We start from the raw sequence: 67065 nt of genomic DNA, 5'->3' as shown, positions 1-67065 counted from the left end.
CCAAACGTGGGGAGTTCAGTTCAGTTGCTCAGTTGTGTCTGACTCTTTGCAACCCTATGGACTGAAGCACGCCAGGCTTCCCTGTCCATCACCAACTCCAGGAGCTTACTCAAACTCATGTCCATCGAGTCAGTGCTGCCATCCAACCATCTCAACCTCTGTCATCCCCTTTTCCTCCCGCCTTCAATCTTTCCCAGCATCAGGGTCTCTTCAAATAAGTCAGTTCTTCACATCAGGTGCCCAAAGTATTGGAGTTTCAGCTTCAACATCAGTCCTTCCAATGAATATTCAGGACTGATTTCCTTTAGGATAGACTGATTGGATCTCCTTGCAGTCCAAGGGACTCTCAAGAATCTTCTCCAACACCACAGTTCAAAATCATCAATTCTTCAGTGCTCAGCGTTCTTTATAGTCCAACTCTCACATCCATATATGACTACTGGAAAAACCATAGCCTTGACTAGATGGACCTTTGTTGGCAAAGTAATGTCTCTGCTTTTTAATATGCTGTCTAGGTTGGTCACAGCTTTTTCTTCCAAGGAGTAAGTGTCTTTTAATTTCATGGCTACAGTCACCATCTGCAGTGATTTTGGAGCCCAAAAAAATAAAGTTTCTCACTCTTTCCACTGTTTCCCCATCTATTTGCCATAAAGTGATGGGACCAAATGCCACGATCTTCGTTTTCTGAGTGCTGAGCTTTAAGTCAACTTTTTCACTCTCTTCTTTCACTTTCATCAAGTGGCTCTTTAGTTCCTCTTCACTTTCTGCCATAAGGGTGGTGTCATCTGCATATCTGAGGTTATTGATATTTCTCCCAGCAATCTTGATTCCAGCTTGTTCTTCATCCAGTCCAGCGTTTCTCATGATGTACTCTGCATATAAGTTAAATAAGCAGGGTGACAATATTCAGCCATGACGTACTCCCTTTCCTATTTGGAACCAGTCTGTTGTTCCATGTCCAGTTTTAACAGTTGCTTGCTGACCTGCATACAGATTTCTCAAGAGGCAGGTCAGGTGGTCTGATATTCCCATCTCTTTCCCAATTCTTTCCACAGTTTATTGTGATCCACACAGTTAAAGGCTTTGGCATAGTCAATAAAGCAGAAATAGATGTTTTTCTGGAACTCTGTTGCTTTTCTGATGATCCAGCAGTTGCTGGCAATTTGATCTCTGGTTCCTCTGCCTTTTCTAAAACCAGCTTGAGCATCTGGTAGTTCACGGTTCATGTATTGTTGAAGCCTGGTCTGGAGAATTTTGAGCATTACTTTGCTAGCATGTGAGATGAGTGCAGTTGTGTGGTAGTTTGAGCCAATGCCAATGCCAAACGTGGGGAAGGAGGTGGATATATAAGTCCATGAGGTAAAGAGAAAACCTACTTACTTTAATGCAAAAAGACCTTTTCCAAGACACATAATAACAATATATCAAAAGGATTATACACCATAATCAAGTGCGATTTATTCCAGGAATGCAAGGAAGATTCAATGCCTGCAAATCAATCAGCATGCTATATCACGTTAAAAAAATGGAGGATTAAAAACCATATGATCATCTCAATAGATGCAGAAAAAGCATTCAACAATATTCAACACCGATTTGTGATTAAAAAAAAAAAACTCAATAAAGTGGGTAGAGAAGGGATGTACCTAGACATAACAAAAACCATAAATGACAAGCCCACAACTAACACCAAAATCAATTATTAAAACCTGAAAACCACCCCTCTAAGACCAGGAACAAAACAAGGATTCCTAGATGCACCGTTCTTATTCAGCAGAGGTATGGAAGTCCTAGCCAGAGCAGTTAGGCAAGAAAAAAAGCAACCAAATTAGAAAGGAAGAAAAAATTGTCAATATTTGCAGATGACAAAACCCTAAAGGCTCCACCAGAAACTATCAGAAATAAAAAATACAATACAGTTGAAGGATACAAAACCAATATACAAAAGCCTGTTGCATTTCTATACACTAAAAAAGAATTAACGGAAAGAAAAATTAAGTAAACAATCCCATTTACAATCTCAACAAAAATGAAAAAAGTGCCTGGGGATAAATTTAAAGAAGGAAGTGAAAGACCTGTGCATTGAAAACTATCATACATTATTAAATTGAAAACACAAATAAGTGGAAAAATATTCCATACTCATGGACTGGAAGAATTAACATTGTTAAAATATCCATATTACCTAAAGCAATCTACAGATTCAGTGTAATCTCTATGAAAGTTTCAACATTTTTCACAGAAAAAGAAAAAATTCTAAAATTTATATGGAACTAGAAAGCACTGAATAGCCAAAACGATCCTGAGAAAAAAAGAATAAAGCTAGAGATATTACACTCCCTGATTTCAAATTATGTGTCAAAGTTATAGTGATCTAAACAGTATGGTATTGGCAGAAAAGCAGATACATATAGTGATGAAAAAGAATTGAGAGCCCAGAAGTAAACTCACACATAATAGGCAATTAACTTATAGCAAAGAACAAAAAACATACAATAGAGAAAAGATAGTGTGTTCAATAGCATTCCATAAACAGTTGCATGCAAAGAAATAAAACTAGACCTTTGTCTTACACAAAAATCAACTCAAAGTGGATTAAAGACTTGAATATAAGACCTGAAACCACAAAATTCCTAAAATAAAACATAGGCAGTACATTTCTTGACATCAGTCTTAGCAACATCTTTCTATATATGTCTCTTCAGGCAAGGAAAACAAAAGCAAAAATAATTGGTACAGCAAATATTAAAAAACTTGTGCACAACAAAGGAAACTGTCAGCAAAAAGAAAAAACAACCAATTGAATGGGAGAAAATATTAGCAAATGATACATCCAATAGAGGTTCACTTCAGTTCAGTCGCTCAGTCGTGTCCGACTCTTTGCAACCCCATGAATCGCAGCACGCCAGGCCTCCCTGTCCATCACCAACTCCTGGAGTTCACTCAGACTCACGTCCATCGAGTCCGTGATGCCATCCAGCCGTCTCATCCTCTGTCGTCCTCTACTCCTCCTGCCCCCAATCCCTCCCAGCATCAGAGTCTTTTCCAATGAGTCAACTCTTCGCACGAGGTGGCCAAAGTACTGGAGCTTCAGCTTTAGCATCATTCCTTCCAAAGGAATCCCAGGGCTGATCTCCTTCAGAATGGACTGGTTGAATCTCCTTGCAGTCCAAGGGACTCTCAAGAGTCTTCTCCAACACCACAGTTCAAAAGCATCAATTCTTCGGCGCTCTGCCTTCTTCATAGTCCAACTCTCACATCCATACATGACCACAGGAAAAACCATAGCCTTGACTAGACAGACCTTAGTTGGCAAAGTAATGTCTCTGCCTTTCAATATACTCTCTAGGTTGGTCATAACTTTTCTTCCAAGGAGTAAGCATCTTTTAATTTCATGGCTGCAATCACCAATAGAGGTTAATATCCAAAATATATAAAGAACTCATACGACTCAACCTACAACAACAAAACACAAACAACCCAAAAGAGCTAGATAGATATTTTCCAAAAAAGATATACAGGTGACCAATAGGTATAAGAAAAGATGCTCATCATCACTAATTATTAGGAAAATGCAAATCAAAACCACAATGAGATATCACCACACTGGTCAGAATGACTATCATAGGGGTTTCTCTGGTAGCTAAGTGGTAAAGAGTCTGCCTGCCAAAGCAGGGGACATGGGTTCAATCCCTGGTCCAGGAAGATCCCACATGCCCTGGAGCAGCTAAGCCTGTGGGCCACAACTACTGAGGCAATGTTCTAGGCCCAAGAACCACAACTACTGAGCCCACGTGCCCCAGAGCCTATGTTCTGCAGCAGGAGAAGCCACCACAATGAGAGGCCCCCACACCGCAACCAAGTGTAGCCCCCATTCTCTGCTACTGGAATAAAGCCCATGCAGCAACGGAGATCCAACATAGCCAAAAATAAATAAATAAATAAAAATTATTTTAAAAAATATTATTAAAAAAACAAGAAATAATACTTGTTGGCAAGGAAGTAGAACAAAGGAAATCTTTGTACACTATTGGTGGGAATTAAATTGGTACAGACACTTTGGAAAACAGTATGGGGATTCTTCAGCAAATTAAGAATAGAACTACCATATGATTAATCCATCCCACTTCTGGGTGTATATCCAAACAATATAAAAATACTAATTTGAAAAGATAAATGAACCCTTGTGTTGTTATTTGCAATAGCCAAGATATGGCAACTAAGTGAGTGGATGAAGAATAAGTGGTAGATATGCACAGTAGAGGGCTTCCCAGGTGGTGCTAGTGGTAAAGAAACCTACCTGCCTGTGCAGGAGATATGAGATGTGGTTCCATCCCTTGGTCAGGAAGATGCCCTGGAGAAGGGAATGGCTACCCACTCCAGTATTCTTGCCTGAAGAATCCCCCAGACAGAGGAGCCTGGCGGGCTACAGTCCATAGGGTCGCAAAAATCAGACATAACTGAAGCAACTTAGTACACACATATGCATATACAATGGAATACTACTAAGCCACCAAAAAAATATGAAATTTTGCTATTTGTGAGATGGACCTTGAGGATATTATACTAAGTGAAATAAGACAGAGAAAGACAAATACCCTATGATTTTGCTTAATATGTGGAATATAAAAAACTAATTAAAAAAATGAACAAACCAAACTGGACCAAAAAATACAAATGCCTAGATACAGGGAAAAGATTAGTAGCTTCCAGTTGCGGGGTGAGGGGTGGGGGAGGGCCAAATGGATCAACGGCTACAACTGTGTTAGGAAGAAAACTAAACTTTTGGTGGTGAGCATGCTGTAGTATATAGAGAATTAGAAACACTCTTGTACACATGAAACTTATATAATGTTTTAAATCATGTCACCTCACTCCAAAAATAATAATAATAAATAAAAGGGGTTATTAGAAATCCTATATACAGCAATAGGAAACAAAAGCACCTAGAAACAAGCTTTTTAAATGTGCTATACCTGTGAAGAAAAATAAAGTCTGCTAAGAAGCATAAATTAAGACTTACATAAACAGTTATAATGCATGCTTTAGATTGGAAAACTCAGATTGTAAATATGACCATTTTGCCCAATATAATCTATCAATAACTTAATCTCAGTAAAATGCCCAGCTGCATTTCAGCACTGGGGTGGAGAGTTAGAAGATTCTTAAAGTTTTCTAGAAGAATTAATGCAGGGGGGTGGGAATTAAAATATGAAAAAGGTAAAATGAGTGGCCCTTTCTTATCAACTGTTAAATATATTACATAATTAAAACAATTTTGTACTAGCATTAGAAAAGACTAACCAATGAAAATATAGAAACAGATCAGACTACAGAGAAATTTTATTAATATGATAAGAGAAACCTTTTAAATAAAATAGGGAAAAGATTATTCAGTATATGGTGTTTGAAAAACTAGCTAGTCATTCTGAAAATGTATTAACGGTAATAAATTTTTGGTGCTGACCAAATATCACCACCAAATATTAAGCACTGTTCTAAATACTGTACACATATTAACTCATTTAATCTTTCTAAAAATCCTCTGACATTGGTAGTACTATTCTACTCATTTTATAGATGAGGAAAATAAGATACAGAAAGGTTAAGTGACTTGGCCAAGCTACACAACTAGTTAAGTGACAAAGCCAGGATTCTATTAAGAGTTAAAAATTAAATATTTAAAGGCAAAAATTAATAACCATTAACAATGCATTTCTTTTTCAAAGAAGACATACAGATGGCCAACAGGCACATGAAAATATGTTCAACATCACTAATCATCAGACAAATACAGATCAAAACCGCAATGAGATATATCACCTCACACCTGTCAGAATGGCTATCATCAAAAAGACTGCCAATAACAAATGTTGGGACAATGTGGAGAAAAGGGAACCCTTGCACACTGTTGATGGGAATGTAAAACTGTTGCAGGCGCTAGAGAAGACAGTATGGAGGTTCCTCAGAAAACTAAAAAAAAGAACTACCAAATGATTCAGCAGTTCTGCTCCTGAGTATATATCCAAAGAAAACAAAACACTAATTTGAAAAGATACACGCACCCCAATATTCACAGCAGCATTATTTACAATTACCAAGATATGGAAGCAACTTAAGTGTACATCAACAGATGAAAGGATAAAGAAAATATGTGTGTGTGTATGTATACATACAGTGAATTATTAGTTTTAAAAAAGGATGAAAATTTGCAGCAGCATGGATGAACCTGTAGGTTATTATGCTTACAAGGTGCAATGTCAGGCAGAGAAAGACAAATACTGTACGTTATCACTTATATGTGAAATCTAGATGAAACAAAGAAATGAATATAACAAGCTCTGAGGAAACAGATTCAAACATATAGAGAACAAACTAATAGATATCAATGGTGGGAGGAGGAAGGACAAGATAGGGGTAGGGGACTAAGAGGTACAAACTACTCTGTATAAAATAAATAAGCTACAAGGACATATTGTACAGCACTGGGAATATAGCCAATACTTTACAGTAACTTCAGTTAGAGGATAATCTATAGAAATTTTGTATCACTATGTTGTACACCTAAAACTAATGTAATATTGTAAATCAACTATACATCAATTTAAAAACAAAGCCGCTCCATCTGCACACTGGGAAGGTGATAGGACCCTCTGTAGGGCTACACCTGCATCCTGCAATTCAGCAGCACCTTGTTGGCTGGGCAGCCTCCATTGTGAGGTAGCTCTGATTTCCCCCTTACCAAAGAGAGACAAGTCCTGAGCCTGGCCCCACATCCAGGCACCAGGACCTCCAGTCCAATGGTGTCTTCTTCCTCCCAGCCACACGGTTCACTTTGCCCTAAAGCACTAAGGGCTGAACTGGAAGCAGCTGAAAGTCCAGGCAGGTCCTGGTGTGTAGCCGGGCAGTCACAAGGGGCACTGAGGACCATCCTGAGATGAGACTCTCATAAGTCCCCAAAGCCAGGCAAGGCCTGTAATCAACATCAGCATCCCCCTGTCACCAGCGCCAGAACCAGCTCAGGAATTGGGAGCCAGCTTCTCAGCCCTGCGGCCTTGGTTTCTCTGGAGAAAAACCCATGGGAGACTGGTTCAAGGCTGTTACAGGCCTTAACCCTCAGCCATCACCACCCACCCACCATGTTGAAGATCTCATTGCTTGCAAGGGACAACACCAGCAAGCCCAAGTACTTGAATGATGGGTTCAAGTCACTCTCGGAGAGTAGTAGTAGTATCACTTCACAGAGGATCCATCGTGCAGAGGAAGCCAGTGGATTGTCGTAAGTGGCCACACTGCCCTTCCCCATCTGAGGTCAGGCACTGCTGCCTTCATGGCGCTGGGCCACATTTAACCCCACTGAACAGAAGACACATGGATTAAAGATGAAACCTTTAGAATCTAAAAATTTTTACCCATGTCAAACTTTTTCACAGGTTTTGCAAAAACAGGTAGTCATCCCCAACATGAACTTGTTGATTCCAGGAACAGTTTTCTATACCAGGCTGACTGCTCTTTCTTCAGCAGTTTCTATCTCAGGCTGGATGCTTTCCACTCCTTTGACAACTGCTATTATTCATATTCTCTCTCCCTTCTTCTCTCTCTCCCCACCACCCCTCTCTTCCTCATACAAACCCATCCAGAAAATAAGTTTACCTCCTAGCCCTATGTCCCTACTTTTACTGCCATAACCTCAGACACAAGCCTCCTTTCCTTAAGGCTTTATTGCCAATTAAACTATTATTTAGTAATCAGATCAGATAATATCCATGGCATAGAGATTGTAAATGACAATACCCAGTGTTGGATAAGGATGTCAGGAAATGCCCACTTTCATGTTGTTTTAGGAAGAATTAAATTGGTAGCTTTCTAGATGGCAATGCTATAATGTATGTCAAGTCCTAACATAATTATATAAAACATACAAGTATTTGATGTATGCTTTTTCTTAAGTACACACACAAAACTGGCCTTAGTGGTTGCTTCTGGCTAAGAGAATTGGGAGACTGAGAGGCAGATAGAAGAGACATTTATGTTCACTATATAAGATTTTTTTGGTTCTTCTTTTGTTTGTTTTACCTTTTAAACTTCATACTGTGTTACTTAGGGTTTTTTAAGTATAAGTAACTATAAATAAAAGTCCTTTGATCAATAATACTATTCCAGGAATTTTTCCTAATGAAATAACCCAGGTATGCGTGATAATTTTATTGAAGCCAGGTCTTGACTTCATATCTGGTTGTGATATTGATAGTTCAGACGCAATGAGTGATTATTTAAATAAAGTATAACAACATGAGGGTTTGGAGGGGCCTTCCAGGTGGTGCTAGTGGTAAAGAATCCACCTGCCAATACAGGAGACCCAAGAGACGCAGGTTCAATCCTTGGGTCAGGAAGATCCCCTGGAGTAGGGAATGGCAACCCACTCCAGTATTCTTGCCTGGAAAATTACATGGACAGAGCAGCGTGGCAGGTTACAGTTATTCGGAAGCCCAGAGTTATCCAGGCTTCCCAGGTGACTCAAGTGGTAAAGAATCTGCCTGCTAGTGCAAGAGACACAAAAGATGTTGAGTTCGACTCCTGGGTCAGGAAGATCCCTTGAAAGAGGAAATACTCACTCCATTATTCTTGCCTGGGAGACCCCATAGAGGAACCTGACAGGCTACAGTCCAGGGGCTTTCGCAAAGAGTAAGGCACAACTGAGCACAGCACAGCAGTAGCAGCAGCAGGGAGTTATCCGGGATGGTAGCAATAGTTATTAACTTTTTATTTAGAGCCTAGTGTGTGGTAGGCTCCCCTGGTGGCTCATATGGTGAAGAATCCACCTGCAACGTGGGAGACCTGGGTTCAGTCCCTGGGTTGGGAAGATCCCCTGGAGAAGGGAATGGCAGCCCACTCCAGTATTCTTGCCTGGGAAATCCAGTGGACAGAGGAGCCTGGCGGGCTGCAGTCCATGGGGTCACAAAGAGTCGGACACGACTGAGTGGCTAAGCACAGCACAGCACAGTGTGTGGTACATATTTGTTGAGTCACCTGAACTAGCACCAGCTCTGTATCAGAGGTTGCAGAACAGATCCTGGGAACAGAGTAAAATGGAGAGTCCATTTCATCTGATTTTGTCCATCTTCCCACCAGAGGGTGCTAGAGAGACCGAAAGAAGCCCGAGCTCTGGGTCACGTTTTCTTCCACTAACATACCCTTTTTTTGCCCTGTGCTCCCCCTACAGGATGATGCAAACCTTGATTCACTTACTGAAATGCAACATTGGCACAGGGCTCCTGGGACTTCCTCTGGCCATGAAAAATGCCGGCTTATTGGTAAGATGGACCTGTGCGATGGGAACCACGTCTCCCCCCTTAAGGGAAAGGGTTGGCAGGCTCCTACAGCCTTAGCATTGTTTATCAATGGGCAATTTGGGAGCACTCTTTGCAATGGGAAATGAACCTGTCGGCATCAATCCTCTGGAGCCAACCTGGAGCTAAATGGAACATGCCTGGAGGGGACAGGCCATATTTTCCCCAATTTTATTGAAATATAATTGACAACCACTTCTATATTAATTTAAGGTATACTGCGTATCCTGGAGGAGGGCATGGCAACCCACTCCAGTATTCTTGCCTGGGAAATCCCATGGACAGAGGAGCCTGGCTGGCTCCGTGGTTGTCCACAGGGTCACACAGAGTCTGACATGACCGAAGTGACTTACCACACATACTGCATATACTGTAAAATGATTACCACAATAAGTTTAGTTAATATCTATCTCCTCGTATGATTATAGAAATAGGTATTGTTTTTCCTTGTGATGAGAACTTTTAGGATCTCCTCTCTTTGCACCTTTCAAATATACCATATAACAGTTGTCATGTTGTACATTACATCCCCAGTACCTATTTATCTCATATTTGGAAGTTTGTTACTTTTTGACCACCTTCATCCAGTTCGCCCCCACCCCTTATCCCCACCACTATTCTTAAAGACTCGCCATAACTCACATGCTAATTCAGAATCTACTTTGCCACAGTTCTCCCAACTGCCTGGGATTATATCCTTGCCATTTCGTTCATTGACAGCAGCAGCCTGGCACCTCCAGGCATTTCAGTGTGTAACTCCTGTTTCCATCCATTTGATTGTGAGAAATTTTGGAAGATGAGGGTGACAAAGGCTCCACCAATCCTGTGACACTTCCTGCGCCCTCCCACCTCTGTCCTCTATCTTATGCTGTTCCCATCTCCCTTATTTCCGTCTTTTGAAATCCCCCTCCTCTGTAAAATTTTTAAAATCCTGATTCTTGGTCTCCCCTTCTGAAGTCCTCTGAAATCCCCTTCCTCTGTCTCCTGTTAAAATTCCTTCACCTTGTGTTTTTCTAGAACTTGTAGCTATCTAACCTGGAATTCTCACAGCACTTACAAAGATGGAACATGCTCGTTTTGTTACATTCCCAGCTTCCTCACTTACCTGAAATCTCTGAGGGCAGGAACTCTCTGATTCATCTTTACACCCTCCTTTACACAGTACCTACTTGTAGATACTGGCACGCTGAAAGTTCCAGTTTGTTCTACAGAATTGAATAGATAGATGATTTCAATTTAGTTGAAGCAGATTTCTCCTCTCCAAGTGTAAATGGCCCTTGTGTCTAAAACAGGCACATTGAAACTCTGGCTTCTGACATGACTTCCAATCTGTATCAGTTCCAACAGAGATGAGACGTTTCCCCCTTTAGAATTCTCAGGGTTCTAGAACTTTTAAAGAACATTATTAGCACATGGCCTTCAGCCAGGCTCTCTTTGCCGGTGCAGTCTTTGCATTTTAAGACAACTCCTTTATCCTTTGATTTTTGCTTCCTAAGAGTTATTAGGTGATTTCTTTATCCTCCAAGTCCCATCAGAACCTCTAATCATGATTCATTTGAGAAATATATATTGAGCATCTATTATTAAGCTCTGAGAATATAGATGTGTACAAGACCAAAAAACAGTCTTCTGGTATATGGCGTCTACATTCTGGTGAACTCTAGTGGAACTCTTCATCTCTCATTTGTTTCTTCCTGATACTATTAGCATAGGTCACATCTATAAAGTCACAGGTGTCCAACACAAAGAGGGTGAGAGAGTCCCTCTTAGCTCTCTGCCCTGTGATCATACTTGGGAAATAATGATTAATAATGAGGCCTGCTTGGACTTCCCTGGTGGTCCAGTGGTTAAGACTCTATGCTTCTACACTGTAGGGGGCACAGGTTTGACCCCTGGTCAGGGAACTAAGATCCCACATGCAGCATGGCCAAAATATAATAATAATGAGCCCTACTTTTTAATCTTGTGTGTCTGGGCCACCAGGGAAGCCTTACTTTTTAATTTCATCACATATTTAAAAAATGGAGACCATGTGAGGAGAAGACTTGTTCATTAGCTTGATTCTAGTAATCATTTCTGTGTGTATATATATCAAATCATGTTCACTTTAAGTACATGCAATTTTTAGTTAAAAAAATAAAACAGAAGAACTTCCCTGATGGTCCATTGGCTAAGACTCTGCACTCCCAATGCAGCGAGCCCAGGTTCAATCCTGTTTGGGAAACTAGATCCTACATGCTGCAACTGAGAGTTTGTATGCTGCAACTAGGACCTGAAACAGCTAAATAAATAAATAAATAAAAATACTTTAAAAATATGCAAGAGACACAGGTTCGATCCCTGGGTCAGGAAGATCTCCTGGAGAAGGAAATGGCAACCCACTCTAGAGTTCTCACCTGGAGAATCCCATGGACAGAGGAACCTGGCAAGCTACAGTCCATGAGGCTGCACAGAGCTCAGTGCAACTGAGTGACTAATATACTCTAAGACATTTACAATGTCTAGAGCCACTCTTGGTTGTCACAAATTGGGATAGAGAAAGAGAGGGAATAGCTTCTGAAATCCAGTGAGTAGAGGCCAGAGATGTTGCTAAATAACCCACAATGTACAGGACAGCCCCCTGCAACAGAAACATCAGCTGGCCCAAAATGTCAATAGTTCCTCTTTTGATAACCCCATACTAGAAGAAGAAAACTAATCCTTAAGAGGAACCTTGGTCTTCAAGCATCTTGGAGGAGGTAAGGGCTGGGATATGAAAAGGAATGAGGGTTCTCAAGTGGAACTAAAGGCAGATGAGGAAAGACATGGGCTGTCTGGGAGGTAATGAGCTCTTTGTTATCAGAAGTATTCTAGCACAGGTTGGACAGCCACTTGGCAGTGATGCCAAGAAGAGCATTCAGGCCAGAGCATCTAGGGGTACAAGGACATTCAGGCGAGGGCTGTCATCCTAGGGTTCTCATCCCAAAACCTCTATTATAAGAGGGACCCCAACACCTAAGCAGGGAGAGGGCCAGGTGTGGGAGCGTCCATCTGTGATTCACTGTGCCCACCTCTCCATTCCCCTCCAGGTTGGTCCTGTCAGCCTGCTGGCCATCGGGATCCTCACCGTGCATTGCATGGTCATCCTGTTGAATTGTGCTCATCACCTAAGTCAGAGGTGAGAGTTCTGCTTCTCTGTCCCTATCTTCTCTATCACCAAATGGCACCAGGTTCCAACTGACCTATCCCCTAGTCTTCCCCTAGCTCCAATACACACACCTTGGAAGGGAAATTTATTCCAAGTAAGTCCTTTCTGGGACAACTTAGTGAAAAAAACATAGTTAGCAATGAGGTGAATAATTCACCGTGATTTCAATCTCTAATAAAGTATATATACAACATAATGTTTATATATTTAAAACTTAAATATAAAACAAAATTCCAGAAAAAAAGGCAAATGCAGTGGAAGGCAAAAAATGCTGAGAATTTCATATATATAAACTAGCAACTCACAGTAATTAGCAATTCCTTACAGCCACAGCCTGGAGATTTTCTCTCCACAGGACTCAGCTGCTCCTAAGGCAGGCAAATCTAAATACGTCCTCATCACTGTGCAGAAAGGCCTTGTGAGTCAAAGTAGAGATGTTAAATGAAGCTTCTCATAAAGTCAAATTATCATAACCCAAATTGGTGCATTTGGAGTATGTATCAGTCACACCTAACTTGTGTAGTACTTTCCAGCTCATGAAACACTGTTAAGAGCATTTACTCATTTAGCAATTAAATTTATTGCACAATTACGTTGTTCCAGGTACATAGCAAGAGTTTTGCAAGCCTTCTTTTGTTTATTCCTTACAGTAAAATTTTATGGTAGGCACCATTATTCCCATTTTACACATGAGTAAACTGAGGCTTGGGAGAGTTAAATGCCTTGCTGAATGTCACACAGCTAGGAAGTGGCAGAGCTGGTATTCCGAGACCTGTCTGACTCTACCCCTTAACCTATCTGCAAATCTTTTTCTTCCCTCAAGCCTGCTGGGACCATTTTACCACCATACAGCCTTTTAATATATGTCATTTATTATAGCCTTTCCCTGACTTTTGTTTTTGTTGATTTGTTTTTTTCTTTTCTTTTTCTAATATAGGGTTACAGACTCATAGTAGCTTTTAGATATATTATGGAGGACTTCTACAGTTTTTTTGGCTTTTTGTTTTTAGCCAACATTTAAAAACCTGGAGATTTCACATTAAAAAAAATATCTACACCTTCTTGCCAGTTAGACATTCTGCTACCTCTGTGGCTTCATTCCTGCATCATTCAGCTAGAGCCACATCCTGATTAACACCTTTTGGAACAGGACATGTACCAGAGCCTTGACCTCTGTCTCCACGGTTCCCTATTTTGTCTCACACCCAGTCATTCTCACCACAATACCGATAGCTTTCTGGTCCCCATTGCTTTTGAATTTGCGATCCTCAGACTAATATACTTGCCAGTCCTATGCAATGTAACCTCATCTGTATTTCAAATGCCAGGCACATTGACTAATCATAAAAACAAAGCATCATGCCAAGTTCCCAGTGCATCACCATATCCATCTCTCACTGTCTTCTCTCCAAAACCCAGCCTGCGTATGAAGAAAAAAACCTGAAGCCCCGAAGCATAAAGAGACTTGCTCAAGGTCTCCTGGCCGTCTGAGGGGGACATGTTGATACTTAAACTCTGGTTTCCTGACAAGCCTGGGTCTCTTTCTCTCTCCAAGTTACTCCCCTCAGTCATGCAGTTAACTCCAGGGACGTAGGCAACTTGCTTCCACTTGCTTTGTCAGCAGTGCTCCAGAGGGCCTCCGCCTCCCTTTGGAAGGGCTGCCTGATGAAGGCGGGATGGGGGAAGAGGGATGGGCTAGAACTGGGGTGTCACATCTGACAGGGGTGCTGGGCAGGAGGCTAAAGATCACCTTTGCATGGGGTCTGGTCCAGGGAAAGCATCTTAAATGTTTCAGCACTCTCAGAAGTGAAGAAGGTAATGTCAGTTCAGAAAAGGTAGAACCACTCTCTTGGCCATACTTACACCTCATTCCTCTCTCTCCCCCTCCCCCTGACTAGGTCTGCACACCTCACAGCTTCCACATCCTCACTGTCCTTGTTTGCTGACCTAATCAATTCCAAGCTACTGTCCACCTAAATACTACTACTAGCCACTTAAAAATTAGTGTTAATAAAGACAGCTACAAAAAATAAGAGGCAGAATTCTAAAACTTTTAAAAGTGTACCATTATAAAATAACTCAATGATACCATTGCTAGAAAATTACCAAAATGTTCCATATCAATACATGAACATATAGTAACTACTCCCTTTGGGAATAAATTGTACTTAAAAAAAAAAAATAAGGTATGCATTGTTTGTTCGTTCTTTAGGCTGCAGAAGACTTTTGTGAACTATGGAGAAGCCATGATGTACAGTCTCCAAACCTGCCCAAATGCCTGGCTGAGGACACACTCAGTGTGGGGAAGGTAGTCATCCTAGACATCACAAAAGAATGAATGAATGAAAGGCGCTCAGTCGTTTCCGACTCTTTGCAACCCCATGGGCTGTACAGTCCATGGAATTCTCCAGGCCAGAATACTAGAATGGGTAACCTTTTCCTCCTCCAGGGGATCTTCCCAACCCAGGGACCGAACCCACATCTCCGACATTGCAGGTGGATTCTTTACCAGCTGAGCCAGAAGGGAAGCCCAGATATCACAGGAGTAATAGTAATAATAACAACAGCAGCGATAAAAATGCTCACCTGTTCTTCCTTTACTGCTAGTACATTGTATGGGCATGCTCAGTTGTGTCCAGCTTCTTTTTGACCCCATGGACTGTAGCCCACCAGGCTCCTCTGTCTATGGGATTTCCCCAGCAAGAATACTAGAATGTGTTACCATTTCCTTCTCCAGGGGATCTTCCCAACCCAGGGATTAAACCTATGTCTCTTGTGTCTCCTGCATTGTCAGGTGGAGTCTTTACCACCACACCATCTGAGTAACAAAAGTTTTAAATAAATATGTTTTTATTGAAAACTATTGACCAATATAGAGAATCTCCTCTGATAGCTCCATCCCCCATCCCACTCTCCATTCAGGAAGTAATTTCCGGGACTTCCCTGGAGGTTCAGTGGTTAGGACTCTGAGCTCTCACTGCCAAGGGCCCAGGTTCAATCCCTGGTCAGAGAAGTAAGATCCCACAAGCTGTGCAGTGTGGCCAAAAATAAATAAATAAAATGAAGTCACTGATATATAGTTAGTAAATATTTCTCTAGACTTTCTCTCTGCATGAATAGGATATATGTGTGCTAGTGCAAATATATATTTTGTATTTTCCTGTATATTAATTGGAATATTCATTGGAAATTTGCTCTTTAATCTAACATTATGTCTCTAATTTCTTTCCACACTGGGACATACAAGTTGACTTCATTGTTTTGTAAGTCTCACAATGTTCCCCATCCATATAGATGGATCCTGTGGTTTTATTTAATCCTTCTCCTAATAGTGAACGTTACAATTTAGCTTGTTCACTGATGCGATAAAAACTCTATGGTATACAAAATGCTTTTCCGTATCTGATCACCTCTGATCATTTCAGTGACCTTGTGAGGTAGGTGGGGAAGAAATATGGTGACCAAGGCTCACAGAGATAGACTAACATGTCTAGGATCAAAGACACAGATAGTGGAGAAGCAGAGTTTCAAGCAAGCACCTAACATGTTAGTCTTTCCCAACAGAGCCCTCAAGGAGTAGTCAGTCCCTCACCTGCTAAGATCCCTCCTGCAACTCCTCTCTTGAGAATGTCAGGAATCACTCTGATTGTCAGACAGGAGAGGCATGGGGCAGTAATAACAGAGATCTCACAACTGTCCATCCTTTCTCACCAAGTTATCAGCTTCTGATGACACCCTGAATAAAACTTTCAGGCAAGAAGGCTCCTTGAAGATCAGTATATCTATATTTATTCAAATGGAAGAAAATTAAGACCAGATAGAGTCATAAGTTTGGTTTAAGTTACCCAGGAATCTAATGGCAGAGCACAGACTGAAATCTAGAACATTCAGCTCTCACCCACTACACTATGCCATTTTTCTGGGGCAATGAGAAAGAGTGCCAGTAACTGAGAAAGAATTAGGAAACTATTTCATTTAAACCAATAATTTGTCATCTTTAGTGTGCTAAGAGATACCTGGGGGGTTTGATTTAAAATTATCTATTCCATGTAAGCAACTATCCTCATTGTGAAAGGTCATTGGAAGATGATAAAGGAAGAATACACAGGCATCACCTGACCCCTTCTAGTCATCTCATGTTTGGACATTGGACAACCAGACATAATGTGTCTTGTAATAGGATTCAATAGGGAGTACAGAGCGCCACTTCTGAAATACCCTTGCCCGAAACAGAAAGGAAGAACCTCAATCTTATCAAACCACTAGATCTAATATCAGCTTATAGGAAATACAGGGGATAGAAGAACAAGGTAAATGATATTATGAATTCATCAACTGAATCTAGAAAGTTAAACATCCTACAAGGAAATTTTCTGATATCTTCAACACCAACCAAAAAAATTAAAATTCCAAGAGAAAAAAATAAACAAGATGAGGGGAATATAGCAGATTAAAAATCTTGAGACATAATAATACAATGCAACGTAGAGACTTGTTTAGAAACCAACTCTGAAATATTTTTGAAAAAAATTGGAAAAATTTGACTATGGTGGAATATTAAATGATATAAGAAATTATTGTGACACTTCACTGGTGGTCCAGTAGCTCAGGCTCTACGCTCCCCATTCAGGGGATCCAGGTTCGATCCCTGGTCAGTTTGATGCCTAGATCAGATGTGGGATCTAGTTCCCACATGCCGTGACTAAGATCAAAGATCCCTCATGCTGCAGCTAAGACCAGGTGCAGTCAAATAAATGAGTAAATGTTTTTTAAAAGAAAGAAATTATTGTTAATTTTGTAAGGGGTGATTAAGGGCATGATGGTTATATTTTATTTAAATTCTTGTCCATTAGAACTTCGTAATGAATTATTTACAGGTGGAATACTTCAAATACTTTAATTTGCTATATTCCCCTCAACCTTGCTTATTTTTTTCCCTTAACTTCAAATACTCCAACAGAAGAAGCTTGTGTGCAGTGCGGGTGAAGGAATAGATGGAAGAAGATTGCCTAAAAGTTAATTGTTGAGGCTGGGATGACCTCATGAGGCGTCATTGAATTATTATCATTGCTTTCTTGTATGTTTGAAAATCTTCATTATAAAGAGAAAAATAAATCTCCCTTCTGAAGTCTCACATGACACTGCCAAGCTTCTGACTCAATAGGCTGATATGAGAGCCAGGAATCACCAACCTCAGATGATTCTGATGCATTGGTTACTACAACCCAGTCTTGAAAAACATCAATCTAAACATTAGAACCTAAGTAGAGGAGCATATTTTTGTTCTTTTGAAAAAAATAAATGGTGGGATAGAGGGGTTGGTGGGAGGGAGGCTTAAGAGGGAGGAGATACGTGTATACTTACAGTTGATTCATGATGTTACACATCAGAAACCAACACAACATTGTTAAGCAATTATCCTCCAATTAAAAGAAATTTTTAATGTGGAACTCTCAAAATGTTCTCACAAAAAAGTAAATAAATATATCTCCAAATTCAGGACAATTTAAGAATCCAGAAGAATAATGACAATGGCAGAATATAATATATTAAATAAAGAATAATTAATGTGAATTTATTGTGATTAAAAATGAGGAAGAGAATGCATTTTTCTTAGATGCTAGCTAATAAACTTAGATAAAATGACAGAACACCTTGCAACCAACCAATGAAATAACTGATTCAGCAAAGATTATCAATGAATCTTAAAGCCTTTGGCTTGAGGAAGACAGGCTATTCATGCCATCTCATAGTTTTACCTACAGGTTGCAAAGCAGGAAATGTGTACTTATAATGGAGAGGCCTAGAATTCACATCACAGTAGAACCACAGGACATCCTGTGCCTCCCAATATGATGAAATATAAGTACAAAGTATCACCTATGTGGTAGGCTTGCTTTTCTGAATCATGAGGAAACAGTCATGTTAGTCCACACTGTGGAACATTCTACAAGACAGATGGCCTAGACTCTTCCCAAAAAACCAATGTCATGGGAAACAAAAAGGGTAGATATGTATAGAGCTGCTCTACCTGAAAAGAAAGACTAAAGAAACATAGGCAAATGCAACATATGAAATGTAATTAGATCCTGAATCAAAGAAAATTTTAAAACAGCTATAAAAGATATTTTGGAGAGAATTGGGTTATTTAAAATATTTGGGAATTCCCTGGCAGTCTGGTGGTTAGGATTCAGAGCTTTCATTCCTGAGGACCCAGGTTCAGTCCCTAGTCAGGGAACTAAGATCCCACAAGCCCAGCATCACAGCCAAAAAAAGAAGTAAAAATAAATAATAATAAAGTAAAACATAGACTATATATCTGAGGATATTGAAGTTGGATATCATAGTACTAAGGAAAGTATTACAGTCTTTAAGGTTGACATGTTATAACATGTGCAGTTAATTTTAAAGTAGTTCTGAAAAATGTGTGTGTGTATGTGTGTATGGATGAACACATTCTTCCAGCTATACATAATGCAGTTAGACCTAAAAGTTAACAATCAGTATATTTAGTGAAAGGATATATGATGTTAATTATACTAGTCTTTCAACATTTACTGTGGGCTTGAAATTTAAACTTGAAAGTTAAAAAATGAGGAAATAGTAAAAATAATAACAAAAGAAATAACTGCCTCAAAAAATAAAAATAAATGCATTAAAAATAATTCATTTCTCCTTCTGTCTGCCTCTTCTTTTCTTTCTCAGGTACACTGTCAGCTTCTTATTAATCATCACCCAACTGGGCTTCTGCAGTGTTTATTTTATGTTTATGGCAGACAGTTTACAACAGGTAAAGAGGTCTCTTCTGGGCAGAGTGGGCGAAAGCAGACCTCTTGCTGCTAGGGTTGCATTAGCAAAAGTAAAGCTTTTGGATCATGGTGAAGTGAAGTCGCTCAGTCGTGTCCGACTCTGTGACCCCATGGACTGTAGCCTACCAGGCTCCTCTGTCCATGGAATTTTCCAGGCAATAGTCCTGGAGTGGATTGCTACTCCCTAATTAGGCTTTGGTTGGGAGTTCTTTCTGTCCTGGAAATCACTCTTTAAACAGATCATAGGAAGCCAAAGCAACATCTGAGGAATGCAGCCAGGATGGCTTACAGTCATGTCCAATCAGAAATAATTGAGAATTTTTAGCCTGGAAGTGTTGATGAGATTTTCTTTAGGTATCTCAAGGTTGTCATGTAGAAGATAACTAAAGCAAACAAGTTGCAATCTTGCCCTCATTGAATTCCTAACAGGCATTACAAGTCAACCATAGCATTCTTTCGTGGCTTCATGAAATAGAAGTAGTATACTTGTTTTTGTGCATTCAAATAGTCAAAAACTATGACAAGCATTATGGATAGAATATTCAGACAGATTTTGCTCAAATTCTAGCTTTCTAATTTTCAGGACTACCTAAAGTTGAAGAAGATACTCCTGTGTAATCATTTCCTGTTCTCTGGATATATGAAAGAAAACTATTTGGTACATAAGAAGAGGCTGGGCTAGATGACAGAATGATGCTTCAGCCATGAGATTTGATGATTCTAAGGGTTTCCGGTTGTCACAATCATGGGTACTACAGTTTAGGATTGCCAAATGTGACAAATAAAAGTATAGGAAACCCAATTAAGTTGAAATTTCAGATAAGCAGCAATTTGTTTTTACTACAAGTGTATCTTTGTATAATATTTGGGACATACTTTTACTAAAAAGTTATCTGTTAATTATCTGAAATTGAAACTTAACTGGGTTTCCTTTGTTAATGTAGCAGCTATAATTATACTGCCTTTCATTGTCCTTCACATCAGATGGTGGAAGAAGCCCACGTGACCTCCAAAACCTGTGAACCCAGGAAGAACCTGGTGCTGACCCCCAACGTGGACATTCGCTTCTACATGTTGACGATCCTGCCCTTCCTGATCCTGCTGGTGTTTATCCAGAACCTCAGGGTGCTGTCCATCTTCTCCACACTGGCCAACATCACCACCCTGGGGAGCATGGCTCTGATCTTTCAGTATATCATGCAGGTCTGTGCCCAAAACCACTGCAGAAGGGTCAAGGTCCAGGGCTTCTGAGACACTGTCATTATGGGCAGATGAAAGCGAGAAAGGTGAACTCCTGCTCAAGTGATGTCTGTGAACTCTTCTGCCCCACAGGCTATAAAAGCTACTCACCATCATCATCATTGTCGTTGTCACATTAGATAGCAATGGGTCTTTCAACAAATACTTATTGATACCTTCTGTGATCCAAGCAATGTACAGGGGACAGGGGATTCAGTGATAAGTAAAACTGACGACCTGTCTGCTCTCATGGAGGCTACAATCACTTGGGGAGATAAACCTCAGTCAAGTAACCAATGAAAATCGTAATAGAGATAGGTTGACAAGGGATATATGGATGATAAAGGAATTCAGTTTACTTTGTGCCAAGTTCTTTTATGTTGACTAACTCACCAAATCTTCACAATGATGCTGTTATGGAAGTTCAGTTCAGTTCAGTCGCTCAGTCGTGTCCGACTCTTTGCAACCCCATGAATTACAGCACGCCAGTCCTCCCTGTTCATCACCATCTCCCGGAGTTCGTTCAGACTCATGTCCATCGAGTCCGTGATGCCATCCAGCCATCTCATCCTCAGTCGTCCCTTTCTCCTACTGCCCCCAATCCCTCCCAGCATCAGAGTCTTTTCCAATGAGTCAACTCTTTGCATGAGGTGGCCAAAGTACTGGAGTTTCAGCTTCAGCATCATTCCTTCCAAAGAAATCCCAGAGTTGATCTCCTTCAGAATGGACTGGTTGGATCTCTTTGCAGTCCAAGGGACTCTCAAGAGTCTTCTCCAACACCACAGTTCAAAAGCATCAATTCTTCAGCACTCAGCCTTCTTCACAGTCCAACTCTCACATCCATAGATGACCACAGGAAAAACCATAGCCTTAACTAGAAGGACCTTAGTCGGCAAAGTAATGTCCCTGCTTTTGAATATACTCTCTAGGTTGGTCATAACTTTCCTTCCAAGGAGTAAGCGTCTTTTAATTTCATGGCTGCAGTCACCATCTGCAGTGATTTTGGAGCCCAGAAAAATAAAGTCTGACACTGTTTCCATTGTTTCCCCATCTATTTCCCATGAAGTGATGGGACTGGATGCCATGATCTTAGTTTTCTGAATGCTGAGCTTTAAGCCAACTTTTTCACTCTCCTCTTTCACTTTCATCAAGAGGCTTTTTAGCTTCTCTTCACTTTCTGCCATAAGGGTGGTGTCATCTGCATATCTGAGGTTATTGATATTTCTCCTGGCAATCTTGATTCCAGCTTGTGTTTCTTCCAGTCCAGCGCTTCTCATGATGTACTCTGCATATAAGTTAAATAAGCAGGGTGACAATATACAGCCTTGACGAACTCCTTTTCCTATTTGGAACCAGTCTGTTGTTCCATGTCCAGTTCTAACTGTTGCTTCCTGACCTGTATACAGATTTTTCAAGAGGCAGGTTAGGTGGTCTGGTATTCCCATCTCTTTCAGAATTTTCCACAGTTTATTGTGGTCCACACAGTCAAAGGCTTTGGCATAGTCAATAAAGCAGAAATAGATGTTTTTCTGGAACTCTCTTGCTTTTTCCATGATCCAGTGGATGTTGGCAATTTGATCTCTGGTTCCTCTGTCTTTTCTAAAACCAGCTTGAACATCAGGAAGTTCACGGTTCACATATTGCTGAAGCCTGGCTTGGAGAATTTTGAGCATTACTTTACTATCATGTGAGATGAGTGCAATCGTACGGTAGTTTGCGCATTCTTTGGCGTTGCCTTTCTTTGGGATTGGAATGAAAACTGACCTTTTCCAGTCCTGTGGCCACTGCTGAGTTTTCCAAATTTGTTGGCATATTGAGTGCAGCACTTTCACAGCATCATCTTTCAGGATTTGAAATAGCTCAACTGGAATTCCATCACCTCCACTGGCTTTGTTGCTTCAGTCGTGTCCGACTCTGTGCGACTCCAGAGATGGCAGCCCACCAGGCTCCCCCATCCCTGGGATTCTCCAGGCAAGAACACTGGAGTCGGTTGCCATTTCCTTCTCCAATGCATGAAAGTGAAAAAGTGAAAGTGAAGTCACTCAGTCGTGTCCGACTCTTAGTGACCCCGTGGACTGCAGCCTACCAGGCTCGTCCGCCCATGGGATTTTCCAGGCAAGAGCACTGGAGTGGGTGAAATTCCCTATTACAGTTTCATTTCTTTGAAAGTCTCTGGGGTTGTATTAGTTTTCTGCTGCTGCTGTGACAAATGACCACAAATCTAGTAACTTAACACAAAATTATCTCAGAACTCTTGAGGTCTCACTGGGCAGGGCTGCATTTCTTTCTGGAAGCTTGTGGGGAGAATCTGTTTCTTTGCCTTTTGCAGCTTTTAGAAGCTGCCCTCAAGCCTTGGCTCATGGCCGACTTCCCTCTTCAAAGCCAGCACTGTCAGGCCGTGTCTTTCTCATGCTGCCGTCTCTCTGGTTCTCTCTCCTGATTCCCTCTTCCCCTTTAAAAGACCCTTGTGATTACACCGGAGAAGGCAATGGCACCCCACTCCAGTACTCTTGCCTGGAAAATCCCATGGACGGAGGAACCTGGTTGGCTGCAGTCCATGGGGTCACAAGACTTCACTTTCACTTTTCACTTTTCACTTTCATGCATTGGAGAAGGAAATGGCAACCCATTCCAGTGTTCTTGCCTGGAGAATCCCAGGGACGGGGGAGCCTAGTGGGCTGCCGTCTCTGGGGTCGCAGAGAGTCAGACACGACTGAAGTGACTTAGCAGCAGTGATTACACCAAGCCCACCCAGATAATCCAGGCTAATCTCTTACTAAATTTAGCTGATTAGCTACCTTAATTCAGTCTAGAAACTTAATTCTCCCTTGCCAAGTAATGTAACATACTCAAGGTTCCAGGGATTATGATGCAGACATTATTCTGCCCACAGGAATCTTATTAAAATAATCATTCCTTCTCGATCGGTGGTAGCTGCTGTGCCAGTACTTCACAGCTCTGAGAGAAGTGATGGGAAAGAGGTGTTAGAGGACTGGAAAACACAAGACCTGAATTCATATCTGGACTGTGCCACCGACTGGTAGAGTGGCCTTGGGCAATTCCTTCTCCTCCCTGGGTTCCTTTTGCCATGTAAAGATGTGGCAAATCAAAATTAAACACATATAATGTATTCCTTGGAAAGGAATAAAATTCTGATCCATGTTACAACATGGATGAACCTTGAGGACACTATACTTAGTGAAATAAGTCAATCACAAAAAGAGAAGTATTATATGAGTTCACTTATATGAGGTACCTAGAACAATCAAATTTAGAGACAGAAAGTCAAATAGGCATTTCCAGGGGGGCTGGGTAATAGGGAGTTATTATTTAATGGGTGCACAGTTTCAGCTGGGAATGATGATAATGTTCTGGAGATGGAATTGGTGATGATTGTACAACAGTGTGAATGTTCTTAATGCCACTGAATTGTATACTCAAGATGTTTAAAATGGTAAATTGTATGCTATGTGTAAAAGAAGTAACTTTTTTAAAAGTTGAGAAGGCTGACTCAGCTTTAGATCTCTCATGGGTGCTTCTAATACTCTCTGTTGACGTCAGACAAGCCTAACTCTCTAGCAGATTTGGGGTGGCCTCTATGCCTTGGAAAAACCAATGCCCTTCTTCTTCCTTTTAGGAGATTCCAGATCCCAGGAATCTACCCTTGATGGCAAGCTGGAAGACCTTCTTACTGTTCTTTGGTACAGCCATCTTCACATTTGAAGGCGTCGGCATGGTAGGATGGGTGTGGAATTTGAGAGTCCCCAGTTCTCTCTATGGAAGCCAGTCTTTGTTCCAGGTGTCTAAATAGTAGTACTTATGAAAAATGCAGAATATGATCTCGTGGCAGAAGGGAAAGTCAGTCCCCATTTGGAGGATGCCACCTGCTCTGTACATCACACCAAGCCTTGAAGACGAGGCACTCTTGGCTATAGAAAATGTGGGAGGAGATGAAAGGGCATGTGGACCCTTCCTGACTCTGGGCCACCTGGAGAAGGATGTCCGACCTTGAGAGGAAACCTGCTTTCTCTCCTTCTACCGTTTCTTTCTTAACCTCCTTTCACCTCCAGGTTCTACCTCTCAAAAACCAGATGAAGCATCCACAGCAGTTTTCCTTTGTTCTGTACTTGGGGATGTCCCTTGTCATCGTCCTCTACATCTGCCTGGGGACACTGGGCTACATGAAGTTTGGTTCGAACACCCAGGCCAGCATCACCCTCAACCTGCCCAATTGCTGGTACGTCCCTGCCCATCTGGGACTGGGGGAAAGAGGAGGGGAGTCACAGAGTCTGAGCCTCAGCAGCAGAATGGGGCATCCTTGAGTCATTATCAACAACAAAATATTGACTGCTAGTATCTGTGTTATAATAACAGGTACATTTAATAATCCAGGCATTGTGTATCATCTCATTTAATTCTCTCAACAGCTCTATGGGTTAGCATTATTATTATCAACTCCATTGAATTAGGTGAAGAAGTTGATATGTGAAAAGGCTGTAAGTAACTTTCCCAGTTCATGTTGTTCATGAGAAGTTGAAACTGAATTCTGTCTGATTTGTGGTTCAAAGGCTTTCAAACAGGAATGAAATGGGAGGGCTTAGGGAACAGAAACAGCAACAACAAAAAGTATAACTGAAGTAGTGATTGAGGGTCCTGCGTATGGACAACTACTTAGGTCCCCAATTCCAGAAATGGGCCTAGACTGCCATTGCTGTGCCCCACTTGGAACTTTGACTGAAGTTCTTGCATTAATCATTCATTCATTTATTCATTCATTCATTCATCCAAGAAACATCTGGGGCACTGCTGTGTAGCATTCATCGAGTATTAGCCATTGTCCTTATTCTGGCAGTAGTAGGTGCAGAATGACTAAGCTGTCAGTAGAACCAAGTGTTTAAGAGCACAGATTCTACATCTGAGCAATGGGATTTGATCCTGGTTCTCATGTGACCTTGAACAAGCTACCTAATCTTGCAGACCTCATTTCCATCCTCAGTAAAATAAGGGTAATACTCTTGCCTATTTGTATCAGTCAGGATAGGTTATGCTCTGGTAATAAACAAAATAAGCCACTCCAGAATCTCAGTGGCTGAACACACACAAATGTTTAATTGTATGCTCATTCTACATGCCCATTATGGGATGACTGGGGCTCAGCTCTGCACCATCCCAACTTCCAAGACCCAGACTGATCAGCCAGCCACTCCCTGAAACTTCATTGGTTGCCATGGCAAAGAGCACATTGAATCACACCCTTCACCATGAAGGCCCTAAAATTTCTCTGGCAGTGACCTGTCTCTTCTGTTCACACTTCATCAATCAAAGCAAGTGACCATGCCTCACTCCAGAGGACACGGAAGTGAAATTCTGCCATGTGTCTGGAAGACTCGGAGGTATTTGGTGAGCAGCTGAGCAGCACAAATGACTGCCACACTGTCTCTTAGGGAGTGACTGTGAGGGCAAATTGGCTTCAAATATATAAAACGCTTAGAAAAGTGTCTGGTGTGCAGTAAGTGCTCACTGAGTATTAGCTACTATCATTGTTAGTCTCCCCCACAGCCTTGGTCTTTTGGAAGTCAGTAGTAGAATGGCAGGGGGGGGGGGGGAGGTCCGTGGGGGAGGAGGGGGGCGAGTCGGAGGGGGGGAGGGTCGGGGTGGGGGAGGGGGGAGGGTGGTTCATGTCCCATGAAGCCACAGCGGTAAAATGAGAAAAATATCACCAGTCCTACCCATTTCACTGTGTTGTGGTAATGACTGGATGAGATAATTAATGTGGAATTTCCTTGAAATTGTGACTTATTTTATACCAGTAAGATATCAACTTAGTATGCTGTTCTTATTCTGGGGAATTTGGTTTGCCACTACCTTGGACAGGGCACTTTCCTTCTGGGATATCAGCTGAAAAAAATGGGCATCAGGTGTCATAAGGACCTCACACCTTCTCTGAGCCTGGCTGATGATGAAATTCTCCAGAAGAGCCTTAAAGAAGGAATAAGCAAAAGACCAAGAAGTAATGGGTGTGAACAAATAGTTCACAGGCAAATTAAAACAAAAATAACAATTTATATATTTGAAAAATTGCTCTGTCTCTTTCCTAATAATAGAAATGTCAGTTTTACAAAACACAGTGGCACAAACCAGCATGTGTTCACACACTGTGTTTTTCCAAGGATGGAGCACTCCATTGTGCTCGGACAACAAATGAGCAATATGTCAAAAGCTATCAAAATTTTATTTTTTATTTCTTTTTATTGAGGTATAGTTGATGTACAATGTTACATAAGTTTCCAGTGTATAACATCAGTTCAGTTCAGTTCAGTTGCTCAGTCGTGTCTGACTCTTTGCGACCCCATGAATCGCAGCACACCAAGCCTCCCTGTCCATCACCAACTCCCAGAGTTTACTCAAACTCATGTCCATCGAGTCAGTGATGCCATCCAGCCGTCTCATCTTCCGTCGTCCCCTTCTCCTCCTGCCCCCAATCCCTCCCAGCATCAGAGTCTTTTCCAGTGAGTCAACTCTTCGCATGAGGTGGCCAAAGTATTGGAGTTTCAGCTTCAATATCAGTCCTTCCGATGAACGCCCAGGACTGGTCTCCTTTAGGATGGACTGGTTGGATCTCCTTGCAGTCCAAGGAATTCTCAAGTGTCTTATCCAACACCACAGTTCAAAAGCATCAATTCCTCGGCACTCAGCTTGCTTCACAGTGCAACTCTCATATCCATACATGACCACTGGAAAAACCATAGCCTTGACTAGACGGACCTTTGTTGGCAAAGTAATGTCTCTGCTTTTGAATATGCTATCTAGGTTGGTCATAATTTTCCTTCCAAGGAGTAAGTGTCTTTTAATTTCATGGCTGCAGTCACCATCTGCAGTGATTTTGGAGCCCAGAAAATAAAGTCTGACACTGTTTCCACTGTTTCCCCATCTATTTCCCATGAAGTGATGGGACCAAATGCCATGATCTTCGTTTTCTGAATGCTGAGCTTTAAGCCAACTTTTTCACTCTCTTCTTTCACTTTCATCAAGTGGCTCTTTAGTTCCTGTTCACCTTCTGCTATAAGGGTGGTGTCATGTGCATATCTGAGGTTATTGATATTTCTCCCGGCAATCTTGATTCCAGCTTGTGTTTCTTCCAGCCCAGCGTTTCTCATGATGTACTCTGCATATAAGTTAAATAAGCAGGGTGACAATATACAGCCTTGATGACTCCTTTTCCCATTTGGAACCAGTCTGTTGTTCCATGTCCAGTTCTAACTGTTGCTTTCTGACCTGCATACAGATTTCTCAAGAGGCAGGTTTTTTCCAGTAGTCATATATGGATATGAGAGTTGGACTGTGAAGCAAGCTGAGGGCCGAGGAATTGATGCTTTTGAACTGTGGCGCTGGAGAAGACTCTTGAGAGTCCCTTGGACTGCAGGGAGATCCAACCAGTCCATTCTAAAGGAGATCAGTCCTGGGTGTTCTTTGGAAGGACTGATGTTGAAGCTGAAACTCCAGTACTTTGGCCACCTCATGCACACAGTTGACTCATTGGAAAAGACTCTGATGCTGGGAGGGATTGGGGGCAGAAGGAGAAGGGGACGACAGAGGATGAGATGGCTGGATGGCATCACGGACTCGATGGACGTGAGTCTGAGTGAACTCTGGGAGTTGGTGATGGACAGGGAGGCCTGGCATGCTGCAATTCATGGGGTCTCAAAGAGTCGGACACAACTGAGCGACTGAACTGAACTGATACAGTATTTGTCTTTCTCTAACTTATTTCACTTTAGCATAATACCCTCCAAGTCCATCCACACTGTTGCAAATGGCAAAATTTCATTCTTCTTTATGGCTGAGTAGCATTCCATTATGGGCTTCCCTGGTAACTCAGCTGGTAAAGTATCTGCCTGCAATGCAAAAGGCCCTGGATAGATTCCTGGGTCAGAAGAACCCCTGGAGAACAGATAGGCTACCCACTCCAGTATTGTTGGGCTTCCCTGGTGGCTCAGATCCACCTGCAGTGCAGGAGGCCTGGATTCAATCCCTGGTTTGGGAAGATCCACTGGAAGAGAGCAGGGCAACCCACTCCAGTACTCTTGTCTGGAGAATCCCATGGACAGAGGTGCCTGACAGGCTGTAGTCCATGGGGTCACAAAGAGTCAGACATGACTGAGCAGCTAAGCACAGCACAGCATTCCATTATATACATAAACCATGTCTTCTTTATCTTTTCATCTGGTGCTTCCATATCTTGACAATTGTAAATAATGCTGTGCTAAACGTAGGGGTTTCCCTTGTGGCTCAGCTGGTAAAGAATCTGCCAGCAATGCAAGAGACCTGGGTTCAAGCCCTGATTTGGGAAGGGAAAGGCTACCCACTCCAGTATTCTGGCTTGTATAGTCCGTGGGGTTGCAAAGAGTTGGATACAACTGAGCAACTTTCACACAAACGTGGGAGTGCATGTATCTTTTTGAATCAGAGTATTAATTTTTTTCAGTTACATACCGAGGAGTGGAATTACTGAGTCATATGGTAGTTCTGTTTTTAGTTTTATAAGGAATTGGTATACTGCTTTCCACAGTAGCTGCATTAATTTACAACAATGTGTGAGGGTTCCCTTTTATGAGAGTTATCAAAATGTTAAATCACATATACTTTTACTCAGCAGTTTTACATCTGGGGTTGTATACTATATGTGCATAGGTATATGTACAAGCATATTCTTTGCTGCATTGTCTACTGACAGATGACTAGGAATAATCTAAATGTCTATTAATTGGGGAGCAGTTAAAGATTATAAAAATAGATAACTAGTAAGAACCTGCTTTACAGCACAGAGAACTCAATTCAATACTCTGTAATGGCCTATATGGGAAAAGAATCTAAAAAAAAAAAAAAAGAGGGGATATGTATATATATATACCTTATCCACTTTGCTATATACCTGAAACTAAAACAACATTGTAAATCAACTATACTCCAATAAAAATATCTTAAAAATTAAACAAATTATAGTATATCCATGCAGCTATTAAATAGAAGAGCCAGATATATGTGTACTGATGGGGAACAATATCTAAGAAATATTTAATGAGCAAAAGCAAATCAGTGGTACATAAAGGGTGCTTCTGTATGTGTACCTACATTCTGTATAAGTTTGTATCTGCAGTATTTCTGGACGGGCTTCAAGAAAATTGTTAGAGGAATTGCCTGTGGAGGGAAGAACTGGAGACTGGGAATCAAAGGTGGGAGGGAATATGATCTTTGTACTGTGAACTTTACTCTATGCAGATATTCCTTAAAAAACAAACAAACAAACAAAAACAGAAGAAAAAAGAAGGCACAGATTCCTGAGTTACAAGCCTATTAAATGAGAATCTCCAAGAATGTGCACTTTTAATAAACTTCCCAAGTGGCTCTAATGACAAGTCAGGCTGAGTCAATGGAAGTTAGGTAGTGATGTAATGTAACAATCTCAGCTTCCAAGCAGTGAGCAAATCCTGCATGGCCCTGCCTTGGAGCCACATCGAATTTCATGTGCTGTGTTTCTCTCTCTCTACAGGTTGTACCAGTCAGTCAAGCTGATGTACTCCATTGGCATCTTCTTCACCTATGCCCTCCAGTTCCATGTCCCAGCTGAGATCATCATCCCCATCATCATCTCCCAGGTGTCAGAGAGCTGGGCACTGTTTGCAGACCTGTCTGTCCGCACAGCCTTGGTCTGTCTGACCTGTGAGTAGGACGAAAGGGCTCTCTTTGCCCAGTGCTGTGGCTTGGAGCCACACTGACAGCTACCCCACTATCACTGGCTCGGCCACCAGCCAAGCAACATATTTTACCTCCCTGAGCCTCAAGTTTCCAGCTGAAAAATGGGTTAACAGAACTGTCACAGAGTAAATGTTACAGTAATCTCTACTATCTACACATAGTTTGTGGGAGAAAGAAGTGTCATTTATTCATTCCTATATGCCTCCTATATGTCAGGCACAACACTGAGATTATGTAATACTAGGACAGCCTAACTATGTAATATTACCAGCTGAAGGAACTGTGACCCAGGAAATGAAGTAGCATGCTCACATCATATAGCTGCTAAGTGACACAGTTGAGATTTGGATGCAGGTTGTGTGGCACCAAAGTCTGTGTTTTCCACTGTGCCATATTCCTTCCTATCAAAAATTAATGTGAAGTCCTGTTAAGGTGGTGTTTAACTATAGGAAGAACCTCAAAGGGCTGCTTCGTTAAAATCTTGGACGTCATTTTCTCCTCCCTTCCCTCATCCCTCCCTTTCTTCCTTCTATTCATTCATTTCCTCATTCATTTGATATCAGGTGCCATTGTAGATGTTTGGGAAACACTGTGAATAGGGCTGGGAAATGCTTTCTCTAAGAAAATTTAAAATGGTGGCCTGTGAGGAATAAAGGAAAGAACTAGGGAGGTTTTGCCTAGAGAAACAAAGGCTTGGGTACATTCTGTATCCGTATCTCAAACAACTGTAGGATTATTGTGCAAGAGAGAAAGAGTAAATTTCGTCTTAAAGTCTCCAGGACTCTGTATTTGCAGTTGAGGGAATCCCGTCTCAGTTCATGGTCAGAAGAAAGTGTGTAAGGCTTGGAGCAGACCCAAAAGTAAACTGCCAGATGCTGTACTCCCTGTAACTGGAATTCTGGAAGCAGAAACAGCACACCTGCTTGGCTTAAAGGCATTACAGAAGGTTCCCAGTCTGTACCAAGACATCAGGAACCTGTAAGTGTATTGTATTGAGGTCATTCCCAGTAGAAAAGGTGTCCATTGAAGAGGAGCACTGAGTAGTTCAGGCCACTTGAGAGGGAAAGAGCATCACTGGAGACAGCTGACTTTCAATGACATGTGCTGCTTCTGTTCTGCACTGAAAGACCTCTTCTTCCTCGCTTACTCATCTGTCAGTTCAGTTATCCTTCACTCATTCAGCAATCATAATTACCTACTATGTGCCTGACATTGTGCTAGGTGCTGCTGCTGCTGCTGCTAAGTCGCTTCAGTTGTGTTTGACTCTGTGCGACCCCAGAGACGGCAGCCCACTAGGCTCCCCCGTCCCTGGGATTCTCCAGGCAAGAACACTGGAGTGGGTTGCCATTTCCTTCTCCAATGCATGAAAGTGAAAGTGAAGTCACTCAGTTTTGTCCGACCCTCAGCGACCCCAGGGACTGCAGCCTTCCAGGGGATACAATAATGAATCATGAAAAAGACATGGTTCCTGCCCTCATGATGCTTAGGATTTGAGTGGGAAATATATGCAGGGAAACAATTATAGCACATTGTGGTGAACGTGAAGATGGTACACAGTGATGTACCAGATGATATTTAAGACTGTAAGAGGAGGCTGCTCTAAGAGCACCTGAGAAGGTCCTATAACTTAGCCTGAGCCAGGTCAGGAAGTCCTCTCCACTGGAGTAATATTTCAGTTAAGACCTAAAGATAATTAAGAGGCAGGGAGGAGTGGAGAATGTACCACGTATAGGGAGCACGGTATGCAAAGATTGGAGGACAGTACTGATGTATGGCCTCTTTGGAGAACTGAAAGCATAAGGGAGGATAAGACACAAAGCAGATCCAAGTCCTAAGGGACCTTGTGCTAAGGAGATCAGGCAGTGGGGAGCCATGGAAGGGCCCTGAGCAATGGGTTAGCATGACCAGATCTGGCCCTTCTAGAGCACTCCTTCACTCCACATTGCATAATAGCTTTCTGTGAGCATGTCTTCTCTCTGTGCTATCTGCATGAGCTCTTCTAAAGAACAGACACTGACTTCTCTGTACCTCCTCCAGTAAGCAACTTATTAAATATCTAATGAAGGAGCGCTGTGGACGAGGATCATCCCATCAGAGAGGTGATGGATTCTCAACCGTAAGAGTCTATGAGTCTGTCTCATTCTTTGATTAGATGCGCTGGAGCAGCTTCAAAAAGAGGTGGTGTTTTCTTTAAGAAACAGCAAGCTAGTCTGAGTGCTTTCCATAAGAGGTTTTTCTTAATTTATTCATAGGAAAATCATATGGCTGTGTAAAGTTAAATCACATAAATTATTAATATATATATTTCTTCATTCAAATATTATCAAAATTGGACCCCCAAAAAAATCCATGATACATGATCATTGTATTTATAAAATATGGAAATCCAAGAGCGTTAATGGGAAGAGAAGAGAAAGTGCGTGAGCCACCTAATGCTGTCTGCATGTTCTATGTCTTCCTTTATTATCAGGTTCCTTTTAAGAGTAGGAAAACCAGTGGCTGGGATCCTGACAGCAGCAGAGCCGTATCTTATTGCTTATCCATCCTTGCTTCTAGACAGTGACTATATTGTGTCAGTCAGTACAACTTGACTGTAGATGCGGTGTCTGAGTATGGGTCAAGCATTTATCAAACACCTACAGTGTACCAAGTTCTTTCACTTACATTAGAGGCAGCCTAGTAGGGTAGAAAGGGCCTTATATTGGGCATTTCACTGGATTCTCATCTCAGCTCTATGTGACCTTGGACATGACCCATTCCTTCTAGAGTTCTAGACTTCCCCAACTCTGCAATGAGAAGACCATTACAGATGGGTGATAGAGAATCCTTATCAATAAACATTATATGTGGAAAAACTCAATAGATAGAGCATGAAAGGAGAGCATGTATATTGGTGTTAAAACAGATGTGGAAGTCCAGAGCCACAGTGCTTGATCTGCTGCTCAAGTGCACAATGAGCTCCTTTCTCACCTCTCCAGACGGTGTCTCAGGCATCTGGGAATTATAAGGCTCCAAATAAATGGTTTGTTTCTGGGCTCTCTTCCTGAAGGAACATTCCATGATTCTAAACCTCTTCTCCCCCCTTAGGTGTCTCAGCCATCCTCATCCCCCGCCTGGACCTGGTCATCTCCCTGGTGGGCTCCGTGAGCAGCAGTGCCCTGGCCCTCATCATCCCTCCCTTCCTGGAGCTCATCACCTTTTACCCTGAAGACATGAACTGTATCACCATTGTGAAGGACATCATGATCAGCATCCTGGGCCTTTTGGGGTGTGTATTTGGAACATACCAAGCCCTCTATGAATTGACCCAACCCATCAACCATTCTGTAGCCAACTCCACAGGTGTCTATGCATAATTATCTATTTTTATTCTGATAGTTCTCCCACATTCTGATTCCCAGTTTGCCTTCTGTTGTGGATGTTATATACATTCATCAAACCCCAGCATCTCTATATTAATTAGTGGCTTCTTTACCTTTCCAAGAGAAATGTAGATGACACAAGTCAGTACTGGTACCTCTCAGGCTATGTCTTTTCTGATTTTTGGATTTCTCTGGAGGCCTTTTGTACCTGTGAACCAAAACCACATTCAACCACTTGTATTATCTGCCTCATTTAATGGGAAAAAGAATGCCATTTGCCCACGTCCTTGAAACAGACCAAGCGTAAATATAAATGCAAAAGCAGTTATTCTCTCTATTCTGCCCTTGAAGTATCAGGTTTAGAAAAGTATGTTGGGTGAAGACGAGTGTCTATGGTTTATAGATATGGTTCTAAGTGAAGAGTCACAGAACAAAAATAGAACTTAGTAATTTTGTCTAGCCATTGGCTCTGCCACTGATTTCCTGTGGGATCTTGAGCAAGTTTCTCCCCTTCTCCATCTCATTTTCACATTCTTTGAAATGAAGGATTGGACTGATTGGCTATTAAGGGCTCTTATAGCTCTGACATTCTGAAAGAAGAAAAAAAAAGAAAGAAATGGACTTATCCTTTAACCACATGTGTGAAAATGGAAGGGCTTTCCATCAGCAAGTTACCCTGTTGCCCTGGAGATATGGGATCCCAGAAGTAAATTAAGGGATAAAAACATTTCTTAGCAATCTTTCATTACAAATGACTCTCCTACTTAGAAGGATATCAGCTCTCTCTTTCTCTCCCTCTTCCTCTCTCTCTCTCTGCCCCACTCTCCCTCCCCCACCCATCCTACCTTCTCAGATACCTTAAGACCACTTAGAGCTGATTTAGGCTAAAGAGACTGAGCAGTTTGTGTGATGGAAAGGATTTCATCATGTACAAGGACTACTGACCTTTTAAAAATAATATTTACTTTTGGTAAGGGTTTGGAAAAACAGACAATCTTATATTCTGAAGATGGCAGAACACATTTTTATGACTTTTCTGGAGGGAAGTACAATATATGTCTTAAAATGCATAGCCCTCTGACCCACTAATTTCACTTCCAGGGGTTTATCTTAAGAATCTTTTATGTCTTCAAAAATGTATGCATTAAAAAAATTTTTTATTTTTATTTTATTGTTTTATTTTTAACTGCACTGAGTCTTTGTTGTTGTGCACGGGCTTTCTCTAGTTGTGGTGTGCAGGCTTCTCATTGTAGTGGCTTCTCTCGTTGCAGAACACAGGCTCTAAAGGCACATAGGCTTCTGTAGTTGTGGCATGCAGACTCAGCAGTTGCAGCTCACATTTTCCAGAGTGCAGGCTCAGTATTTGTGGCACATGGCTTTAGTTGCCCCACAGCATGTGGAATCTTCCTGGACCAGGGATTGAACCCATATCCCCTGCATTAGCAGGCTTACTCTTAACCACTGGACCACCAGGGAAGTCCCTGAATGCATTGTTTATAACAGTAAAGAGTTGGAAACAAATATCCAACTTTAGGTTAAACTATGATTCATCCAAAATAAAATATTGTGATGCCCCCAAACATTGCAAAATACAACATTAAAATGCCTATGATATATTTGTGATTTATTAGTTTTTAAAAGCTAGTTTAAAACACTATGTGAACCAAAACTAGGCAAAGACATTGCAAGAAAATAAAGCTACAGAAAAAAATTCTTCATGAACATAGATGTAAAAATGCTAAACAAAATTTTAGCAAATCAAATTCAGCAATATATTAAAAGAATAATGCATCATGACCAAGCAGGGTTTATCCCAGGAATAGAGAGTTGATTTATTATTTGAAAATTTGTGACTGGGAACAATTAGAAACTGCACTTACAAAAGCACCAAAAACATGCAATAGTCTGGGTTAATTCTGATGAAAGATGTGAAAAATATGTACACTAAAATCTATAAAATACTGCTAAAAGAAATTAAGACCCATCAGTCCCATTACTTCATGGCAAATAGATGGGGAAAAAGTGGAAACAGTGACAGATTTTATATTCTTGGGCTCCAAAATCATTGTGGATGGTGACTGCAGCCACAAAATTAAAAGACGCTTGCTCCTTGGAAGAAAAGCTATGACAAACCTAGACAGCATATTCAAAAGCAGAGACGTCACTTTGCCGACAAAGATCCATATAGTCAAAGCTATGGTTTTTCTAGTAGTTGTGTGCGGATGTAAGAGTTGGACCATAAAGAAGGCTGAGCACTGAAGAATTGATGCTTTCAAACTATGGTGCTGGAGAAGACTCTTGAAGGGTCCCTTGGACAGGAAGGAGATCAAACCACTCAATCCTAAAAGAAATCAGTCCTGAATATTTGTTGGAAGGACTGATGCTGAAGCTGAAGCTCTAGTACTTCGGCCACCTGATGAGAAGAGCTGACTCTTTGCAAAAGACCCTGATGGTGGGAAAGACTGAGGGCAAGAGAAGAGGGCGACAGAGAATGAGATGGTTGGATGGCATCATTGACTTAATGGAGATGAGTTTGAGCAATCTCAGGGAGATGATGAAGGACAAGAAGTCTTGGCGTGCTCCATGGGGTCTCAAAGAGTCAGACATGACTTAGTGACTGAACAGCAACAAAATGGAGAGATACACCTCATTCATAGCTCAGAAGACACATAGTTAAGATGTCAATTCTCATCAAATTCAGCAAGGTAGTTTAATTTTTTATAAATTAGCCAGCTGATTTTGAAATTCACATGGAAATGCAATGACATTTAGAATTGCCAAAATATTTCTTGAAAAAGAGCAAGGTTGAAGAGCTAACACTGTTTAATTTAAAAAATTATAGCAGAGCTACTGTAATCCAAACTGCATGGTGTTGGGACTTCACTGGTGACCCAGTGGTTATGACTCTGTGCTTCCACTCCAGGGGACATACGTTCAATTCCTGGTCAAGGAACTAAGATCCCACATGCCATACAGTGTGGCCAAAAACAAACCAGAAAAACAACTGCATGGTGTTGGCACCAAAATTGACAAATAGTTCAGTGGAAAGAATAGAGTCCAGAAATAACTCTACACATACGTGGGCAACTTATTTTTGACAAAGGTTCAGAAGAAAAGGCAAGGTAGTAGGAAAAGGATCACCTTTTCAAGGAAGTTGTGTGCAAGAATTGGAAATCTTTATGATCTCCTCCACAGAAAAAAAAAAACAAAACAAAACCTTGGATCCATACTTTACATCACATATAAAAAAAAATCAACTTAAAATGTATCTTAGATCTAAATGTAAATGTAAAACCTAAAAATTGTTAGAAGAAAATATAAGAGAGAAAAATGCTGTGACCCTTGGGCTAAGATCTTTCTTAGATATAACACCAAAAGCACAGTCCATAAAAGAAGAAATTACTAAAGTGAACTCCATCAAAATTGAAATCTTTATTCTTCAAAAGGTGCTGTTAAGAGGATAGGAGGAAAAGTCACCATCTGGGAGAAGATCTTTGAGAAGCTTGTGTTTAATGAGATACTCACATTCAGAATACATAAAGAACTCTTAAAGCTGAACAATTAGAAAATAACTTTTTTTAATGGGCAAAGAATATGAATGCATTCTTCACCAAAAAAAATATATATATACATGGATGATAAATAAGCATTGAAGAGATGTCCCAACATTATTAATAACTAGGGAAATTCAAATTAAAACCGTACATGGTACTACTATACACCCGTTAGAATGACTAAAATTTTTAAGACTGAGCATACTCATCAAAGATGTAGAGGAACTGGAACTCCCATATACTGCTATTGTGGACAGACATGGTGCAACCACTTTGGCAAACAGTTTGGTAGTTTCTTAAAAAGTTCGACACACCTACCATATAATCCAACTATTCTACCTCAAGATATTTACCTGAAAGGAAAGGGATTTTCTACCTATAAAAAGACTTGTAAAAGGAATTTCCTGGCAGTTTAGTGGTTAGGACTCCAAGCTTTCACTGCCAAAGGCACAGGCTCAACCCCTGGTTGAGGAGTAGGATCCTGCAAGCTGTACGGCACAGCCAAAAAAAAAAAAAAGACTTGTACCCACATGTTTATGGTAACTGTATTTACAGTAGCAAAAAGGAAACAACCCAAATGTCCATCAAGTGAATGGATAAACTGTGGTGTATCCAAGCCATGGAGTACAATTCCCTGATAAATAGGAACAAACTATCAATTCACACAATAACATGGATGAATCTTTTTTTCTTTCTGGCTGTGCTGGGTCTTCATTACTCTGCAGGCTTTCTCTAGTTGTGGTGAGCAGGGGCTGCTCTTTTTTGTGTTGCACTTGGGCTTCTCATTTTGGTGACTTCTCTTGTGTAGGACAGGCTCTAGAGTGCACAGACTTCAGTAGTTGTGGAGCACAAGCTTAGCTGGTCCAAAGTGTGTGGGATCTTACGGGACCAGAGATCGAACCTGTATTCCCTGCTTTTTATTTTTTTCGGTTGGTGGCAAATTGTATCATTCTATTCATTAAAAAAAAAAAAAAAAGCAACCTAACCTATAGGGACAGAAAGAAAATCAGGTTCCTTGAAGGTGAGAAAGGTGAGCATGGCATGAGGAAACTTTCAGAAGTGATGGATAATATGTTCACTATTTTGAATGTGAGGATGGTTTCCCAGGTATGTATATATGTCAAATTTTATTCAGTAGTACAATATATGTTTCATTATATAGCTGTGAAAACTAGAATGTGAAACCTGATGCTATTTTGGTTCTTTTTTAAAAAGCATGTATGCATATAGTCAAACAGTTTTGAAGGATATGTGCAACATACTGGGTTTGCAAAATAATTCATTCCCATTTTTCTGAAGATGTTATAGAAAAACTATGAACAAACTTTGTGGCCAACCCAGTAAAATGTTACAGGAATTTTCTCCAAGTGGGTTCAATTATGAATGAAATTTTATAGGTTTTTGTTGGTGGTGGTGGTTTTGTTTTGGGGTGGGTTTTGGGGTGTAAATTTATTTATTTGTTTTTGGCTGCTCTGGGTCTTCATTGCTGCATGCATGGGCTTTCTCTAGTTGTGGCAAGCAGGAGCCACTCTCTAGTTGCTGTGTGCAGGCTTCTCACTGTGATGGCTTGTCTTGTTGCAGAGCATGGGCACATGGGCTTCAGTAGTTGTGGCACACGGGTTTAGTTGCCCTGTGGCACGTGGGATCTCAGTTCCTGCATCAGGGATCGAACCTGTGTTCCCTGCATTGCAAGTTGGATTCTTAACCACTGGGCCATCAGGGGAGTCCTATGCTTTTTCTTTTTCTTACCTGTGTTGTTAACGTTTTTAACAATAATGTGCTGATTTTATAACTAAAGAAACTTCATGTGAGGGAAACTTTTAATGATATGTTTCACTCTAATGGAAGCACCACTTCTTGAAAGCATTTTATAGCGAACTATATTATTGTACGGAAAGTATGCAAAGCATAAGTCTACAGAATAATGAGTATTTCTAGGTAACATCACTTTTCAGCCTTGCCTTCCATTTGATGATGGGGTCTATGGCCTAAATAACAGGAATCCCAGCTGGAGTTGGCAGAGTTCTCACCCTGCAATGTGCCTTCATTCATTTAGCAGTGGTCAGATGTCAAGGAACAACCTCTTGGAGATGTGAAGTAGCTATGGCATCATGAAGGAAGAGGAGGTAGGGCGGACCATCCTATCAAGACGTAAGACAGCTATTAATATATGCCAATAATAAAATCTTTGCTCTTTGGGGACCCAGACCATGAGCCTAGAGCAGGTGACGCTTTATGACATATATAGAAGGCTTACTGTAAAATATAGAACAATAAAATGCAAATAGGACAGTGGTTTATAACTTTTGGAGGGGTCATACACCTTGTTGAAGCTAATGAAAGCCATGGATTCCCCTTCCATACAACTCACATATATATATACACCTAAATTTTGCATGCAACTTTAAGAGCAATCACAAACCCCATGAAACTAATAGACTCTGGGTTGCAAAAGAACCTCTGGAAAAATGAATGCAAGAATTTCTGCTCCTTGTAGCACTGAACAGTCTGCAGATGGTGGGTAGCCAACCCTGGCACTAAGGTTTGAGTGCAGAATAGAATGATATGCAAACTCAGATTAGGGAAGTGAGTTACCAGATAACGAGACTCAGGCCACCATATGACTGGTACAAAACAGTTTCTGATTGCAGCCAGCACTGAGATCACTGTTAGGACGCAAATTGGCCTTTCTAATTTCAGCAACGTGTAGTGAATTTTCTGCTGCCATGTGCTTCCCTGGCAAAAACAGGGACCTGGTCATTGGAATAGAGATATTTGGGAGGATACAGAGGCTATAGGAGGATTCCTGACCCCCAGAACCTTCAGAATCATTTCCCACTGCATTTCTTGTCTCCAGGAACGTGATTTGTCTTAACATGACTGAGATGGACTGTGGGGAATGTTACACAGAACCATTTTAAGGAGAAGCTGAATTTGGATCTTCAACAAGCCCATTGAAAGAAAGAAAGAGGAATGAGAGGGTTGGGATGGCTATAGAACACAGATTGAGACTGCTAAGCAACACGAGCCCTACATGGGGGTGGCAGTGGAAGTTGTCCATCAGAAACTGAAGCATCAAGAGTTGGCTCCCAAGTCAACACAAGTGACATGAGTGATTCACAAGCCACTGTGACCCTGGGAATGAAACTAACAGGCAACACTCTAAGGAGTCATGAGATTTGTTACTAGCAAATAGCATCCAGACACAGTGCCAAACGCAAACCCACCTAGGAGCCCCTCAAGCAATTCCCTGATCTAAGATTAAAGGTTAAAAAAAAAAAACCTGGGGCAGTGGGGGAGCAGAACCTCTACTTGGCATGCTGACACCTCTTGGAAGTGAAATTACAGTGATATGACCCTCTTAAGGAAAAATGTTCAAGTGGACCATAACAGGTTGGACTTGCTGGTCAGGGACACCCACACGTGAACCACAGGCCCTGTGATCTGCTCTTCCCCTTCCTCTCTCACTTCTTCTGGCACCTTTCCCCTCCAGCCACACGTGCTTTTGTCCAGTTTCCAAAAAGCAGCTTCACCTTGCTGCAGGCCTACACATATACTGTTTCCTCCACTTCCTCCTGTCTCTACCTGCTTAACTCCTACTCATTTGTCAGATCTGTTATCACTTCCTCAGGAAAACCCTCCCTGACTTCACCCATTGACCCGGACTCTAATAAGCTTCTAGCAAGCCCTAATAAGCTTCTATTTTGTAACACTTCTCAGTTGTCATGGAGAAACTTCTGCAATATACTTTTACAACTTTTTATCTTATTGTTGTTGCTGTTCAGTCACTAAGTTGTGTCTCTTTGTGACCCCATGAACTGCAGCACGCCAGGCTTCCCTGTCCTTCACTATCTCCCAGAGTTTGCTCAAACTCATGTCCACTGAATCGATGATGCCATCATACCACCTCATCCTCTGTCACCCTCGTCTCTTGCCCTCAATCTTTCCCAGCATCAGGGTCTTTTCCAATTAGTCGGCTCTTCGCATCAGGTGGCTAAAGTACTGGAGCTTCAGCGTCAATCCTTCCAATAAATATTCAGGGTTGATTTCTTATAGGATTGACTGGTTTGATCTCCTTCCTGTTCCAGGGACTCTCAAAAGTCTTCTCCAGCACCACAGTTTGAAAGCATCAGTTCTTCGGCACTCAGACTTCTTTATGATCCAACTCTCACATTCATACATGACTGCTATAAAAACCATAGCTTTGACTATATGGACCTTTGTCACCAAAGTGATGTCTCTGATTTTTAATATGCTGTCTAGTTTTGTCATAGCTTTTTTATTTTGAAAGAACTTTAAATCACCTAACTTTCACTAATGTTAACATCTTACCCAAACATAACACAATTATTAAACCTTAATAGTTAACCCTGGTGAAATCCTATTTCTGATTCTTTTTTTAATCCAGCATCTAATCCTAGATCTCACAATTCCTATTCTCTTCTGATCTGTCTGTTCCTCAGTCTTTCCTTACTGTTCGTGGCCCTGACATTTTTGAAGAGGACTGGCCATTCTTTTGTAGTGTTTCTCGACTTAGGTTTGTGTGATCTTTCTTGTGATAAAGTTGAGATTACACATTTTGGGCAATACCAGAGAAGTGTCACTGTCCTTTATCAGTGCACCGTATTGGGAGGTGCATGATGTCAGTTTGTCTTATTACTTACTGGTGATGTTAACTTGGATCACTTGTAAGTGTTGTCTGCCAGGTTTCTCCACCACTACATTTCCCCCTTTGTAACTGTATCCTGCGAGGAGGTATCTTGAGACTATGCAAAATCCTGTTTCTCATCATACGTTTATCCAGTAATTTTAGCATCCAGAGATGTTCCTTATCTGCAACAATTCTGGCAGTAGCATTTACCTAATGATTTTTTTTTCCTACTAATACCGTTCCTTCTACATTTAGTTGAGATTCTGTTGTGTACAGACTCATGGATGTTTGTTTTCATTCAAAGGATTATAACCTATTACTGTCATTATTTATTTTTTTGCTCAAGTTGTCCAAGACTTGGCCACTGAGAGCTCCCTCCAGTTGGTTCCTGTGTCCTTTCAGTATGCCTCCACGCTCTCATTATCCACATTTATTTTTTCAGTCCTAATATACACAGGAAATACTTTTAGAATTGCTAACGCTATTCCTGTGAAAAACAAACTACAGTATATACAGTATTTGTGTGCAGTTCCTTTTTTCTGTTGCTTTACAGTGCGCCATCAAAATACTGGAACTTTGTTTTCCCACCCACTTCAGTGTTGTTGTATTATTTATTTGAAATATATTTTGTTACTGTTTATATTCCATGTTGAATTTCCCTTATCTCCTGCTTGATTTATGATTTGGGACTCAGAAATATTATTATGGTTCTAAGGGTCAGATATACAACATGATATACTCAGAAGCATCCCATCCTCTTCATCCTTTATACCCTGTTATCATTTCCCTCATTTTTCCACTCTCTGTAAATAACCAGTTCATTAGTTTCCAGCTCATTTTTCCTTATGTACATATGAGCAGACACATGTATATTTTTCCTACATGAACAGTGTGTGTGTGTTTAGTCACTCAGTCGTGTCCAACCCTTTGCAACCCTTGGACTGTAGCCCATCATGCTCCTCTGTTCATGGGATTCTGCAGGCAAGAATACTGGAGTGGGTTACCATTCCCTTCTCCAGGGGATTTTCCTGACCCAGCGATTGAACCTGGTTTCCTGCATTGCAGGCAGGTTCTTTACCTTCTGAACCACCAGGGAAGCCTACATGATCAGTAACACTGACAAATTCCCCTCTTGAAGGACTGAACCAGTCTGTATTCCTACCAGCTATTTTGAGGGGACCTTTTTCCACACAGCCTTGCCTAGTGGTTTGTGGTAGTGTGGTTATTTTCTTACCAACCCAAGAAATTGACAAATGTTATGTTAATATTGTTTCAATGTACATTTTTCTGATTTTGAAGTGAGTTTCTATATCTTATTATGTTTAAGGGTCATTTTTATATCTTTATGTGAGTGTTTATCTGTTCATTTATTTTCCCAGTTTTCCTATCAGGTTTTTGATCCCTTGATACTTCATTCTTTATAGTAGGAATATTATTAACCTTTTGTCTATGATTGTGCTATAAATATTTTCTTCCAGTCTTTTGACTGTGTCTTTTGCCAAGCACATTATTTCTTATGCAGTCAACTTTATCAGTATTTATTTTCTCTGGACATTTTACCCATGTTTCTTTTTAGTATTTGTATGGCTTCATTTTTAATACTTAGACCCTGGACTCATTTGAAGTTTATTCTTTCCTATGGCATTAAGTATGGATCCAATTTCAACTTTTTTCCAAATGGCTTTCCATTTGGCTCAGTACCATTTGTTAAAAAGTTCACTTTGCTCTCTGATTTGAGATCCTCACCATTCTCCACCCCTCAACAAGACGGAGGAGCATCTGGGCCGAAAGCACAGCAAACACAAAGACTAACCAAACAACTGAACGTCCTTCCATGCAAGGATGGGAACTAAAATATGTCTGTGAGAATAATGCCCAAAGAGTCAGGAGAGGAAATAAAGGCTGGAGAAGCCATACTGTGAGGGGGGAGGTCAAAAACAAACAAGGAAGCTGATGGTGCTGGACAGAATGAAGCAGAGATACCAAGCAGCACACGAGACAGGAACAGAAGAGTCAGTCCCTGGCATTGCTTCAGCCCTCGTCCCGCTGCTGTGAACTCTTCCAGCAGGAGCAACCCAGTAAACGAGCTCTGGAAACCCTGAGATGTGATCAGTGGGAAAAAATATGCAGCCACAACAAAGGAGGAATTCTCAGCAAGTCAAAAAGATTTATTACCATTCCAGGCTTCGTGTGAGCCCCGAACCTGAGGCTGGTCACAGGAGGACAGGATGATGAATAAACCCAGGCACCTGATATGAGTCCCCCTCTCATCATGGATCCCTGCTCCACAGAATGGCTGCTGGGGGGGGCCACCTCTTCAGCTGCCTCCCTCACCCTGACAACACTCTGGGCCAGGGCAGGAGGCCCTGATCTCTCAGCTCTGCGGCCACCTCACTCCCCCAGCATTGGAGGAGCCTACCGGGTCAGGCACTGTGGATTCGGCCCCACAGAAGGAGGAACGGTGCTGGAGTTGTCTCAAGGTTAAAAGGACAAGGCATGTGTGTTCTTACATCCAAGGCCACGAACTGGCCTCCCATGAGCCAGATTTCCCTACTGACAAGTCTGTTTGGCCCCTTCTGCCTGTGCAGTGTTTTTTAAAAAAATAATTCACTGTCAGTATTTAAAAATGGATTTCATATAAAAGTCTGGATTTCTGGCCTCTTGAGGGGAAAAATGTTGAGAATATTTCATAATGCTGGGCCCACAGTCTCCTGTGGAATTCACTGGCAATTACTGGACAGCAACTGCCCGTACAGACTGAAAGTACCCTTTCTAACTCAGCCTAGACTCCATATCCCTGATTAGGGCCCCAGCTCGAGATGGGGCAGCAGCTGCCTTAGATCAGTGCTGTTGTACAAAGGCAAGATATGCCTGGAAACAACATGCTTCTCGTGGCCCTCGTCACTCACGGATGGCCCGCGCTTTGCCCTGAAAGCACCTGAATTTGCAGACTACCTGAAATACACAGAGCATTCTCAGTTGTTCTCCCACATGCCCTGCCTCTGCCTCTCCAGGATACGCTATGCCCCACTGTTAACTGGGCAAGTCTAGAAAAAGAACACTAAGTTATACAAGTTAACAGAGGCATAGATTTAGATCAACTCCTTCAGACCCTTCCTTGTAAGAGGGAGTGGGAGTAAAATGAAAACTGTTAGTACTTTCATTCTGCTTTTAGGTCAGTGACACACATAAAAAAATCAATGAGAAAAATCATAAAGGTACTTCAGGAGACCAAGATTAGGTCACTCTGAATGTGGGTGTCATAAAACATGTTAGCTTCCTTAGAAAATGAGTTAAGATTTTAGAGAGAAAGCCATATGAGGGTGAGGCTGAAAGTGCAACAGCCACCCCAGTAGGTGTCCTGGGCTGTCAAAAACCACCAGGCTCATCCTCCCTTAGGTTAGGGCTGCTGGCCCACAGTTAAAACCTCTGTAGGTGGCATAAGATGACTTTCAGCAGGGGAACATCATCATTGTAGAAAAGGGCTTGAGAAAGGACAGAGAGTAGAATCTGGCCTTAGCCAACGTAAGACAGAGGAAGAGGATGCCTTCCTCACACCCTCTTCATTCTGCAGTGGCAGGTGCCATCTTATTTGCCTTTAAGGGAGGCGGAGATATTGACACAAGCCAGCCGCTTCTCGTTGTTGCTCAGGATGGTCTGCAGGCGGTAGTTCCCCGTGCTGAGCCAGCTGGGCAACTCCAGGTCGGGCAGCATGAAGTCAGACTTGGGCAGTGAGTAGGTGCCCTGTGGGAAAGCCAATGGACTGCAGGTCAGTGGGAGCCTACAGACGGGACTCTCTCCTGGAGTGACCTTTAAGTTTGCAGCTTCGAACTGCCCCTCTTCCCACTCTCCTAAGAGTCATGTAGAGCATGGAATGTAATAGCAGAAGGGCACTGGAGGTCAGATCGAGCATCAAGTTTCCCATTTCACAGATGGATAAACCGAGGCCCCCTAAAGGTAAGTGATTCAGGAGAGATCAGGTCAATTTACACCCACAGATGTCCAGGTCTGCAAGAGAATGTCTCCCAATGCCACGTCTCTACTCCAGTCACAGGGAAATGCTCTCCCCTCCCTGTACTTACTTCTTTGAAGGGACAGTGACAGGGAAGCCCATAGGTGTGCAGTGGTTCCGGGCAGGGTTCCTCAATGGGAATTAACATTTCAAGTATATTACAGAAGTTGTCATAGGTGCAGCTACCAATGTTGTCCACACATGGGATTTTGACCCAGAAGCCGGCTATGTGCTTCTCCACAGTTAATTCCACCTGGTGAGAGAGTTGCAGAAAATGTACAATTCCAAGGCAGATGAACCAGTTCCTCTGCCTCTTTCAAAGGTCAGCATTTTCTTTTAACACAGAGTTTTTAATTGGATGGGATCTTGGCAATACTCTGATCCAGAAATGACAATATTGTGGAGCCTGCCCCAGTATTATCCTTTCCTGTGCCCACAGCAGACCATTAATAATCAAATGTGACTTTGTTTTCCCCCTGCACTGAACACACTGTCTTAGCATTCTTTAGGCATTTACTATCCATTGGTTGAAGGCAAAATGCACTTGTCATGTAACTGCTAATTGGCTAACTATGGCATTGCTTCTAGACTTCCCTTCTGAGCCCAGTCTTGGCTTCAGAACCTGTTCCTTCCTAGGACCTCAGGCAGCTACCACCAGCTGAATGGAGTTGCTTACCAAGATGAAACCTATTTGCTATTCCTGGATCCTATTTCCTCCATGTAGCCATAGAAGACAGAATTGAAAATAATAAGAATTTACAGGGAGATCACTTTAGGGGTTGGTATGAGGAAGATCTTAACAATCTTAGTGAGGTCACAAGGGATGGAACTACTTCAGGAAGAGGTGGGGTCCTAGACCCAGTTAAGGAAGCTGGAGGACTTCCTGCACCCAGAGAGAAGCTGGGCGAGGAGACTTCTGAGTGCTATACACCTCCACACGGCCATGATTCTGCTCCCCTTCTGGAGGCTGGGGCTGACCAGTTGTGCCTGGCATGGGCTAAGCATTCACTAAGTATTAGCTGCCTACGAACCAAATGAGTTGTCCCTTAGGGACCATGTTCTCGCATCCCCCCGGGATATCAGAGTAAACTGTTGGCAAAGGGCAGAAGTCTGATTCTCTGTGGGTGTTAACAGCAGGAAATCACTTGCAGTTGTAACATCACAGCATTCTACAAATCCCAGCCTCCAGGCTCACTTCATCTAGTAGTTCCATTTCGAAGAGGCAAGTCCTGGACAGGCATTTATTCCCCTTGAGCCTCCAGGGCTCAGGCTGGCTCTGCAGGCTCTGGACTCAGCATTCCTACTACCCACATGTCAGGGCCCAGGTCCAGGACAGAGCAGTCCGCGCCCCGTGTATCCTGAGTGGACAGACTCAAATGTGCCTCCTCCCACTCTGCTGCCCCACATATTACCCCCACCCCCAGTCACACACAGCCTCCTCCCAGCCCAGCTCTCTCCTCTCCTGCCAAGCCTGCTTCAATGAACCCTTTGCCTAGAAGAGCCAAGGGCTTGCAAGTGAATGCCACTTCAGCCACTTCCTAGTGTGGTGAGTGCTTAGTCGCTCAGTCGTGTCCGACTCTTTGCGACCCTATGGACTGTAGTCCACCAGGCCCCTCGGTCCATGGGATTCTCTGTCCATGGGATTCTCCAGGCAAGAATACTGGGGTGGGTTTCCTTGCCCTCCTCCAGGGGACCTTCCCAACCCAGGGATCAAACCCAGGTCTTCCATATTGCAGGTGGATTCTTTACCATCTGAGCCACCAGGGAAGCCCTAGTATGGTACCCTTGGGGAATTTCTTCTGTCTCCATTTTCTCATCTCCAAAATGGGATCTTCATAGAGTGTCAGCCTCTCACAAGGTCCCAATGAGTGACACAATGCCTGTCAAATAGCACACTGCCTGAAATCCAAACATTCCTTCCTATGGGACTTCTCTTAGCCAGTGCCATTCCTGGTTTTGCCAACATCCCAATGAAAATGGTTAAGTCAGTTCTGCCCTGAACAAGAACACCCAGCTAAGGGGACTACCAGGGACCAAGTCCTGCCTGGGCTCCTCCAACAGGAGTGGAAGCCTGTGGGGCTGCATCTACCAGGTGCTAGGTGTCCCCCAGCCAGGACCAGCATAGCACAGGAAGTACTAGGTAGGGGCGCCTGGAACTTAAGCAATAGCCAAGCCTGCTACTGCTATTGGGGGATTACAAACCATGACTGATTTTCCAGTCCTTGCTCTCAGTCTGCCTGCTCATATGGCTCAGAAGAGAATGCAAGGAGAGTTCCCTGATGGTCCAGTGGTTAGGACTTGGTGCTTTCCAGCCATGCACCAGATTCAGTCCCTGGTTGGGGAACTAAGATCTTGCAAGACACCCAGCGTGGCCAAAAAAAAGAGCAAGCAAGGCTGAGTAACAAGGGAACCATCAATCCCTCTAGTCCAGGACTTCCTTAGCACCTCCACAGCTCAACCTAAATAAACCCCTGTATCACAGGACCTGGCAACACAGGACAGACAGAGGCATTGGCAGATAATGGAATCAGGATCTCCGTACCCACCAGGGGGCTTGGGCAAGTCCCTTCCCCTCTCAGGACTCTCCTCCATTTTGACCATGGAATATTTGGAGGTCATGATCTTGAAGAGACCTACCAGATATGACATCCTAAGAGTAAAGTGTCTTGCAAGTTGAAAACAATGACTTCTCTCTTGGTCTCTTCTAGCTCAGGGATAGTAGCTGTAGGTAGAGAGGCACTGACTTGAAGGGGGGCCGCTTGATGAGACTGGGGAGAGGCACTTACACCTCAACACAGGGCTCAGGCAGAGGCACTGCAGGTACAAGACTTCAGAGAGAGAAGAAAGCTAACCCATCAGGCCTAAACACCACGTGTCTGAAAGCTGAAATAGGTACATGCCAAACATGGTGGCATTTACCACTCCTGAGGACGGGGAAACCAAGGTCCCAGACCCTGGAACTTGAGAGCTCAAAGAAGGGAGTTCTAAGTTATGCCAAACCCTGTGGAACACATCAAATGAAAAAGGCATTCCTGGACAGACTCCAGTCTTGCCCATGGCTCACAGAATCTGGGGCATCCGACTTTTAAAAACTGCAATCAGTCAGTTCAGTCGCTTAGCTGTGTCTGACTCTTTGCGACCCCATGGACTGCAGCGCGCCAGTTTTCCCTGTCCATCACCAACTCCTGGAGCTTACTCAAACTCATGTCCATCAAGTCAGTGATGCCATCCAACCATCTCATCCTCTGTCATCCCCTTCTCCTCCCGCCTTCAATCTTTCCCAGCATCAGGGTCTTTTCTAGTGAGTCAGTTCGTCACATCAGGTGGCCAAAGTATTGGAGTTTCAACTTCAACATCAGTCCTTTCAATGAATATTCAGGACTGATTTCTTGAGGATGGACTGGTTGGATCTCCTTGCAGGCCAAGGGACTCTCAAGAGTCTTCTCCAATACCACAGTTGAAAAGCATCAATTCTTCAGAGCTCAGCTTTCTTTATAGTCCAACTCTCACATCCATACATGATTACTGGAAAAACCAAAGCTTTGACTAGCAGTTGGCATCAAATTCATCCAGGTTCCAAATGGAACTTTTGACTAAAGAAATTTTACTTCAGCAAGGACAAGGAGGAAGTGTCTCTCCTACCACTAGTAGGCTGCAGAGCCTGAACCAGTCACTCTTCTTTGGGTCCCAGTAACAAGGAGGGAAGTCATTGACCTTAAGAGCCCTTCAGGCTTATAAGGTACTTGAGTCTGGGCAGCTCTACTAGGCAGGGTTTTTGCTGATAAAAGGAAAGTCCTGGGGTACTCCCCTGCTAAACTTCAAACACTAATTCTACTTCCCTGCCAGAAAGAGTTCAGGAACAGGAAACATTAGATAAGGACACCAGCCTTGACCTGGGGCAAGTTACATCCTTCTCTGAGCCTCAGTGTCCCTTATCTGTAAAAGGAGGCCTATCACCTTTTCTCCAACAAAAGTACTGAGAAGCTTTCATTTAATAAGGAGTATGCATATACCCTTTATCGAGCCCATCTTTGCATGAAATGTTCCCTTGGTATCTCTAATTTTCTTGAAGAGATCTCTAGTCTTTTCCCATTCTGCTGTTTGCCTCTATTTCTTTGCATTGATTGCTGAAGAAGGCTTTCTTATCTCTTCTTGCTATTCTTTGGAACTCTGCATTCAGATGCTTATATTTTTCCTTTTCTCCTTTGCTTTTCACCTCTCTTCTTTTCACAGCTATTTGTAAGGCCTCCTCAGACAGCCATTTTGCTTTTTTGCATTTCTTTTCCATGGGGATGGTCTTGATCCCTGTCTCCTGTACAATGTCACGAACCTCATTCCATAGTTCATCAGGCACTCTATCTACCAGATCTAGTCCCTTAAATCTATTTCTCATTTCCACTGTATAATCATAAGGGATTTGATTTAGGTCATTCCTGAATGGTCTAGCGGTTTTCCCTACTTTCTTCAATGTAAGTCTGAATTTGGCAATAAGGAGTTCATGATCTGAGCCACAGTCAGCTCCTGATCTTGTTTTTGTTGACTGTATAGAGCTTCTCCATCTTTGGCTGCATAGAATATAATCAATCTGATTTTGGTGTTGACCATCTGGTGATGTCCATGCGTAGAGTCTTCTCTTGTATTGTTGGAAGAGGGTGTTTGCTATGACCAGTGCATTTTCTTGGCAAAACTCTATTACTCTTTGCCCTGCTTCATTCCACATTCCAAGGCCAAATTTGCCTGTTACTCCGGGTGTTTCTTGACTTCCTACTTTTGCATTCCGGTCCCCTATAATGAAAAGGACATCTTTTTTGGGTGTTAGTTCTAAAAGGTCTTGTAGGTTTTCATAAAACCGTTCAACTTCAGCTTCTTCAGCGTTACTGGTTGGGGCATAGACTTGGATAACTGTGATATTGAATGGTTTGCCTTGGAGACGAACCGAGATCATTCTGTCGTTTTTGAGATTGCATCCAAGTACTGCATTTCGGACTCTTCTATTTTGGGGGGCTCCAAAATCACTGCAGATGATGACTGCAGCCATGAAATTAAAAGACGCTTACTCCTTGGAAGAAAAGTTATGACCAACCTAGATAGTATATTCAAAAGCAGAGACATTACTTTGCTGACTAAGGTTCATCTAGTCAAGGCTATGGTTTTTCCTGTGGTCATGTATGGATGTGAGAGTTGGACTGTGAAGAAGGCTGAGCGCCGAAGAATTGATGCTTTTGAACTGTGGTGTTGGAGAAGACTCTTGAGAGTCCCTTGGACTGCGAAGAGATCCAACCAGTCCATTCTGAAGGAGATCAGCCCTGGGATTTCTTTAGAAGGAATGATGCTAAAGCTGAGGCTCCAGTACTTTGGCCACCTCATGAGAAGAGTTGACTCATTGGAAAAGACTCTGATGCTGGGAGGGATTGGGGGCAGGAGGAGAAGGGGATGACCGAGGATGAGATGGCTGGATGGCATCACGGACTTGATGGACGTGAGTCTGAGTGAGCTCCGGAAGATGGTGATGAACAGGGAGGCCTGGCATGCTGAGATTCATGGGGTCGCAAAGAGTTGGACATGACTGAGTGACTGAACTGAACTGAACTGATGCATATACCCTATGCAAAGATAAAGGAACCAAATCAGAAGCATATACATTATATAAGAGAAACGTAGGAGGAAGGGAAAGGACAGTGGGAATCTGAGTCCAATTTTTAAAAGTTCAATGGCCCAAATTTATGACTGGTAATAAAGTACAGACTTACCATGGCTCAACTTAAAGTTTTTTGACTTTACGATGTGCAGAAGCAATACACATTCAGTAGGAACTGTACTTCCCGTTTTGGAATTTGATCATTTTCAGGGCTAGCAATATACAGTACTATTTTCTCTTCTTGTGATGCTCAGTAGTGGCAGGAAGTCACAGCTCCCAGTCAGCCATGAGATCATAAAAGCTGATGTATTTAAACCATTCTGCACCTAGACAACCATTCTGGCTTTCGTTTCAGTACAGTATTCAATAAATTATATGAGATATGCCATCCATTCAGTTCAGTTCAGCTGCTCAGTCATGTCTGACTCTTGACCCCATGGACTGCAGCACACCAGGCCTCCCTGCCCATCACCAACTCCCATTGTTTACCCAAACTCATGTCCATTGAGTTGGTGAATGAGATATGCAATACGATATCATAAAATAGACTTGGTATTAGATGACTTTGCCTAACCATAGGCTAATATGCATGTTCCAAGAATGGCTAAGGTAGGCGAAGCTAAGCTCTGATGTTACATAGTTGGGTGTATTAAATGCATTTTTGACTTATGATATTTTCAACTTATTATAGGTTTATTATACTGATTATATTCTTTGTAGCCGAAGATGGAGAAGCTCTATTCAGTTTGGTTCAGTTCAGTCCCTCAGTCGTGTCCGACTCTTTGAGACCCCATGAATCGCAGCACGCCAGGCCTCCCTGGCCATCACCAACTCCCGGAGTTCACTCAGACTCACGTCCATCGAGTCAGTGATGCCATCCAGCCATCTCATCCTCTGTCGTCCCCTTATCCTTCTGCTCCCAATCTCTCCCAGCATCAGAGTCTTTTCCAATGAGTCAACTCTTCTCATGAGGTGGCCAAAGTACTGGAGTTTCAGCTTTAGCATCAGTCCTTCCAATGAACACCCAGGACTGATCTCCTTTAGGATGGACTGGTTGGACCTCCTTGCTGTCCAAGGGACTCTCAAGAGTCTTCTCCAACACCACAGTTCAAAAGCGTCAATTCTTTGGTGCTCAGCTTTCTTCACAGTCCAACTGTCACAACCATACATGACCACTGGACTGCTCTATTACAGTCAGCAAAAACAAGACCAGGAACTGACTGTGGCTCAGACCATGAACTCGTTATTACAAAATTCAGGCTTAAATTGAAAAACATAGAGAAAATCACTAGGCCCATTAAATCCCTTATGATTATACAGTGGAAGTGACAAATAGATTCAAGGGATTAGATTTAACAGAGTGCCTGAAGAACTATGGATGGAGGTTAGCAACATTGTACAGGAGGCAGTAATCAAAACCATCCTCAAAAAAAAAGAAATGAAAAAAGCAAAATGGTTGTCTGAGGAGGCCTTACACATAGCTGAGAAAAGAAGAGAAGTGAAAGGCAAAGGAGAAAGGAAATATGTATCCATCTGATTGCAGAGTTCCAATGAAGAGCAAAGAGAGATAAGAAAGCCTTCCTCAGTGATCAGTGCAAAGAAACAGGAAAAAAATTGAATGGGAAAGACTAGAAAATCTCTTCAAGAAAATTAGAGATATCAAGGGACCATTTCATGCAAAGATAGGCACGATAAACAACAGAAATGGAATGGACCTAACAAAACCAGAAGATATTCAGAAGAGGTGGCAAGAATACAAAGAGGAACTATACAAAAAAGATTTTATTGACCCAGATAACCACGATGGCACAGGACTGGAAAAAGTCAGTTTTCATTCCAGTCCCAAAGAAAGGCAATGCCAAAGAATGTTGAAACTATCACACAATCGCATTCCTCTCATACGCTAGCAAAGTAATGCTCAAAATTCTCCAAGCCAGGCTTCAACAGTATGTGAACTATGAAATTCCAGATGTTCAAGCTGGATTTAGAAAAGCCAGAGGAACCAGAGATCAAATTGCCAACACACATCAGATCTTTGAAAAAGCAAGAGAGTTTCAGAAAAACATCTATTTCTGCTTTATTGACTACGCCAAAACCTTTGACTGTGTGGATCACAATAAACTGTGGAAAATTCTTAACAAGATGGGAATACCAGACCACCTGACCTGCCTCTTGAGAAATCTGTATGCAGGTCAGGAAGCAACAGTTAGAACTGGACATGGAACAACAGACTGGTTCCAAATAGGAAAAGGAGTACATCAAGGCTGTATATTGTCACCCTCCTTATTTAACTTATATGCAGAGTACATCATGAGAAACGCTGGGCTGGAAGAAGCACAAGCTGGAATCAAGATTGCTGGGAGAAATATCAATAACCTCAGATATGCAGATGACACCACACTTATGGCAGAAAGTGAAGAAGAACTCAAGAGCCTCTTGATGACAGTGAAAGAAGAGAGTGAAAAAGTTGGCTTAAATTTAGCTCACCATTCAGAAAACGAAGATCATTGCATCCGGTCCCATCAATTCACGGCAAATAGATGGGGAAGCAATGGAAACAGTGACAGACTTGGGCTCCAAAATCACTGCAGATGGTGACTGCAGCCATGAAATTAAAAGACGCTTACTCCTTGGAAGTAAGGAGCCACCGGGACATCCCTGGTGGCTCAGATGTTAAGGAGTCTACCTATAACGCAGGAGACCCTAGTTCAATCCCTGGGTCAGGAAGATCCTCTGCAGAAGGAAATGGCAACCCACTCCAGTATTCTTGACTGGAAAATCCAATGGATGGAGGAGCCTGGCAGGCTACCGTCCATGGGGGTCGCAGAGAGTCGGACATGACAGTGACTTCACTTCACTTCACTCCTTGGAAGAAAAGTTATGACCAACCTAGACAGTATATTAAAAAGCAGAGACATTATTTTGCCAACAAAGGTCTGTCTAGTCAAGGCTATGGTTTTTCCAGTAATCATGTATGGATGTGAGATTTGGACTATAAAGAAAGCTGAAAGGTGAAGAATTGATGCTTTTGAACAGTGGTGTTGGAGAAGATTCTTGAGAGTCCCTTAGACTGCAAAGAGATCCAACCAGTCCATCCTAAAGGAAATCAGTCCTGAATATTCATTGGAAGGACTGATGTTGAAGTTGAAACTCCAATACTTTGATCACCTGATGCAAAGTACTGACTCACTAGAAAAGACCCTGATGCTGGGAAAGATTGAAGACAGGAGGAGAAGGGGACAACAGAGGATGAGATGGTTGGATGGCATCACTGACTCAATGAACATGAGTTTGGGTAAACTCCAGGAGTTGGTGATGGACAGGGAGGCCTGGCCTGCTGCAGTCCATGCAGTTGCAAAGAGTCAGACTCGACTGAATGACTAAACTGAACTGACTGAATGTGTACTGAGCTGGTCATGTGTGCCAGGCCCTGTGCAAAGCACTCTCCATGTTACTAATTCAATAATAGCTCAGAAACATTGAGGTAGGGGCTGTGATTAACCAAGTCAAAGGGCAGTTTCATGGACACAGATTCCAAATCAGACAACTTTTTAAAGAGTCCAGTGGAAACTGGTGCCAGAATAGATCTGCACCAGGACAGGCTGAAGGCATATAAGCATATGGTATAAAGGTAGCAATGAGGAAAGGACTATGACATATATAATTGCCATGGATACATAGAAAGCCTCTGTTGTTTTGTATGAAAACAAATATCCACCCCCAAAACAGACAGCAGGCGTGAATGAACTAGTTACTCTGAAACAAAAATACAAAAGGCAAACTTATGAAAGGACATTTAAACAAATCTATGTTGTTTTTGCTGCTCTGGGATTCCAGGATTCCAAAAGTATTAAGTTCCCTGAGTGTACATGCCTCAGGGCTCTGCCCTTGGCCCACAGCACCTTCCTTCCAGTGCCTCCCTGACCCTGGGCTCACCTTCAGAGGATCGCTGAGGACAGCACTGGTCTTGGCCTCAGCAGTGATGGTCAAGTTCCCCGGAATGGCAATGGGGTCAGGTTCCAGAGTCAGGCTGTTGATCACCGCAGGGTCCTTCCCTGCGTCGCAGTTATCCCAGGAAAAGCTACCCAGCTGGGAGAGCCAAGGACATATAGCAGCAAGGAAAGAAAAGAGTTGACAAAAGGTTAGAAGAATTAACAGAGCAGTTCCTATCGATGTGCCCATGGATGAGGTACCCGCTGGCTCTGAGCTTCGTCTGCAACTCCACATCTGTAAACCTAGGATAACTCTGGTCCTACCCATTTTGTAGGCAGGACTCTACTAAAAGACTTAAAAGACAATCTCCCAAATGTGTGCCATGAACTATAGAGGACAATATCACAGACCCTGAACTTCAGAATAGGTGACTAGCCATATCCAGCTTCTCTGATCCCTCACCTCCCTGCTCCACCCACCTCTCCTGCTAGTCTTGGCATCTTCTCAGAGGGAAGTTTTTGGAGGATTCACCTTTACAGCCCATGCCCAGAACCTGATTCACGTCACACCTCGGGCCCAGTCCAGGACCAGGAATACAAAACAATGGGGAACATAACAGCGTGAAACACCGCACCCTCAAGGAGGGACAGTTAAGTCAGGGAGGGACTAGGACACACATGAAAAGATCCCCTGGGGGCCACTTGATGAACAATCCCCAGTGAAAAAACTTCCCAATCCTAACCAGTGCATTTTCACTCCCATCTCACTGCTCATGCCCTGCCTGGTCCCACACCCCAAGTATCCCCCTCCCGTCTGCTGAGCCATATCCTCCTCCTCCTCCACATCCCCCAAGAGGTCTCCTGATTCCTGACTCCACCATCATGTCTAACTACAAAAGACCACTGACTCCCCACGCCCACGGAACCTGGTCTATGACCACACTCCCCACATCCTGCAGGCTCTGCCTGCCCACTCGCACTTTTCCCAGCTCCCTGAAGGCCATCTACGAGAGACTTTCAGTATTTCCCCCATGCACATCCCATCTGAAGGCCATCTACGAGAGACTTTCAGTAGTTCCCCCAGGCACATCCCATCTTAGAAGGAAAACTTGCCAATCCCCACATCCCCAAGTCAACCTCCATCATCAACACAGCCACAGGTAGGTGGACCAGAAGACAATACCTAACATAGACTAGGCTGACAGATTCTCTCTGCCTCCAATTTGGGAAGTGAGACAGAGGCAAAATCACTCAGAGGATTTTGGGCTTTGGGTGGTCATGGGGTCAAAAACTTTAAGATGGAGCCAGCACACAGACTCGTGACCAAGTCAAAGGGTCAAGAACTAAGGGCTCTGCTGGTCTGTAGAAAAGAGAGCAGATAGTGTCACCCCTTCCCCTGCCTCCTGTCTAAATAGGAAGTGCAGGAGAGTAGCCAAGAACATGTTTCTAGAGTGAGACATGTGGTACATCAAGGCTTTAGTCAGTAGACATGGCTTGAAACCCTAGCTTGACCACCATATCATGTGATTCTGTAGGCCAGTTTCCCCTTTGGAGCCGCAGTTTCCTCGTCTTTTAAGTGGAGTCATTTCTGCTTTCCTCTCAGACCTGTGACAGTGCTGCGAGGGTGACAGCATGTAATACATAAAGCTCATAACCCAGTGCCAGACACAAAGCATGAGCTGGCCCCCTAAATGATAGCATTAGACATCCCAGCCCCTGCTTCCTGCCATTAGTTCCATGAGATTCCTTGTATACCTGAAATAAACTTCCCTTTACCTGAGCTTCTTGGAATGGGCTTCAGTTCCTTGGAATGAAGCATCAGACCATGACTAAGAAAGGCCTGATTCATCCCTGTGTTCCCCACAGCCCCTTAGGGTAGGTATTAACAAATGTTTCCTTCAATGTTCATTCCACAGATATTTATAGAGCAATGATCACAGACCCAGGGCCAAGTGCTATTCATACAGGTAAACAATTAGAGATGTGCCTGCCCTGCAGTGAGGACCTTATAGTCTAATGTAAATAAATATTACCCGCTGTGATCTCTGGGTGCCATAAATGAAACAAACAGAGGGTCATGTTAAAAGTAACAAAGGACTCACTTAAATAGGGTGCTGAGAAGGGATAATCCTGCAAGATGAGGAGCCAGCCATGCATGTACTGAAAGAAGATTCAGGCAGAGGGAACATGAGCAAAGGAACATGCGCCCTGCGTTGGGAAGACACTCAACTGCTCTGGGCCCTACAAGGCCAGTGGGCTAGATATAATGGACAAGGCACCTAGATAAGGGTAGAGTGGTGGCAGGGTTGTTTAATAAATGCAAGACCTCATAGGTCATCATCAGGAGGCTGGATTTCCTATAAAGGCAATGGAATGCCATTGCAGGAGAGTGCCCTGCTCTGGTTTATGGTTGAGAATGGATTGCAGAGGGTCTTGTTTGGTAAGGGGAGACCAGTTAGGAGGCCAATATCAAATGAAAGAATGCCTGGGACTAAGAGTTGGCCTGGAGGGTGGGTAGGCGGACTGGCCATTTTCTGGAGCCGCTTTCACAGATGCCAAGGCAGCCTGATTCACCGTGAGGATTGATTCCAGGTTGAAGTGTCCAAAGTGTCCTGCTTCTCCTTACCCCAGTCCCTGGGGAGACTTAACAAAGTGATTTCTCAATGACTGACTGGAGGCTTCTGTCATAATGAATTCTGCAGTCAAGTCCAGGCTCATCAGGAAAAGGAGGTATGATGCCTTAGCAGTGCCCACTAAGGGCAGACCTGGCACCAGATATCTGTCATCCCAGCCCAGGCTAACATAAGGGAAGAAGCAGCATAGGAAGAGGGCAAAGGTACAGCTGTGGATGCAGAAATATGGATGCAAGTCACAGACCTGGATTAAAACCACACTGTAGCCACTCTTACTAGCTGAGAACAGGGGTCAGGTGACCCTTCTTGAGGCTCTATTTTTTCATCTAATAAGTGGGCATAATTACATCTTCTCACAGGGTTACTACGGTAAGACATTTGTAAACAGAAAGAATACAAATGCTCAAGGTCCCAACTCCTCAACACTGTCACAGCCGTGAAAACACACAACTGAGAAACTGTCACAGACCAGAGGAGGCTGGAGCAACTGGACAACACATGCAATATGGTGCCCCAGACTAGATCCTAGAACCAAAAGAGGACATCAGTGGGAAAACTGGTAAAATCCAAATGTAAGTCTAAGAGTTGAGCTAGTGGTAACGTACCTCTGTTGGCTTCTCAGTCTTGACAAACGTACCATGGTAACGCTTGTGTGAAAGTGAAGCTGCTCAGTCGTGTCTGACTCTTTTCGACCCCATGGACTGTAGCCCGCCAGGCTTCTCCATCCATGGGATTTTCCAGGCAATGGTACTGGAGTGGGTTGCCATTTCCTTCTCCAGGGATCTTCCCAACCCAGGGACTGAACCCAGGTCTCCCGCATTGTAGGCAGACGCTTTACCGTCTGAGCCACCAGGGAAGTCCAATACATGTGTACGCGTGTGCTAAATTGCTTCAGTTGTGTCCGACTCTATGACCCCATGGACTGTAGCCTGCTGGGCTCCTCTGTCCATGGGATTCTCCAGGCAAGAATACTGGAATGGGTTGCCATGCCCTCCTCCAGGGGACCTTCCTGACCCAGGGATCAAACCTGTGTCTCCTGCATTGACAGGTGGTTTCTTTACCACTGAGCCACTGCAGAAGCCCCACCGTGGTAAAAAGATGTTAGCAGGGAAAACCAAGTGAGGGGTATGTGGGAATTCTATACTTTCTTTGCAACTTTTCTCCAAGTCTATAATTATTTCCCTAAAATAAGCTTATTAGGGGAAAAAAGCACATGGTTCAACACACAGCACATAGTATGTGCATAGTAAATGATATCAGACAGTATCAGAGAGTCTATTAAGCACCTATTGTATGCCCAATCTGGCTCAAGACATTCTCCCCTGTTATCTAAGGCTCACCACAGCCTAGGGCCATGAGACCCACTTAATGCTAGAAGAGGAACTGGAACTCAGTCTGGTTTCCTGATACTCACTGCTCACTGTCACCCCAAGACTTCCTGTGGCCCAGGGTCTCAGGGTCAGGGTTCCAAATCACATGAGCCCGGAGAAAACCCAGATGATAGAAGATAAGCATGGAAAGAAGTACCCATTACTGTGGAATCTCAGATAAGCACCATCCTCCCTGGGGCTGGGTAAGATGGGTTAACTCCCTGAGGTCTCATGGCCTCTCCAAAACTGCCAACCTAAGACACTCTGGTCTGGGATGGCATCCACAGCCAAGATATGCAGGAGAGCGGGGACACAGGGAAAGTTCCAGCCTAAGCTAGATTCCACCCCATAGTGGTCAGATCTGGAGCCCAGAGAAACATTCGCAACCTACACTCAGGGACTAACTATGAATTCTCTGGGACAATAAAGACAGAGCTCTTTGCTCCTCCATTCAACTGGCAAAATAGACTCTTTGCCCTCAGGGAGAGTGAGACTGAGCACACTGGCTTCTATGACTTTCTGAGTTTAAGATGTAAGAGCTTTTCCATCCAGGGAAGCATTTCCCTTCATCCACAACCACTGAGAAAGGCAGGCTGGTGTTATCAAGCCCATTTTACAGAAGAGGAGACCAAGGCTTAAGGAGCCCAAATGCCACGCCCATGGATTAGAGACAGAGGAGGGATCAGAAGCCAAGTCTCCTAGTCCTATTCCTCTTTCCCCTATACCGCCCTATTCCTGGCTCTGACAAACATTTCCAAGCTGGTTGGAGGGAGGGTACCTAGGCTGGGCCTCTCTCTTTGCTGCCAAAGATATCAAGTGTCTGACCCCTAGCTGTGCAGCAGAAGCCGTGGAGTTAGGCTTCTCTACTTCTCAGAATGACAGAACTTCCCTTTCCCAAGGATCTCGGGCACAGTGACTGAGACGACAAGGGGGAAATTTGTAGGTTGGACCCTCTCCATGACTCACGCCCAGGAGCAGGGCTGCAGCTTTGTTGCCAGAGGAGCAAGTCTGGACCTTCTGGCCTGAAGAGCCTCTCAGAACCACCCACCCACCAAAACAGTCAGCGCCTCAGAGAAGTACAGAGGGGAGCAGTTGGGTGCCAGGCCTTCTCATGGGGTAAAAGAGGGGACATGTAAATGGGACTAAGTCTCTGGGCCTGGGAGTAGAGAATTGGTCTTGCAATTCTACAAAACTTTACTCAGACATTTGGAAAGAGGACAGGAGAGTACAGGAGAGAGTGAGATAAATCCTTCCAAAACAGTCTGGAGCAGAGCAAGGCCTTACAGTCCACCCTCTGTCCAGACAGGGAAACCGAAACCCAACTGAAACGCGGAGAGAAAAAAGGACCCACTCAGAGTACCACGATTAGTGACTTTGGGAAGTTCTACTGCAAAAAAGTAATTCTAGAGACCGGAAAGGCCACCTCCTTATCCCACCCTAAGCCGCACAGCCCGAGCTCGGCAGCGATGCTGGCAGCAGCCTCCTAAAGGAGAGAGCACTCACCCGGTTCTGGAGAATGCGTGCAGGAAGCGCTGGGCCGGCAAGAAGCAAGCCCAGGGAGATCAGGAAGGGAGCCTGCAAAAGGGGACTCATCGTAAAGGGTGGGTCCTCGCCTGGTTAACTGCAGGTTCGTGGAGGCGACGACTCTGTTAAATACCTGCCCGTATTGGTTATGCAAAGCTGTGCATTGCTATGCAAAGCTGAATGAGGCCACTTCCCAATGTGCCCCGCCCCCTCCGGATCTGAGATTTCGGGGCCGGGGATTGGACAGAGCTCTCCCGGCCCCGCCCCCTAGAGGTTCCTCGTTTAGACCCTCGCTTCACGCGTGGGCGTCAGGCCTCGCCTTCAGAGGATGAAGGCGGTGCCTAAGAGGATGAAGGCGATGCCTGAAGAGGAAAGGAAAGGAAAGGGGCGGGGCAGGGCGTGGCGGGGGCGGGGAATGAGTGAGCGATCGCGGAGGGGAACTCGAGGGAGGGGCGAAACTTGACTGGGATGGGCCAGAGTGAGAGGGAGGGGCGGGGTTGTTGCTTCTGAACTCACCGCTGTTACCTTCACTGCTGGAAGCACCATCATATTTTCACATCCAAGTCTTTCTTGACAAAAATGTCTTGCTCCCTATCTATACTACGCTTCCCCATAGCCGCGTTACAAATCACTGTCTTTTTAATAATTATTATAATGATAACTAACAATTAAGTGGTTTAATGCATACCAAGCATTGTAAAATAGGGACTCTTATTTTTTTGCTCCATTTTACCACTGAAGAAACATACATGATAAGGTGAGCTTTGCCAAGGTCACATGACTAAGAACTGATACAGCAAGGATTCTACTTATATATATCTCATCAGCCAAGATTTCCTTAAGCTATTACACTTTGTAGTTCAGGTTAGATTTTTTTTAAAAGCAGCAGATATACTATTCCTGCCAAATTACTACTAGATTGTAAACCCCACAAGGGGTAAAACCGTGGCTTATGGTCATTAGTAATGTGTACCCGGTGCCTGACACATAATAGGCAATCAATCTTTATTGAATAAATGAACGCATGAATAGACTTTAAAACAACCTAATCATCTTTTAAAAGAAATATTTTATTTTGGAATTAATTTTACGTTACAGAAAATTTGCCAAAATAGCACAAAACTCTCTCCTAGTTTTCCACATTGTTAACGCTAAGATATAAGGGTATTTTTTATAAAAACTAAGAACTCGCATTGATGTATTAACTAAGCTCCAGATTTCACCTAATCTTTTAATACGTTTTTGTGATTGCACACTTTCCTCCCATTCTGATAACCCCTTCCCTCTCTCATCTAGCACAACCTCTTCATTATACACAAGTGCAATTTCAGGCCCCCTGAGTGAGAGGCCTTGTCTAATGTCACATGCATGCATTTTAAGTCACTTCAGTTGCATCCGACTTTTTGCGACACTGTGGACTGTATGTAGCCCGCCAGGCTCCTCTGTCCCTGGGATTTTCCATGCAAGAATACTGGAGTGGGTTGCCATGCCAAGGTATGCTATGTCATGCCATGCCTCCTCCAGGGGATATTCCCAACCCAAGGATCAAACGCGAGTCTCCTGCAACTCCTGCATCGCAGGCAGATTCCTAACCACTGAACCACTGGGGAAGTTCCCAATGTCAAACAAAACTAGAACACACTTCTCCTGAAGCTGTTCTCAAAGAGGTCTAAGAGGTGTCCTTGGGACTGTGCTCCTTGGTGGACGTGTAGGTGGTGGATAACCTGGAGCCTCACTGGGAAGCCAGAAGGGGGCTGTACAACTCTCTTCCAGCAGTGTTCCTGCTTCCTCTTTGCACCTGTTAAGGCCCCACTACTCTATTATCCACTTGTATGGTCAGGCCCCATACGATGGCTCCTCTCTTGCTGCTGTATATCCCCTGCCCAATCTGGCCCTGCCTTACCCTTATATTATCTGCATGATTATCTCCCCTTCTTAAAGTGAAGGTTATTTTATTTTAAGAGTTTTTAATTTTATTTTGGAGTAAAGTTGATTAACAATATTATGATAGCTTCAGGAGTAAAGCAGAGTGATTCAGTTATACATATACTGTATCCACTCCTTTTCAAATTTTTTCCCATTTAGATTACAACAGAGTATTAAGCAGAGTTCCCCTGTACTGTACAGGAGGTCCTTGTTGATTATCCATTTTAAATATAGCAATGTGTACATGTAAGTTCCAAGCTATCCACCCCAGTCCCTGTAACAATAAATTCTTTCTCTAAGTCTATGGGTCTGTTTCTGTTTGGTAAATAAGTTCATTTGTATCTTTTTTTTTTTTTTAGATTTTGCATATAATGGATATCATGAGATATTTCTCTTTTTCTGTCTGACTTACTTCACTCAGTATTGCTGCAAATGATAGTTTTTAATAGCTAAGTAATATTCCCTTATATGTATGTATAAGGTGATTAATCAACAGTTACCTGCATGATCAGCTGCATGTTCGTGCTCAGTTGTGTCCGACTCTTTGCAGCCCCATGGACTGTAGCCCACCAGGCTTCTCTGTCCATGGGATTTTCCAGGCAGAAATACTGGAGTGGGTTCAAACCCATATCTCCTTCCTCACCTGCATTGGCAGGCAGATTCCTTACCAATGAGCCACCTAGGAAGCCTGTGTGATCAAGCTAATAATGTTTTTAGTCCTTTAACCAAAACAGCTCCAGCATGTTCAATAATTCACAGGAAACAGTGACTGCCTGCAAGGATTGTGTACCGAAAGAGCTGTGGGAGAGGTGAGTTACAAGTCCCCCTGGCATCCAAGGAGCCCTTTTGACGTCATGTCCACTGCAACTAGTAGCCTCCTCCTCCCCTGTGTAGTGGAGATTGCAGCTGTGTCATGCCTTCTGCCACTGGTACTCGGTGGGGGATCGTTCCAGGTCCTTTGCCTCTGATTTATAAGATTCCCTGTCCAATAATTGATGTCTGTGTCTCTGAGTCCTTCAGGGTTCCTTCTTCAATCTCAAAGCTAGGCGATGGCAAAGAATGCAGGACTGTAGAGGGCAGCCCTACACCATTTCCTTCCAGCTCCTAAAGACTCCATTCCCTCAGCCTCAGGCACACTCCATCACACAAGATATCAATCAGTTCTGTTCGGTCAATCAGTCATGTCTGACTCTTTGCTACCCCATGGACTGCAGCATGCCAAGCCTCCCTGTCCATCACCAACTCCTGGAGATGGCTCAAACTCATGTCCATCGAGTCCATCCAACCATCTCATCCTCTGTCGTCCCCTTCTCCTCCCATCTTCAATCTTTCCCAGCATCAGGGTCTTTTCCAGTGAGTCAGTTCTTCACATCAGGAGGCCAAAAGTACTGGAGTTTCAGCTTCAGCATCAGTCCTTCCAAGGAATAGTCAGGACTGATTTCCTTTAGGATTAATTGGTTTGATCTCCTTGCAGTCCAAGGGAGTCTCAAGAGTCTTCTCCAACACCACAGTTCAAAAGCATCAAATCTTTGGCGCTCAGCTTTCTTTATAGTCCAACCCTCACATCCATACATGACTACTGGAAAAACCATAGCTTTGACTAGACAGACCTCTTTTGGCAAAGTAATGTCTCTGCTTTTTAATATGCTGTCTAGTTTGGTCATAGCTTTTCTTCCAAGGAGCAAGTGTCTTTTAATTTCATGGTTGCAGTCACCATCTGCAGTGATTTTGAAGCCCAAGAAAATAAAGTCTGTCACTGTTTCCATCGCTTCCCCATCTATTTGCCATGAAGTGATGAGGCCAGATGCCATGATCTTAACTTTTTGAATGTTGAGTTTTAAACCAGGTTTTTCACTCTTCTTTCAGTTTGTTCAAGAGACTCTTTAGTTCCTCTTCAATTTCTGCCATAATGGTTGTGTCATCTGCAATATCTGAAGTTATTGATATTTCTCCCAGCAGTATTGATTCCAGCTTGTGCTTCATCCAGCCCAGCATTTCACATGATGTACTCCACATATAAGTTAAATAAGCTGGGTGATGATATACAGCTTTGACTTACTCCTTTCCCAATTTGGAACGAGTCTGTTATTCCATGTCTGGTTCTAACTGTTGCTTCTTGACCTGCATACAGATTTCTCAGGAGGCAGGTAAGGTGGTCTGGTATTTCCATCTCTTTAAGAATTTTCCACAGTTTGTTAGATGTCAGTGGGGTCTTGGGCAATTAAAGGTCAAATCTCCTGGCCACCTAGGAGAACCTCTCAATGAACAAACAGGCACTATCCTTGGGGATTAGAGTGACTGACATCTCCACCTGAAGGGCTTTGGATGCGATTGTGGAAGGCTAGAGACACAGTGCTTTGGAGAGCAAATGGCAACCCACTCCAGTATTCTTGCCTAGAGAATCCCAGCAGTGGGGTAGCCTGGTGGGCTGCCATCTATGGGGTTGCACAGAGTTGGACACGACTGAAGTGACGTAGCAGCAGCAGAGACACAGTGAGTGGAAACAAAGCAAACCTTGCTTCCTGAAGAGCAACTCAAAGGTGTCTACGTAAAAGAAAAAGTGCACAATGTGAGAGTTTCAAGTGAAGCTTTACTGGGGGCAAAATGAGGACTGCAGCCCGTGGTACAGCACCTCAGATAGCCCTGAGAAACTGCTCCAAAGAAGCAGCAGGGAAGGTCAGTATATGTGAGATTTTGGTGAAGGGGGAATACATGCAGTCATGCACATATCTTTCCAGAAGATTTCTGCTAGTCTCTTGAAGCTTTTGCTAGTCTAAGGAACAGTCATTGCCGTGAAAGATTTTAGTGTTTTTCTAGAAGTGAGAAGATACAAGAAGAGGAGTGTGAAAAAGCTGGCTTAAAACTCAGTGTTGAAAAAAACAAAGATTGGGGCATTTGGTCCCATTATGTCATGGCTAATAGAAGGGGGAAAAGTGGAAGCAGTAACAGATTTTCTCCTTTTGGGCTCTAAAATCATGGCAGATGGTGACTGCAGCCATGGAATTAGAAGACATTTGCTTCTTGGAAAGAAAGCTGTGACAAACCTAGACAGTGTATTAAAAAGCAAAGGTCTGTCTAGTCAAAGCTATTATTGTCTTTCCAGCAGTCAAGTATGGATGTGAGAGTTGGACCATAAAGAAAGCAGAGAGCTGAAGAATTGATGCTTTGTAACTGTGCTGCTGTAGAAGACTCCTGAGAGTTCCTTGGATAGCAAGGAGATCAAACTAGTCAAACTAAAGGAAATCAACCTTGAATATTCATTGGAAGGACTGATGTTGAAGCTGAAGCTCCAGTACTTTGACTACCTGATGCAAAGAGCCCACTCATTAGAAAAGACTCTGATGCTGGGAACGATTGAAGACAGAAGAAGAGGGCAACTGAGGATGAGATGGTTGGATGGCATCATCAATTCAATGGACTTGAATTTGGGCAAACTCCAGGAGACAGTGAGGGGCAGAGAGGCCTGGCATACTGCAGTCCATTGGGGTCACAAAGAGTCTGACACAACTTAGTGACTGAACAACATCAACAAAGCTCATAAAATCAGCTTCTGAAAATATCTAACTCTCTGACGACCTGTCCTGCCAGTCTCCCCCTCCCCTCAGCACCCCACCTCATTCCTGATCTCCATTCTAAACTTTCAGAGCGTGTTGAAGGTCAGAGGCACATGATTTAATTCTTGTTGCGGTAGATGGCCAGTGGCAATTTATAGTCAATAAAGGTGTGGATGACCTTGTTGTGCACATACCCTGCGGAGCTAGGACTCTGTTTCCTCACTGAAGTGTTGTTTTCCTTTGTTTTTCCTTTGTTGTTGCATTCCCTCTCTTTCCTGATTAGTAACTGATTAAATCTGCCCTTTGGAACTCAGGGAAGGTCTAGGACACTAACGACGTTTCTCTATAGACAAGAAATGGTAAACATGGAAAGGTTTTTATACCTAGTGAATGTCCTGGAGGGCCCTGCTCATTTTCAGATTTAGTGAGGAATGCTGCTGCTGCTGCTGCAACGGCTAAGTCGCTTCAGTCGTGTCTGACTCTGTGCAACCCCATAGACGGCAGCCCACCAGGCTCCCCTGTCCCTGGGATTCTCCAGGCAAGAACACTGAAGTGGGTTTCCATTTCC

The 67065-nt window shown here is 42.9% G+C and overlaps 2 protein-coding genes across 2 annotated transcripts; one reads left to right on the top strand and one right to left on the bottom strand.

Moving 5' to 3' along the window:
* The first annotated feature begins 7139 nt into the window (after positions 1-7139).
* On the top strand, positions 7140-33697 carry SLC36A3 (solute carrier family 36 member 3). The gene is made up of 10 exons (XM_068981120.1): positions 7140-7279; positions 9224-9314; positions 12419-12507; positions 14750-14845; positions 19243-19327; positions 20331-20549; positions 24223-24321; positions 24656-24822; positions 30136-30305; positions 33429-33697. Exons 1-10 carry the CDS (start codon positions 7140-7142, stop codon positions 33695-33697), a joined length of 1425 nt encoding a protein of 474 aa, XP_068837221.1.
* Positions 33698-44076: 10379 nt separating this feature from the next.
* On the bottom strand, positions 44077-61189 carry GM2A (ganglioside GM2 activator). The gene is made up of 4 exons (XM_068980437.1): positions 60997-61189; positions 55495-55647; positions 45991-46173; positions 44077-45652 (listed from the first exon to the last, which is right to left on the bottom strand). Exons 1-4 carry the CDS (start codon positions 61084-61086, stop codon positions 45497-45499), a joined length of 582 nt encoding a protein of 193 aa, XP_068836538.1. The 5' UTR covers positions 61087-61189; the 3' UTR covers positions 44077-45496.
* Between the last annotated feature and the right edge of the window lie 5876 nt (positions 61190-67065).

This window comes from Capricornis sumatraensis, chromosome 9 (genome assembly GCF_032405125.1).
Source record: "Capricornis sumatraensis isolate serow.1 chromosome 9, serow.2, whole genome shotgun sequence".
Lineage (NCBI taxonomy): Eukaryota > Metazoa > Chordata > Mammalia > Artiodactyla > Bovidae > Capricornis > Capricornis sumatraensis.
This window is presented reverse-complemented; position numbering and strand designations above follow the sequence as displayed.

Excerpts from the sequence above, each read along its gene's own strand:
- GM2A (XM_068980437.1), bottom strand. The coding sequence starts at position 61,086 with ATGAGTCCCCTTTTGCAGGCTCCCTTCCTGATCTCCCTGGGCTTGCTT. Across the intron at positions 55,648-60,996 it reads CACGCATTCTCCAGAACCGG|CTGGGTAGCTTTTCCTGGGA; the intron begins GTGAGTGCTCTC and ends TGGCTCTCCCAG. Across the intron at positions 46,174-55,494 it reads TCCTCAGCGATCCTCTGAAG|GTGGAATTAACTGTGGAGAA; the intron begins GTGAGCCCAGGG and ends CTCTCTCACCAG.
- SLC36A3 (XM_068981120.1), top strand. The coding sequence starts at position 7,140 with ATGTTGAAGATCTCATTGCTTGCAAGGGACAACACCAGCAAGCCCAAG. Across the intron at positions 24,322-24,655 it reads CATTTGAAGGCGTCGGCATG|GTTCTACCTCTCAAAAACCA; the intron begins GTAGGATGGGTG and ends TTTCACCTCCAG. Across the intron at positions 24,823-30,135 it reads CTCAACCTGCCCAATTGCTG|GTTGTACCAGTCAGTCAAGC; the intron begins GTACGTCCCTGC and ends CTCTCTCTACAG.